We start from the raw sequence: 58,086 nt of genomic DNA on the forward strand, positions 1-58,086 counted from the left end.
ACCTCTTCTGGTTAGGCGCTAATAATACACCTTAATAAATCAATTCGGCAGCAGAAAATTAATGAATTTCCAATTTTTTGTAATTAATTCGTGAACATTTATAGCTGCGCAGCAAAGTTGGAATTATTGGCAACATTCTTATACAATGTTTAATTTAATAATTAGTTACTAGTAAATAAGATTGCTATAAAAGATATAAAAGGTGTTTTTCTTGCATAATATTCTTATTAAGTAATAAATATATACTGGCCTAAGAAAGGGTAAAAAATAAATTTTTTTATTAAGAATTTTTATTTACAATGTTTTCATAGGCGAAAAATAAATACAAAATAAATAATAGATTGAAAAGAAAATATTAACTTATCTACCGGAATCGAACTCCAAGTCCTTGGGCATACTAATTCTCGACTATCATCATTAGGCTACAGCCCGAATTAAAAGCTTTTGAAAATAAAGCGATAATTAACGCAGTAATAAAACTTTAATCGTAAATATTTCAAAAGCTATTGAGTAGTTGTCGCTATAATGATATATTTTCTTAAATTGCATGACGATATCTACAATCCTACAAAGTTTCAACTAAATCGGTGACCCGAAGGACTTGCACTCTCCTTGTCAGATTAGGTAGAAAGAACAGATTGCGCCTGGAGGTCGTCTAACTCCACGTGACGTGCGGACCAATAAATAAACCAACAAAACGACATAAATAACTAACACGCATTTCCCTTCCTTCTGTTTGTTCACTTAAGAATCCCATAGAGTTTTCTACATTCTTTGATATATTCAGCCAAAAACAATGGTTTTAATTAGACAATCAGCATTCATTTCTTTATCTGACAGACGACAAATATCCAAAGGTATGCCTTTACAACGCAAGTATAAAAGTTCACAAATTATTCACGCAAATTACGCGATTCGTTCATTTTTCTCCAAGTGTACAGGAGAGTGCATAGGAAATGAGAAAAAATACCAAACAAACGCCGGAAGCAGTGTTGTGTCCACACAAGTGTGCCTGCATCACGCAAAAGAAAGTAAGTCTTCGTATTAACATAACCTACGGTTCTAATTAAATAGCGTAAGTTGTGAGCCATTGTTTTTCCACCTTTTATTACCGATAGCAAACCTTCGTGGTGAAAGGATAATATTCTGTTGAAATAAACAAGCATGTGCAACAGTAGAAAAATATTGCATTCATATTTTACAAGAATTATATTTTACAGCGACAAAAAATTGGAGCAGCCATACAAACATGTTATGATATATCTGTTAGATTCTAGGTCGGCTTACCATATAACATACAAGGTAGAAATCTTGATAATCAAATAATTATTCGGAAAATGGAGATGGCTTAGGCAGATAAAAAGGCATTAAATTAATTTAGGTGATGGCCTCTTATAACAACTAAGTATAGAGAATAACGTGAGATTAAAAGGGATGTTGTATTCCTCATCTAAATAGATATTAATATCATTAATCAAAATCAATGATTGTCGCTAATGTGTCAAGTTTCAGAATGATGGGGCTGAAGTGCATAAAGTAAAGAGAAAAGTACAAATAAAAGCAGTGAAAAGAGGAAATGCATATAATGTTGAATCAAGAAACAGGAAAATGGCAGCATATATATCAACAGAGAAGTATGTGTGGCATGGACATGCTAATATAAGGATTATTCAAGAGGTGGAGAATGAACGCTTGGTAATATTTACAAAAATTAAAGATAAATTCAATATACAATGTATATGTTCCATTAAGGCACAAATCTGCAGAAATATCTATAGGAACTTGGAAATTATAAAAGCAGCAGAAATAATGGGGCTTTGGCACATGGAATTGTTTGGGCCAATAAAGACAACGTTAAAAGGAGGTAAAAGTCTTACCTGCTGATCATTATTCCAGACTAAATGACTAAAGATTTAATCAGAAATATTACAGACGCAGAATTTTTTTTGTCATAGGATACTTACAAACATGAGTAATATTTATATGCAAGAGCCAACCATTAAGGGTAAAGTAATAAGTATCATTTAATAATACTTCAATGGATTGTATAACTGTTTTTAAAAATTTAACAGATATACAATATTTACTTTCTAAATTTCTATATTAATTTATTAAATAATTTCTAATTTGAATTACAATAACAAATAATAAATTTTAATAAATTTGATTTTAAAAGTATTTTAAATTAATCAATCTAATATATTTGTTATAACTAGGTTGGAATGAAAACAACTGTTGGTGGTATTGAGTTAGAATTATGGGCAAAAGAAACTCCAAAGGCGTATTATTAGGATGACACTATATTTCATAGAATTATCCAAGGATTCATAACACAAGATAGTGATCCTATAGGTACAGGAGAATGTGGTAAAATACATGGAGAACCATTTAATGTGAGACTATATTTAAAAATAAAATGAATTCCTTTTTTATTTAAAAATAATTATTGGATATATGTGTTTTAGGACAAATTTCATACAAGATTACGTTTTTGTCGAGATTTAATTGCTATGGTTAATGCTAGAAAGATGACAATGGTTCCCAATACTTCTTTATTCTTAGTTCTACACCATATCTGCAGAACAAGCATACAATCTTTGGTAGAGTTACTGGAGAATCTATATATGGTATGCTTAAACTCGAAGAAGCGCTTGTAGATGAGGTAAATTTAATGTTTGCAAGAATATGTATCAAGAATTTATATAAATATAATATTACCTCTTTTTGTAGATTGATAGACCACTTTAGCCTCCAAGATTGATAAAAACTATAATATTAAACAATCCATTTTCTGATATCATACCAAGAATAATAGTATAGAAGCGTGAAGAAGTAAAGGACAATTCAAAAACTAAAACAGCATCGGTAAAGTAAAAATCGTATATATTTGCAAAATTTAGCCCTGATAGTATTGTTCTTTGCAATGAAAAATTTTCTTACAGATATTTCAATCTTTTGTCATTTGGTGAAGAAGCAGGGGAAGATGATGAAGAATCTGTGATATTAAATAAAGAGTTTAGTGGCAAGAGCAAATCAGCTCATGATCATTTAACTGATCCAAAATTAAGCTCACAACCAGAGCTGTTGAACCGCCTGGACCTGCAAATAAAAAAAGGACGGAAGACTGTAGTAGCGATTGGGAAAGTGACGACGAAGTAAAAGCTCAAGAAGAATTAGAAGTTATAAAGAAAGAGAAAGATTTAGTTTATTGTTTACGTTATAAATATGTTATAAAAAGTAGTAAGTTTTGTTGACTGACTTATATTTATATTTTCAGAGCAATGAAGGAAAGGATAAAAAATAAAATGAAAGTTACAAGAAAATAACCGAAGAATTATGTCGTCAACAATTATCGTGTATATGTGAAACTTTCAAAGTGAATAAAATGTATCTAAGCATAAAACCATCCTAGTTTCATTTTCTTTTTAGCAAGAACGAAATCACTCGCTTTCATCTGTGATTTCATGTTCGTCGGGCTGTTAATCGAATAAAGAGAAGGGAGCATCTCCTCTCGATCCTTGTCTATCACGACTTCGTTTTTTTTCGACTTATTTTTTTCGAATTGTAGTAATTAAGACTATATATGTATATATATAGTTACATAATTTAATACATAATCATTATCAATTCCTTGATTGTACATTCTTTTAAAAAATTGAATATCCGCACGGTTATAAACGTAAGGTAGCGTTATTCTAATATAGAAAATTAAGTTTCTAAATTTATAGAATTTTTTATAAACGCGAATTTTACCTTATTTTAGGATGGCTGATGACTGATGAGGCATAGGGGATCCCCTTGCTTAATATCAATTTTAGCTATTATTCCCTTTTTTTAACTTTAAAATGTTGCTTTAAAAACTTTTATGTTAAAAGCTATCGTTACGAGTAAGTAAATGGCTTTTTTCTATGAAAAAATAATTGTACATGTGTAAATTACAGTAAATATTGTTATTGCAAATTATACAAAGCATATATTTACAATAAACTATGCAATAACTATTATAACCGGTTTACAAATCCTTGGCAAATCGACAAGTTCGTGAATTTACGTTTGACCTCGGGCAAGGGTACCGTCGGTTCATATAGGTACTTTACGATCGCAGGACACGTCGGTTGCTACTCGGCCGTGGTAACGTGTATATCGAAACTTGAACCTAATTGATTAAGCCTAAATTAACTTATTTATCTATTTTTCCCTTATAATAGTTGATTTAATTTATTTACTTATGTTTAACGTTTAATAATTCATTAAATTTATTTATTTTTTATTCACCTTCAATTATTTATTTAATTAATTTATTTATTTTTAATTTTTAATAACTTATTTAATTATTTTTCTTCTTTTTATTTTTTAACATCTTAATTATTTATTTATTTTCCAGTTTTAATAACTTATTTAATTATTTATTTATTTTTATTTTTTAATAATTCATTTCACTTATTTAATTTATTTATTTATATTTATTATTTAACAGTTTATTAACTTAATTTATTTACTTTAATACTTAATTATTCATTTAATTATTTAATTCATTTTTTATTTCTAATTATCTACTTAATAATAAAATAAATATTCCATGTTTTATTTTTTTCATTTCATTAGTATTAGTGGACATTAAATATTTTTATCACAATTAAATTATTTAAATTATATATAACCGTACTTCTCCAAAATCGTTTTCGTTCGTATGTGTTCACCCGCGATATTTTTTCTCGATATTGGCCGAAACAAGTTCGCACGCGTTCGCGGCATTGCGAGTGTATTTTCAAAGTGTTCCAAGAAAAGAGGAAGGGATTGTAACCAATGTTGACATCGCTGCATTAACCACGTGTCAAGGGTAGGATACAGTGATGCTGATCCCAGGACCAAGACGACAGTCATTCCAGGGCTGCTTTCATATGGAGAAGAGGCCAACGATCGATCAGTCGCATGTTTACGATTCCTCTGGTTACCCATCATGTCGTAGGAAGAATGGTCCAAAACCGCACGGATGACTGATTGTATTTCATATTATTCTCATAGCGAGCATAGTGACCACGAATGATAATGTGCTAATATACAATAGCACTCGTGCAATATATATTTCTGTAATATATTTATTGGATCAGGCTAGGGTTTCTTGTACGTCGCGTATTAGAACCTCGGTTGAAAAATTTCCAATTTCTATTCTAAATAGAAATTTCGAAATTTTTAGTTGTTCATTTCGTTCATTGTCATAGTTATTTCGCGGGATTTTTGAGAATACTAGTAGAAGAAAGTGTATTCCCCTCGAAGAAGTTTCCAAAATCAAAGTAATAATTCGAATGATTTTAAATCATTAGAGATGTTACTTCGATTTTGGAATTTCTCATATTTTTAATGAAACAGTTTCCCCATTTCACTTCTTTTTTTATTTTTATTTTTCTTTTTTTTTATTAATACGTGCTTCTTTGTTGACATGAATTTTTGTCGAGTCAGTTGAAAAGTAGAGTCACCCCAGCAACTTAGCTGTCCCTAATCCCGATTTTTAATTAGGATTTTCAACAAGGGGATACCAGCATTTTTAATATTATTTTTAAGATTATGTTTGTCACTATGCTCGCTACTTTGTTTCGCTATATCTTGTAGAAATATTGTATTTTTGCACATTTGTGCAGTATTACTGTGCATACTGTGCACATTGTATTCGAAAATTTGCCGAACAAAATCCCTCAAAGTTCGATATATTGCTATCGGTATTTAAAAGTCCCCCTCAAAAGTATCCCTTTTTGATATAACATTGAAAAAAGCAGAGTCACGAGAAATGTGATACCCTATATGGCTCCTCGCGTGCCTTTTGACACTTCTCCCCTATTTTTTGGGGCTTTTAAAGCGCCGTAAATGGCAGCGCGTTTGATGTAAGAAATGATTTCTTATTTCATAGTAGAATAATCTTATGCAACTACCAATTCTCCATATGAAATTCTATTTCCGTGTCATTATTAATTGCTCTTCCTTTTTTGTAGATGTTTGGCACTCTATATTTCGTAATTTATTTTTAAATTTATTTTGTAATATATGTTGTACTTTATTTTATAGTGTACACTGTATTGCCTTTTGTAATTCATTTTGTGATTTATTTTCTGTGATATTTTGTACTTCCTTCTATACCATATTTTGTACTGTATTTTACTAATGTGTTTAGGCCTGGGTCTCGATTGCGTAGCCACCTCCACGTGGTGGGACCTGGTAATTGGCATCGTTTGTCAAAGATGAATTTCCATATTTTCCTGAATAAATTTTATCTCGTAATTTTTTGATCTACGACAATTTCATCTTTGATAAACGATACCAAGCTAAGAGCTACGCAATACTCATAATCCAATCCTAGCTTCTACTATCTTTTCTATTTTCTTGCACCTTAAGAAGTCTTAATTATTCATTTTTCCCTTTTTTTTTTTTTTTAATATATATATATTTACCTATACCTGATAAGAAATTCTTTATTTAAGTTATATAAAATGTACTTGGCGTAATTTAATTATTACAAATAATCATCTGGTGAATAAATTAAGCTGTAATTTTTTTCGCATAAAAAGTAATAATGTATATTTTGAAAAAATGTTTATCAATTGTTTAATTTCACAAAATAGATATTCACAATATATGCATCTTATGCGTATGAAACACGTGCCATTAACTGTAAATATGAAAGCTATTTACATAATCTTTTTTGCTTATGTTTCTCTAATTTTTCATACTTCTCCACGGATCGATTACTGGCGTGTTTTTTTTTGTGGCTCAAATGTCTTTCTTTATGTTTCTCATACCGTAAATCTTCGTTACTAGAATTAGAACTCTCTCTATCCCATTTCTTTTTCTCACAATCGCCCTTTTTTTTATGTTTATGTTCCTTATAATCTTCTCTTTTGCTTTTGTCCCGACTTTTGTCTCTGCTCTTATCTCTACTTTTCTGTTTTCTTCCTTTTCTCCGCCTGGAATCGTATTCGTATTTTTCACGTGAGCTATCACGGTGCCTTTGTTCCTTATACTTTTCCTTCTCTACATATTTCTCCACATTATGAGAGTACTCTGAATCGTTTTTGTAAGTATCCTTTCTGCGTTCGTGTTTTCTATGTTCTAATATTTCCGATATATATCTTTTATCGTTTTGCTTTCGACTAATTACGTCATCATTGCTTCTAGATTCGTCCCGTTGTTTGTATCTTGAATTTACTTTTTCTAGATTCTCATTGTTAATTTCATCATCTTTATCATAGAAATATTGTATGCCTTTACCTTTACCTTTCCACCTCATTTTAGCTACTGACTGCGAGAAATCTACATGAATACGACGGTCGTCAATCAATACGTTGTCCATTTTAAAATATGCTTCCTCACAACTTTTACGATCAGCAAATTCGATGAATGCATATTGCAATGAATCTCCACTCTGTCGATCTCTAATGACTTCACAACTAAAGAAAGAAAGAAAAACAATACAAGTCATACATCAAAGATAATATATGTTTTTTAGCAAAATTACAAAATCATGTATACCCAATAATTTTTCCAAATCTACTGAAAATAATTTCAAGGTCATCATCAGTGGTCACAGGATTCAATTTACAAACAAAAAGAACATTTTCTGGAGGAGCCATTTCTGCATCTGGTATATCACCAACAATTTCTAATATTGTAGCTCTTGCCTTTGCCTCCTTCTCCTTTTGCATTTCTACAATTTCTTCAACTGTCATACCAGCTGTATCATCTATTACTTCATCAGCTCCAATTCTATCGCTCTATAAATATAAAGTGATTAATCGTAATGAAAGAAGTTATATATCTAAAAAAAACGTAAGATAAAAAAAGAATTATACCATTAGAACTTCTTTTGTAGGTGGTGGACTTTGAGCAGGTACAATAAAATCTTTTGGATCCTCAAAAGGATCTTCCAAAATAATAGTATGGGAAATACGTATATCTTGGTAAGGTCTATGATCCCCATCGCAAATAGTTTCATTGAATTTGAGAATAACTTCTAAACCCTCTGTAATTTCACCAAATACACAATGTTCTCCATCTAATGACTGAAGTTCAGGTGCAAGAGTAATAAAAAACTGAGATCCAAGCATGTTATTACCACAATTAACCATAGACAATAAACCACTTCTATCATGTTTTATCTTTGGCATTTGCTCTGCTTCGTAATATCTTGCTTTTTCACCTAATACTATTCCATAAACACTTTCGCCACCTTTTCCAGTACCAGTGGGATCTCCGGTTTGAGCAATAAAATTGCTTTGTACAGAATGGAACAAGTTCCAATTGTAATACTTTAATTTGCATAATTTTAGAAAGTTGCGACATGCTATAAAATATTATTTACGTTCAGACATACTATTACTGACAATAAAGTTTCTATATTGGATTATAACGTAGTTGTAAAAAAACTTAACCTCTATTCTTGTTTTATACTTACTTTGTGGACGTTCTTTAGTGTACAAATCAACAGTAAAATCTCCTATAGTAGTTTCTACTATAACTGCCATACCTTTACGATTTTCTTATATAACCACTATCACACTTATTATTTACATAACTTTCCAAAATCTCTTATTGTACGTATATCACAATGTGTTACTCATCGATCACGATACAAACGAATTCGCTTCATGACTACTACGTGGCGCTGAACGGAAGAACATGTTTCTTTTTCGATTCGTAAATATACATTTTGAAAGTGTATCCACATTTTTAGGAAAAAAATTACAACTTTTTTAATTTTTTATATCAATTATAACATGTACATAGAAGATAAAATACAGATTAATTATTATAATGTTTTATGATTGAAAAATATTCTTATTCTCTTTGCTTGGTAAAATTGGCCGCAAATATACGAGTTTGTGCTTGTAAGTGTCAGGTAGAAGAGCATTCAGAGCCATATGCGTTATTGCCGCAGTGAAACCCCAAACACGGTGTTTCCCGCCCAAATAAACCGGTAAAGTATAATTATTACGAAACTGAGTAAACCGACATAATGAAAGATCGCAAAGATTTCGTAAACTTAGGAAGAAAGCTTCTTCCACTTCATCTCTATTAATTAGAAGTTTTTCTGGATCAATTTCTCCAATGTAACCAAAAACAGGCAAAACCTTGACGTTTTTTTTATCGATCATTTTACCAGAGGCCCAAACGTCAATTTTTTCTCTTGGAATTTGAAGTTCTTCCCACGTTTCGCGTAATGCAGTTTGTTCCAGATCACCATCTTCTTTGTCATACATACCACCCGGAAATGATACTTGTCCACGATTCGATGTTACTTTTGTAGATCTTAAGGTATATAAAAAACCTAGCTCGCCTTTGTGCATGCATAGTGGCACTAAAACAGCGGCATGTTGCACATCACCATCTATCTGTGGTATTATAACAGCCTTAAATTTTTCAATAAAGGATTTCCGATTTTTCTCACTAAGCACCACTTCCGGTTTCAGATGTTCAAGCTTGATTGCATTCAGACTTCGTGATCCCGTCGACTTTTTTGTAAAAAAAAAACATTTTTTTAATGTGATATTGCGATGACAATCCACGTTGTCAAAGCGTAGACATTTTAGTCGCTTTCGTACGTTACATGCTAAAAAGGGTTGATTAAGCATAATTTTACAATGCTAATAATTCAATCGTATTGACATCTTTTTTTGAACTTATGGAAAAAAAGGAAAAAATTTCGTATATTGAGAGTTACATTTCGCATTTGTCATCATTAGGTATTTGAAAATAAATGAACGGATAGCCGCGTGAGAAGCGTCATCTAGTATGCACAGAAGGAAGTAACCGTGTTTATGACGACGATTACATTAAAGAAAAATACTTACAAAAGAACGCTGTAAGCAGCGTAAAAAAATGGAATACAGTTTCATTGATTAAAGTTGAATTCCTGAAATACTTCCTACGTTGTATGACAAAGGACAAAAAATTGTACAAGGAGATATGTTGTATTTAACACGTAGTTACCTCGGATGCTCAATTTATCAAGAATTTCTTGCAATATGTCTACCATCACGATGATTTCATGCACAGCAGCTAGATGTCTGATCAATCGACTTTGGACGGCCTTTTTTTAAAAAATGGTAATCGATTTATCGATCATACGTCATTCCGTTGGTTTTTGTTTATATGATTTTATCTTGTATCATTGTATATTTTATTATTATAGCATTTTATCTTAAACATTTCAAACATATAACTTAAAGAACATTTTCTCTGCATTAATTCTAATTGTAAATGTTTAACAGTAATTAAAATATTTACTGTATCATGCTTATGTATCTTTTACGCGTTGCAGTAATAAAATTATTACTGTCGTCGTTTATGTGTATAACAACTTCTTATGAGATTTCTCAAAATCATACAAAACAGGAAGAACTTAAATATAACCTTTCACATTTGATGTGATGCATTAAATAACCCCGGGGCAAAGAACGATATAGAACTACCAACTTACTGATCAAATTACCGTTCCTTTGAATACTAGTTGCGTGTATAATTTGTGACAGTGTAAGCATCGTCTAATTTCATTAAAGATTAGCTTTGATTTTGTAATATGAATTCTAATTCTGCTTCTAGTTATTTGTTTACCAATGGTTTTCTATTTCTTTATTATTGAAAATATTTTATGTAACTTAAACTGTAATCCCATAATGCAATTTTAATATGCTTCAACGCATGATTCATCTAAAATTATTCCAAAAGCTGAGTAAGAAATTCTTATTACGAGAATAATGATGTTAAGATTAAAAATTGTGTTTGAAACATTAACTTTCAGAATGCGTTAGTTAATTTATTGTTCGACCGTGACCCAGATTAGACATATATATAAGCAATGTAAAAATTGAATCACGTTATTATACTCTGACTATTTATCGTTTCTATACAAATTCTAATGTTTTCGTGCTTTGAGATTTTTATCTCATTGCGACGAATAAATCCATAGTGACGATTAAAAAGTCTTTGCCCTAAGACTGGAATACAATCGAATGCATTCGAAGTGTGATACGTCAGATGAATAAAGAATAAGTAATGTATTGCGAATTGATTTACGCAAAACAGCATATTTTTGAAGCCAACTTCTACCTTCCAATACGATTGTGTAAAAATTCGGTAAAAATAATACAATACTAAATAATTACAATAATAAATAATTTTTATCACATTAATCTATTAATTATCGTATACGTAGTATGAAATTTTATTTAATTACTAACAACCAAAATTAATTTGGTTTAACTTATGCAAATACTTGTTCGTATTCTTAATAATTATTTTGTAATGTGCTTAAATAATGGTATAACAAGATTTAGAAAATCCTGGCAATGGAATTAATCTTAATTATGTGTAGTTACAATATTTTTATGACTAACCAACAAACGAATAACTTAATTTAGTTTTTTATGTTTTACATGACCTTGTAATTTAAGATTAAATTTCGAATTTCCAGCAAGATTTATTCCGGTGAAAACGAAGCTGGAGCCGAACAATGCCGAGAACATCCGAACAATACCGAGAACATCCGAACGACGCTGAATCATATTCTGTGCGTTAAGACTGTGATTACCGATGTCGCCATCGTGCTGAGAGTCGCGCTAGTAAAGCAAAGTTTTAGATGCATTGCTTGTTCAGTGAAACGTGATCGTTTGCCGCTTCTATACATTTGTCAACTATTTCCGATCATTACATAGAATGTGTTGGTGTGCATAATATAGGCAATGAATAACCATAACAAATCCACGCGTTAGTGTTAAATTATACGCGAAAAGTAATCGTTCAATATTGGTTGCGCTAGTAAATGCACTATATGCTCCTCCGAGGTCACTATCAAACTTTGACAGACGCTAGTATGTCACGTCTAAACTTGATACTGTTTATAGTAGGTGCTTGGAATTTTATCAGCACGGTAAGTTAAACATTCATAAAATCATAATTCTTGTAAGTATTGTATAAATAATTAATCGTTTATACCACACCCTGGTGTCGTGAAACATCTTGTATTCATGACGTCACTTCGGCCCATCCTCGTGAATACTTACCGTTGACGCCGACGTCGTTCGCATTCGGCCAAAGTATTCCATTAAATTTAATTATGCCTTTGCCTTACTTGTTAAAGGGTTATATTAATCGACACGACTACTTATGCTTTATTTGTTAGGATGATAACAACGCGAATTTTTTTCAACTCTTGTTGATGTCAGTTTTCCCGCTTAAAAGATTAGAAATTTCATTTAGATTACTTTGTGTGCGTGTGTGTGTATATTTTTGAATTTATGATATATTTTTTGTTTATGCAAATCGTCTACCTAATATTCATATGCTTTACAAAAAAGCATAGTTTTTTAATTTTTAGGTGTAAATACATATATATTTGGAAAAAATGATTTTTATATAAAGTGAGAAGTAAATCAAAAGCCAGAATGGAAGGATTATTTATCTATATTACTATTTATTATAATAAAGCATAAAATAAGTAAATAAATAATGATTTTAAAATACACAAAGTACATATAAAAATTTATTTTATTTTTTGAACACTGATTAGGATGATTAAGTTAATTCACAATAATGACTTCAGTTAATATCAGTTCCTTTCATTATCTAATGAGTAACTGTGAAAGAATGTTAAAGCCTTTATATGTCATCTTGTACTGTTCTGAAAGCAATGATTCATTGTTTGTTAATATTGTATAATTAATATAGTAACTTAATTTGATATGGTTTTTTTGGGGTAATTTTTTCTTTGTATCACTGGAAGATTATAAAGAGATTTTGAAATATTATTGAAAATTATTACTTTTAGATGTATTTCATTAGAAGAAAGTTGTATAATGTTCATTAATAGGTATCTGCAGCAGAAGATGGTCACTGTATTTGGTATGGAGAATGTTACACCGACATGATGATGCATAAAAAGAATTGTCCCTACACAGGACCACCTAAATTACTGGATATTGATGGTCAAAAACTTTTGGCTAAAAATTGCCCTCATTTAATGATTGATTCTGGAAATGGAATTAATACTTGTTGTGATACAAATCAGTTAAAGACTATGGATGCAAATATTAAGCTAGCAGCTAATTTTTTAAAAAGATGTCCTAGCTGTCTAGATAATTTAGTAAAACATTTTTGTGAATTCACTTGTAGCACAGAACAAAGCAAATTTATTAATGTTACTGAGATACAGAAAGAAAATGGTAATTTAACTTATTATTTAATTATTTTTTGTATAAAAATAATAAATAATAATATATATATATTTTTCTTTTTTGTTTTAGAAATAAAATACATTAATGGGATAGATATTTATGTAACAAATAAGTATATTGAAGGTACATTTAAGTCTTGTAGCAAGGTATCAGTACCTAGTACTGGACAATTAGCATTGGATATAATGTGTGGAATTTGGGGAGCTAGTAGATGTACTGCATTAAAATGGTTTCATTATATGGGTGATGCAGCAAACAATGGATATGTACCATTTCAAATTACATATATAAATACTGATGAACCTGTTGGTTCATTTATTCCTGTAGATCCTAAAGTTACACCTTGCAGTAAAGCACTAAATGTAAGCATTTGTTCGTGTAGTATATATATATAGTTATAACCTTATTATATATTATTATTATTATTATATATATATAAATTATTATTATATATTATTATATATAAATTAGCAAGGAGAATGAGTCACAAGTAGTCAAGATCAAATTGTAAATGAACAAATTTAATTTTTTGTTTTTAAATGAAATTTATTTAATAAATTTTATATTGTTAGAAAAACACACCAGCATGCAGTTGTGTAGATTGTGAAGCCAGTTGTCCAGTGCCTCCACCACCTTCTTCTCTGCCACAACCATTTACCATTTTTGGCTATGATGGTTATGCTGTGATGATGATTATTACTTTCGTTTGTGGTTCAGCTGTTTTCATCTTGTCAATAGTGTGCTTCAGTAACAGGAAACAAATTGGTAAGGAACTTTAGTTATTATTTAAACGTATTTTTTAGAAAATAACTATAATTCTTTATATATTTGGTTGAAAATTGCAAAATTTCACTATATAATACAAATTATAGTGTGAAACATATCTCTTTTTCTTTAAATTTTGTGGCATAAATTTTATGCAACAGTACTTTAAATAATATTTTTTTTACCTTGCATCAGTGACTAATTTTGTATGTAATTATCACGTGCATTCTTTTAAAGAGAACAAATACAGTTCAGTTCAAATTATCTTAATGTCTGATCCATACCATTGACCTTCTTCCTTGGTTATAGGATTATTTTTACTGTTGTGTTATTTCTATATTATCTTATTCTTTGGTTGTGGTTTAAGAAATAATTTTATAAATTTTGCACTATGCTTGGTTTGATGAATATTTGTTTTTTACTTTTTCCTTTGATTCATAATTGTCATGGAGCAGTTATGTATGATCATTGAAACAATAGTTTACTATTTGACAATAGTTATTTTGTGGTATAGAATAGTAAAAGTGAAAATAAAAAAATACTAACTTTTCGTGTCATTTCTTTTTTTCGTGATAAATATAATATCACAAATAAATAAAATAATCGCATAAAATTGAGAAGATTTGATTTAGAATCACCAGTTGTATGTATGGTGTGCGTATATGTATAGTTGCACGAGGTGAGGAGGTAGGAAGGCAGGTGGGTAGACGCCTAGCCGCAGGGTTACATCACCCAGGAGATGGTGCGCGTATTGCTCTTGCTGCAGACCAGGAAGACAGCCCACTTCAATCTAAGCGTTCCAGTAGGTTCCTATCAACTGTATCTTCAATATGTCAACTTGTGCTTGATCCTTAATTTTTGTTTTGTTATTCTATCTAGTTTTATTGTTATGATATTATGCTTGGTCATCATCTTTATTATCTGTGCTTCATCATTTTCCTGAGTAAAAGACTTTTCCTTAATTTTTCACATATGTATTACCATTGTGTATTATCATCATTAAGAACTTTTAGAATTTCCACATATTAATATGCATTAGAATGTATGCAGTATATTGTGATAACATATTTTGACAAAAGGGGAAAAATAAGTAAATTGAATTATTGAATGTTATAAAAATTTGCTACATCATTGTCATAAACATTTAAGGATTTTTATATGCTCATAATTAATATCCATTTCATGATTGTTCAGAATAACTTTAGTTTATAATGTTCTTATACTTTACATTTATCTAATTTTATATTTTACTATTTTAATATTTCACATTCTTTAATGAAAACATGTAAAGCACTATGATTATTATGTAATATTCGATATTTTAAACTCTAAGTTGCTAAAATGAACAAGTCATTTCTTGCTTCTTTTTTCTGTTTTCGAATTTTTGTGTTAAAGTAAAGTTCTTTATTGTAAAATCTATACATTATTTCAATACTTTTGTTGAAATTCTTTTATTCTTTACTATTGAATGTATAGTTGCTTAATGTATCTGTTTACAGCACATCGTTTACAATTTATTTCACTTACTGCATCACTTTTTGGACATATATGTTATAATATTCCCTGTTTCGTAATGCAAAAACTTTTATAGGTGTGATATCTGCAGATGATTTGCCGAGCGGATTCGATGATGAAGAACAATCGACTTTTATTGAAAGATTGGGCGCAGGCACGGACAAACTGTTAGCAAAATTCTTTTGTTGGTGGGGTACAGGTATGAAAATATTTCTTTCCATTACATTAGATATAATGCTACAATTTTATGTTATCTTTTTCCAGCATGTGCGTCACGTCCATGGTTTGTCCTATTCGTTGGTTTCTTATTTATTGTTGGTTTGGGACATGGAATAAAATATATACATGTTACCACTGATCCAGTTGAATTATGGGCTGCGCCACAATCTCGGTCACGAGTGGAAAGAGAATATTTCGATAAACATTTTGAACCATTCTATAGAACTGAGCAAATAATTATAACATCGGTTGATTTACCGAACGTAAGTTTTAATCGCGTGTAGAATTAATGTTTTTGTAACGCTGCATCAAAGACACATAATCATATCAATTCTTTTCAGATTGTTCATAATACATCTAATGGTCCGATAACGTTTGGTCCTGTGTTTAATGATACCTTCCTCAAGACTGTTTACAAATTACAAGAAGAAATAAAACAAATAACAACTCCGAATAATTATACCTTGGCAAATATATGTTTTGCACCATTTAATAGTCCTTTTACTGGACCATCAACAGTATCACAATGCATTATTCAAAGTGTTTGGGGATATTGGCAAGATAGTATAGAAACGTTTGATTATTCTATCATAGATGAGGATAATTTTACAGTAAATTATTTAGATCATTTCAGAGTTTGCTCACAGTAAGTTACAGAATATTATACAATAATTATGATATTTATAGAATATTAGATAAATGTAGGAAACTCTGCTAATAATTTTTCATTATATTTCATTGTTAGAAATGCATACAATCCTGAATGTCTTGCACCTTATGGTGGTCCTGTGGAACCAGCTATTGCTGTTGGCGGATTTTTATCTCCAGGTCAAGATCTCAGTAATCCTTCATATGAGAAGGCCACAGCAGTAATTTTGACCCTACTAGTAAATAATTATCACAATAAATCTAAATTACATCCGGCAATGGAATGGGAGAAAAGGTGTGTAAAATCATGCAACATGGAAAAAAGTATTCAAGCAGTATTTGAGCAGTATACAAGCATCATTTAAATGTTATTATGTTTTTAGCTATGTTGAATTTATGAAAAATTGGACAATGACAAAAAAGCCAGCATTTATGGATATTGCTTTCACTTCGGAACGATCAATAGAGGATGAATTAAATCGTGAATCTCAATCGGATGTTTTAACTATTCTTGTATCATATGTCATTATGTTCGCTTATATTGCAATTTCTCTTGGTCAGATAAAAAACTGCAGTCGGCTTCTGGTAAAAATAGCAAACAAAAAAGAATGATTTTTCTCTTTAAAATTAATCTATTATTTATTTTATCAATGTATATTTAATATCTATATTTCATTTCCAGATTGATTCTAAAATTACTCTTGGCCTTGGTGGTGTGCTTCTAGTATTGGCTTCTGTTGTATGTTCTGTTGGTTTCTTTGGTTTCGTTGGTGTTCCGGCTACTCTCATTATTATTGAAGTCATACCATTCCTCGTCCTTGCTGTCGGAGTAGACAATATTTTTATTCTGGTCCAAACACATCAGAGAGAAAGTCGTCATCCTAATGAATCAGTACCTGAGCATATCGGTCGTATTCTCGGTCAAGTGGGACCAAGTATGTTGCTGACAAGCGTGTCAGAAAGTTGTTGTTTTTTCCTTGGTAAGTATTGAAAAAATATATATATTTTAAGTAGAAAAAATATTAATTTCAGAATGTTAAAAATATTTTATCTGTTTAGGAGGATTATCTGATATGCCTGCTGTTAAAGCTTTTGCTTTATATGCTGGCATGGCGTTATTGGTAGATTTTGTACTGCAAGTCACATGTTTTGTTAGTTTATTGGCATTAGACACTGTTCGTCAAGCAGTATGTATTAATAAAATTAGATTTATACCTACATTCTGTAACAAAAGTATAACTCATTTCTATGTAAATGTTTTAGAACAATAAACTTGACGTATGTTGTTTTGTACATGGTTCAAAAAAAGATGATGGCGAAGAAGTAGTAAATGGAATTTTATACAAACTTTTCAAAGTTGTTTATGTTCCATTACTGCTGAAAAAGTGGGTACGTGCATTCGTTATGTTAATATTCTTTGGTTGGATTTGCTCAAGTATCGCGGTTGTTCCACATATTGAAATTGGTCTAGACCAAGAACTTTCCATGCCTGAGGATAGTTTCGTTTTGAAATATTTCAAAGTAAGTAGTATTACAGATTCGCTTATGAAAAATGCAAATATCTAAAAATTAGTTATAATGCTTTCCTTTTCCTCCTTTCTTTCTTTCTTTTTTTTTCTTTTTTTCCTTTTTTACAGTTTTTGAATAATTACTTATCTATTGGACCACCAATGTACTTTGTTGTAAAAGGAGGCTTAAATTATTCTGACATAAGAGCACAAAATCTTGTGTGTGGTGGTCAGTATTGCAACAGTGATTCGGTGTCCACTCAAATATTTATAGCATCAAAACAATCAAACAGGTAAGAAGTATAAAAAATATATTTTTAATTATATCAAATCATGTAACATAATGATGTAATTATTCATCTAGGACATATATAGCAAAACCTGCATCGTCATGGCTAGATGATTATATCGATTGGTCTCAATTATCAACCTGTTGTAAATATTTTGTTTCAAATGATTCCTTCTGCCCACATACAGGTATAAGAGAGAACTTTTTGTAATATTTTATGACGTATTATTAAAAAGTAAACAAACAAATATTTTATATTTTCAGGGTCTATCAAATATTGCTCTTCGTGTAATATCACTACCAATAATATTGGTCGACCGGTACCAACAGACTTCGATCGATATGTATCATTTTTCTTGCAAGACAATCCCGATGAAACATGTGCCAAAGCAGGTCATGCTGCTTATGGGCAAGGTGTTAATTATATTACTGACCCTGAGACAGGTCTGTCGAAAGTCGGAGCGTCCTATTTTATGGCTTACCATACTATATTAAAAACATCCGCTGATTATTATGAATCAATGAGAGCTGCTAGAGCTCTATCAGCAAATATAACAGACATGATTAACAGTTACCTAAAAAATATCAGTGATAGTTCAACTGTTGAAGTGTTTCCGTACAGCGTATTCTACGTTTTTTATGAACAGTACTTAACAATGTGGCCTGATACATTGTATAGTATAGGAATATCTTTAATTGCCATTTTCGTAGTAACTTTTCTTTTGATGGGCTTGGACATATTTTCTTCTATTGTCGTTGTAATAACCATCACGATGATTGTTGTCAATATTGCTGGTTTAATGTATTGGTGGCACATAACATTAAATGCAGTATCTCTCGTTAACCTCGTTATGGTAAATATATCGAGTTTAAGGTTCCATGCACACTAGCAGAATTAATAATTTGTTTTCTTCCATAGGCTGTTGGAATAGCTGTAGAATTTTGTAGTCACTTGGTGCATTCCTTCTCAGTATCAGTGAAAGCAACGAGAGTTGAAAGAGTTGCTGATGCATTGACGAATATGGGAAGTTCTATCTTTAGTGGTATCACTCTCACAAAGTTTGGTGGAATTGTAGTACTTGGTTTTGCTAAAAGCCAAATCTTTAAGGTATATCTGAATAACTGAATCACTTGTTTTTTTTTTTTTTTGCATTTCTTATATCTTGTATAAAATGAAACTTTTATTTTGGATTAAAAATTTCTAGGTATTTTACTTCAGAATGTATCTTGGTATTGTGCTGTTTGGGGCTGCACATGGTTTAATATTCTTGCCAGTTTTACTAAGTTACATTGGTAAGAGTGATTGATTAGTTAGAATTTTAATAGTATATTTTCACATTTAAATCTAATTTACGTGCATATCATTTCACATTAACTTCATTTATATATTACTTAAAAATAGAAAAAAGAAAACACCAGTGCCAGTTAAATAATATAAGAAAAAATAAATTCAATTTCCATATCCCTAAATATTATAATATATAATTAGCATGCAAGAAGGTTGCGTTTTACAGACAAAGTATACGTGCATTCACATGTATTTACTTCCAAGTAACTTTTTGTACTTTTGTTCATATAACAGGTATACAAATTTGTCTCCAAATTTTGACGACCTTCTAGTAACTTCTATTTATAAAAATTACAAATAAAATTAAAGTAACAATTTAAGCGAGCTTTGTCATGGCTTCTGGTGGTTCTAGGCACTCCTATGAATAGAGAAAAACTGGCAAATCACAAGAGAACAATGGAAGGAAATCTAGACAACGTACAGGAGACTTCTTTGAATCATCGCGTAAGCAAACTCAATTCTCCTCCCACACCCACCACAAGCACACCTACCTTCAGAGTGCTCGAATATGAAAGATAGGTATGCAGGACACACATACTTTTACACTTTTTTTTTTTTGTGTCATGATAATATTCCTATCTTTGCTCAGATTATTGATACTCAATACAGCTTTATGCAACACCTGGCTTTATTTCGAAATTAATTGATAGAAGCAAACAGTTTTTGATAGTTGATATGTAATACAATCATTGTAAATATTTCTGACACATTATATGGAATCTTTTGCACTTGCTTAACTCTAATACAGATACTTGAAATTGCAAACGTTGTAAGCTTGTTTCCGAAATTTGTTTATTTTAATGAAGTCTGTGTATGTCGATGAGTGTGGGATGGGATATGTATTTTTATAAGAACGTGCTTTTGTGTTAAAGTCACCTTTTTCTTTTCTTTTTTATTCTTTTCTTCTTTTTTTTTTTTTTTTTTTTTTTTTTTTTTCATTCAATAATTAAAAATTAGTTGCAAAATTTCTTCTTTCATTCAATATAATTTAAAAAGTTAAAAGAGGGATATGGAAAAGGTGTATTATCACTGGTGAATAGATTTCGTATCTTCCTCTTTTTTTTAACAAATCATTATTTCTGTTTCGTATATTCCTTGAGCACCATTATTGGTATTGCAATTTATCTATTTTATCTATTTTATCTAACGTACTAATGTGCTTTCTGTCAGCTATGATTTGTACTGAAGGTCGAAGTAAATGTTTAAAGAATGTTTACTTTATGTTGTTATTTACAGGCGTGATGTCGCGCCGAGGGCATAGAAGAGCCCACGAATGTGCCAGCAGGGCTAGAAACGAATTTAGGAGCCAAATGTGTGGGCCTGACTCTCCTTTACTCCAAAACAATCAGCACCCAACCACTTCCTACGCCAGTGTGAACTCCATAGATCCGTCATATCATCGAGTGACTTTTTAACACTTAATTATTGTCCAAATTTAATCATACAGTAACTTTTATACTTAGAGAGACTGAATATAATCTGTTTGTGTAATATAGAATTATTTTTACTACGGTCAACAACTTACTTTTTAAAAGTTTTAGTAGATTTGCTACTGACGCTGAATGATGATCGGGAAAAGCATGTTATCGATGCGAACTATGAAGTTCACGTTTGGTATTTTTTATAATTAGGAAGGGAGAAATTACGTGTCTTGTTGTTATTATTAACATAATAAGATTTCGTTATATTTAGGATATTTAATTATAGAAGAACGTCTTATGGTTTTACATAGTTCTGTTATTAAAGCTCTAAGATCTATTCATATAATATTTGAATTCAAATCGATTCGATCGATTGAAAACAAGGAATGTATAATTTAATTTTAACTAACTTCAATTTCATGTTTTCAGTGGTAGTGATATTTTTTCAATGAAAGTGCATAAATCTATGTTGCTTGGCAGACGGTAAATGTACCTGCATTTTGGTCGTGCTTTATGTATACGTGTGCATTTTTTCATTGTGAGGTAAATTTAGTTTCCGATATAGCAGTCGTGTAATTTTTGCGTAAGTTATTGCCGCGATAAAATTTGAATATTTTCGTATTATTTTTTTACATAATCTCTTTTTCTTTTCTTTTTTCTTTTTAAAAATTTTTTTTTTTTATATATATATATATAATTTCAAATGTTTTGCACGACAGAAATTGTATTCAGAAATATTAACTATTTTATTTAATGTAAAACATCGAACTCTTACGCATTTGAATTTGGTATTATACAAACATATCTGTGCTTATAATTTAATTAATTAACATGCTACAATTAAATTAACGTAGCGTTCCGCATGGTTAGTTTTATCATTAATAATTTAAAATTTATAGCTTTCGTGTCGGAGTACAATACTTTACCTTGCGTTTTATTCTCTCCATATATGTATAGACAATAATGTTTTTCGATAGTATTCATTATTTCTTGTATGTGGCTGATATTAGTAACATTTTCTAGAAACGTGTCTTTAATTCAAAGTAAGCATTCGGGGAACATTTATTATTTTTATTTTTTCTTGTAATTAATAGGTCTTAAGTAATTTTTCTTTTCTGTTTTTTTTTCTTTTTTTTTCTTTTTTCTTTTTTCTTTTTTTTTTCTTTTTTTTTCTTTTTTTTTTTTCCTATTACCTACAATTTCATTGGACATAAACATACTATTAAACGAGTCAAAACAAAGATCCAGTGTTCAAAGAAAAAATCAACAATGAATTGCTGTTTCTTAATGTACAGTTGTCACGTAGTTCTATCAGGTTTCGTTCTCATAATTTGTTTAGAATTATAGATAATTAAGGTGTTCAATGAAAAGGAAAAAGAGGTAGTTAGTCTTATTACTGGAAATTGAAGAGCGTAAACGTATTACCATTTAATTTCTGTTGCGTGCTTCATTGGTGTAAAATGTCTCGTAAGAAGTGTAATGTTTCTGCTCAATGCCTGTAATGAATTTCGACAGTATTGTTTTTTCGTATGTGAAATTAGACGGAGAAGAATGATCGAATAGCTTGGTTGCATCGAAACAATGCGAATCTTCTCTATAAACATGAACATTTCCGGTCACGAGTTTAAACTCACATGTTTTATAAAAATTATTTGTATACGATAACGATTTTTATACTGATCACAAAAGAGTATGTAACGTAATGTTATAAAAACCTCGCTAGTTAAAATTATTATAAATGATACGTTGGTGATTGTTACGATATTATGCTACAATGTACACGGGTGAAAGTGGTATTCGTTCATATAAATCGGTGTTTGCAAGTCCGATCGAGTAATTCGTTCCGAGTGATTCGAGTAAGTACGAACTTAGTATTTGAGCAATCAAATGCATGTTCAACGTGTGCAAATGATTAAGAAAAGAAAGTACCGTGAACGTAAAATAATGGGTGCCGCGACTCGGCAAAAAATACGTAAAATCATATTCGGGTTTATTCATATATGAATATGTCATAAACAACATATCACTGCAAAAACTTCAGTATTAAATTTTTGTAACAAGCAAAGCACGACGGTACTACCAAAGAGATGTCCGAACAACACGATACCGTGTTAACACGTAATATGAATAAAAATTTTTCTGTTTGTATAATACATGTGTTTTGTACATTTTTTATATCCAAACGATTTAAAAATACCAGGTATGTAAGAACAATGTTAGCAAAGATATGCATACCAAACATGTGCTTCCATACCGCATCTTTGTGCCAAACTAATCTCGTAATTTAGTAAAAATCTGTTAATACTTATTTTACAATAAAATAGAGGATTTATTGAGCTATCTTACATAAATAAAGTGATAATTACATATTAAATACAACGGGATTGTCTTTTGTGTGTGTGCGTGTGCGTGTGTGTGTGTGTTTAAAAGAGTCACGGTCATTTCGAAATAACGAAGTTAGTCCATCGCATGCAGAGGACCGAACAGATGAACTGCTGGACAATTTTCATCCGGATTACCAAGAAATTGAGCATACAGTTCTTGATAGCGTGACAAAGTTAGTCCCCCGCGTCTCCGGTCATCGTCCTACGAACAAATAAACGATTGACTAAAACAAGAAGCAAGAAAATTCGTAGAGTCATGTATATTAGCAATATAACATTATATTTCTATATAAAATATAAAATTGATGATCGCACGAACGTTAATTTATATTGCTAGTATTATCATTGAAATTTAAGTTTGGTCTATAAACATTTTCAGTTATTATTACATGCTTCCATTGTTTACCGAACATAAAACCATCAAATCTGGCAGATTACCAAGCTATTGTTTTTTATGTCAAATTTAAAATTAATTATATTGTATTCGTAACTTCATTACTTCTTTTCGAGGTTTCAATATCGTCAAAAATAGATTTTGATAGATACGTTCCAGGTCAGATTTGTTGGGTCAAAGATCAAAAGTAGTTCTATGTATAGACGCGATGCAATAGAAAGGTTACATAGCAAATCGGCTGGGATCCGATAAGATCAGGCGATCTTTGAATCGTCCATTTATGAAAATGATTTATAATATAATCTTCTTACATTAAGAAGATTTTGATATGCTTCATCCAGAATATTTACGTTGTTCACAGGAATCCTTGTTACACAATTGTAACGAAATTCATCAGCAGCAATTACACCATCATCTAAAAATGATAATAATATATCAATAATACGTTTGAAACAAAACGCTGTACAATTGATTTCTCTACCATTTAAATCTACTATCTTAAAGTGACTATCGATGAACATCTTCATCGCTTGTGGGAAATCTCGAAACTCTCGACCAACGCAACTTCTTTGTACTGCTTCCTTGAACTCTTCGGTGGTTACAATACCATCCTAGTTAAAAAATATAAATAAAATATTGACAGGGAAAATGCATTCTATTAATCTTACTTTATTAAAATCGGCAAGTTCTGCAATTTCTTCCCACAAAGAAAGCATGATGTGTAAATTCTCTTGATATCGACCGTAACTGAACTCTCCTTTTCCTTCGATCAAAGTCATTTTGAGAGCCATACATTCGAAATCATGTTTGTCCAATATGCCATTGTTATCTGTGTCTAAATATGGTAATTGTGAAATTATACATTATTAGCGGAGTTCATATACACGTAAAATCTAGAAGTTAACGTGTGTAAAACAGTCAATTAATTGATCGGTTCGTGCCAATTCATGTCTAAGGAAATTCTTATCATTATTCAGCTGGATACACTCCAAATATTCCATTTTTTGGCAAAGGTCGACATTCGTCATGAAGTACACAACCTTCACATGCATTGTTCGATTAAATTCGTATTTTGTATCGAAACGACGTTCATTATGAAATTTTACCGATTACTCGATTCGATCAATTATCGACTTTATCTACATCTGTAATATCGATGTTACCTGTTACTGCTTTTTCTCATACATCGATATTATCAAATATCGATGTCCGTTAAACTTCGAAGTAACCGGTATCGTATTCATTGTAAATTTTTCTTCACACGATTCATTTAATATCGATGACAATCGAACCTCTCTCTTTGTGAACAGGTTGTTTGATTATCACGTAATATTAAGTTTGTAATTATTACAACGTTACAAGTTGTTAATGATGCATTGTTTGCACACGATCAAGACGCATATTAAGCGATGTGTTGAAAAGAATCGAACAGATTGTTCCGTAAAACAAATTAGAGCCAAGCTTAAATTTGGCATCGACCAACTGCAGACGTTACGACGACGGCATGGTATACTTTAAAGTCAACCTACATCCTAAACAAGCATGACAATCTTGAAGCCAACAGAACTTTTTTCGTTCCTTGTCTTTTTTGGAACTCGAGTATAAAGCTCATTTTTTTCTTTTGATTTTTCATACATAGAAACCTGTTAGTACGCACAAATTCACTTTCAGGAGGGATCAATGGTCGATACATATTTTCTATATCTTTCCTGCTATAATATTGGAAAAATAAAATTCCACAGGGGTTCATGAGTTTCACATAAGACACACATTGCATTTTAATGATGCCTGGACAACAACAATACTCGTTACATGCTCTCAATGTAAAGTAATAAATATTATATGTGCAGCAGCCAAGGTACGATCACGCACATACTATTGAAAATAATGGCGTACTAACCGTAAAGAAATCTTACAATGAAATCTACTCTTTTATCCCAGCTATATGCCATTCTCCGAGATGTCTTTTCGACAGTACCAATCCTGCTTTTATCGTGATTTCTTTTTCTTCTTAATCGCGAATTACTCTGTTTTCTTTCTATATTCTTGCGAAAGAGAGATTAACTCGATATGAAACTGAACAAAACGTAAGAATCTCGCGATAGTCGAGTGTATGAAAAAAACACAAATGGCAACGGCGCAACAACGATGTAGGAACTGATTCGAGAGAATGGTGGTTTTGCACTGAATTCGAGACGAGTCTTCTCGAGTCGTGGCTAAGTTTAGAGTATCCCCCCTAAGAGAAGGACATGGTAATAATGCCCGCGACACAGAGAAGGGGCTCAAGTAGAGCTGGTGACGGTTCCGCTGTCACCATGACACAGTCACCGAACTCTTCTGAAAGTAATTCGCTTTCGCCGGCTTTCATCGGACAGCATCTTTTGTCCATGCTCACCTCGCTTCTTTCGCTTTGTTCAACTGTAACAATTTTATTAGAAATATTATTATGTATTCTTTGAAATTTCTTCTGTTCGCAGCAAATTGAATTATTTACGTTTCTTTGGATTGCAGAAGATAATCAAACGAAAACCATGACGAAAGAAATTAGATATACCACAAATGATCAAAATGTAATCTACATAAGAAGAAAGAAAAGATTTGGATGAATAAATTCATGATAGAATAAGCATAATTGTTATTACAGACATTTTATTTTTCCACTGTACTTTCAGCTTCCGATTATTTCACTGGCTCTCATAGAAAGAGCAGTAATTACACACAATAACCAGGAAAGTTTTCATCTGTATCTAGCAGAATGAATTATTTTTCGATGACGGCTAATTAGGACTGCCTGTCAACATTAAGCCCGACGAATGACATTCGTGTTATTTATGCGCGAATCTATACATACAGCACAATGGTAATGGGAGAAGCTTTTTATTTTTGGGTAGAAAATGCGTAGTACAGCGGAAAGATTATTTTTACGTAAGCATAAAATATAAAGTGCTTGTCTCGAATAATAAAGATCACGTGTCAATATGTGTTTGTCAACCATGACATTGATTTGTAGGAACTCGGTGGATCTGTGATATTCAAGGCTAACAGAACAGTTACAAAGTAAGTGCATTAGAGACGAGAGGGAGATCTTTTAAATATATCTTCGAATCACGTCAGCATAACCATCATCTGGAACAGATTAACCACGTCAATGAGGTTGCTTACGATTTGTTAGCGCGTATGCTTTCGCGCTTTCTCGGAACCGCGACCTTCTGAAATCCCAATGCTGATACATTACTCAAAAACAGATCAACCAAACAGAAACGAACACATCTATTGTAAAACAGCAATTTTATTACGGTTGCATCATCTTTCCTTTGGCTCGTCGAAAACGACTTCTCTGCCTATACATTCGCACGCGAAACGTTCAAAATTGTTTCCCGTGCTTTCTCCTTTTTCGTTTGTTGCGACCACTCCCGTTTTTACGGTTACATGAATCATATAGGAAATAAAAGCTACATTACGTTACACACAAACTGTCTAATAATTGAATTTCAAAGGTTTCGCGAGTTTGTAATGTGTAGTCCATAGATGATCGTTCTACATATCCCGATCGATGATTAGTGAAAATAAGCAAAGCGGAAGATGAACGGGCTAAGCGAATACTCATCATATAAGGCTCGATTCTGGAGGGAGGTGTCAGTTGGAAAGTGCGAGCTCTCGTACGAAGAACGAGAAACGGAACGTTTCGGTCTGTGAGCGATCGACATGAAACCGAAGCTGCGTTCTCTGCTCTTGTTCGCGCTTTTCTTTTCCGGTGAGTTTCGCGATTCCTATGCATACACATCGTTCGAGGATTGATCGCGGTCGTTAATACGGTTTTTGGCATGGTTGTCACATGTAAATTTTCGCAAGTTACATTCGGCGTTCTGATTACTTTCATATCGAAGGGGTTAGGATTTAAAAAAAGAAAAAAAACGAAAACGAATCATTGGGAAAAGTTAAATTTCCGCATCCGAATCACGATGCGTGCCGGAAATTTCACTTCCGCCTTTGGGATTCAATGTGAAAATATCGGGACAAATAACAAGATTTCTCTTTCAGAATGATTATTTCAAAGAGAGCCGTGAAAGTTTCATAGCATAGAGTTGGCTAGTTTTGCTAGTTGTTTTGTTGCAAATTTGGAACAATACGCAGCTAGCGTTGCGTTCTATATCCGTTTAGCATATTTAGCTCAGCAAAGACAGAACGAAGATAGTTTTGGCAGAAGGTCGAGGTTCGATTGAATTTCCGTATATTCTAGCGGATACATCGCTAGGAAAAGAGAAATCGGAGGACACACCGTGTATCGATGACAGCAAGTTTTATCGAAATCCCAATGCACCGGCGCATGATGTTTGGTCGCCGACCGAATGTGCCAAGTATTATCTTTGCCTAGGTAATTATATCCCGATTATATTTTACCACCTTTGAGATCGACTTGCAATTTTAATGAATTTTCTTCGATTGACAGATAACGAAGTGTTTGAATTCAGATGCTCTCAGGGGCTGCTGTTCGACGTTACTAAACAAGTGTGCGATTTCAAGGCGAATGTCGACAATTGCGACGTGATGTCAGGTATACACTATTTGAAATTTTTTTAAGATTACCGCAATACAAAAAGAAAAAGAAAAAGAAAAAGAAAGAAAAAAAGAAAAGAAAAATGTAGATACAGTTGAATAATAAGAAGGGTGCATTATCGAATCACATCGGATGGTGATTGGAAACTCTTTAAGCGTTTTACAGAGTCGCAGCCACCGAGACCGCTTCTTCAGGACGCTGACTGCGAAGAGAAACATTTGGCTTGCGGCGATGGTACGTGCTTCCCGGCTACATACTTCTGCGACGGGAGCGTCGATTGTCCCGATGCCTCTGACGAGGGCTGGTGTGGTAATATTAAAGTGTTTGACATTCAATGACGTTTCATTCATAGATGAATTTAACATCTTGTATCATTTTCATAGATACTCAAAACGATCCAAATGGCGCGCTACCTTGCAATTCAAGAGAATGTCACTTGCCTAATTGTTGGTGCTCCAAGGACGGAACTCAAATACCTGGCAACTTGACGACGTCGATGGTCCCGCAGATGATAACAATTACTTTTGATGACGCCGTGAATACGGAAAATTTCCAGCTTTTCTCTAGTATGTGCAAAACTATTTCACGAAATACGTACATTTAGAAAATGTTGATCGCTCATTTACATTCTGTTTTCCTTTCTAGAAATTTTTTCAAACGGTAGGAAAAATCCTAATGGATGTCCTATTAGAGGGACTTTCTATGTCAGTCATCAGTATACTAATTACAGAGACGTACAATATTTATGGAATATTGGACACGAAATTGCGGCGCATTCCGTCACGTAAAAATTCTTTGTAATACTAATCGAATGGTATCGAGTAACATATGTATTAACTATTTCAAATAAACAGGCATCGGGGACCGGAAGAGTGGTGGTCGAAAAATGCTACTATCGAGGATTGGTTCGACGAAATGGTTGGCGTAGCAAATATTATTAACAAATATGCTGCGGTTCGTTTGAAAGACATTAAAGGTAAGCGAACAAATCATTAAGATGATCTAATTTGATCGTGTCTTTAAAACAAAAAATATTTCAACTAAGAAAATCGATGGAATAGGTTTGAGAGCTCCCTTTTTACGAATCGGTTGGAATCGACAATTTTTAATGATGTCAGAGTTTGGATTTATCTATGATTCATCTATGATAACTCCATTTACCAATCTACCTATATGGCCTTATACACTTGACTATAAATCACCACACAGTTGCGTAGATCCCGAACAGCTTTGTCCAACTCGTGCATACCCAGGTCTCTGGGAGCTTCCAATAAATCAACTTTTGGCAGGTGTAAGTTTATATAACAACATTATATTACATAATCAAACATTATTGATTCTTATTCTATATCAACAACACAATGTTAATGCACACAACGATAAATAAAATAATTATCTGTGACAGCAATATACTTGTGCAAGAGTGGATTCGTGTCCTTCGGATTTATCCGGTGAAGATATATACAAAATATTAATGCTAAATTTTAAAAGGCATTACCTTAGCAATCGTGCACCACTAGGCTTACACTTTCATGCATCTTGGTTTCAAAATCTATCGTATTTCTACGCATTTAGTGTAAGTAAATATTACGATTAGTATTTAGATATTTTACAGGTGTCATTTGTATCAAACGATTAATTTTAGAAATTCATGGACGACGTACTGCGATTGAATGATGTCTACTTTGTAACGAGTTATCAAGTAATCGAATGGATGCGTAAACCAACACCCCTAAATATGATCGAAACGTTTAGGCCTTGGCAATGTAATTCCCGTAAATTCCAGCCATTTGAACTTGCTTGCGATTTACCGAGCAGTTGCAAATTACCGAGTAGAGTACTTAAATCGTATCGTTATTTACATACATGTTTCGAATGTCCCAAAGAATATCCATGGTTGAGAAACGAATTTGGAATGGAATAGTAAGTTCGTACACAAAGCAAGATTCGTGATTATGCATGCGAATAAAAATAAATTATCAAATTATTTATTTGAAGAAGTTTGCATTTATATTTTTATACGAAAATTATGTTCATTTTCTATATAAGTTTACATAGTTTGTAATGTAACATAAATTACATTTAGCTCCATTACAAAAAAATTAATCCACCATTGCAACATACAAATTAGTTTACTCTCAAGACTTAATTTCTTGTTAAAAATGTTGATCGAAGAAAGAATAAATTTTGTTAACCTTCTTGCTGTATGAAAGGATTTTGAATAGATTCCATTCCATCTACTGGACAAATAAGTACCACAGATGTACCTCTACATACAACTAAACCTAACATACGAGTGTCTTGATTTAACTTGTACGGATCATCTGGATCTAGAGGGACAAACGTTTTAATAAATATTTGTAGTGATAGAGTGAGATAATAATTAGTAAAATTACCTCTAAGGTATTCCGTGGTATTATCAAGTACTAAGTTCAGAAGAGGATCATATCCTTTTAAAATTCCTGCAGCTTCCCTTCCACCGGTGAATTTTACTCTAATATTTTTCTCCAAATATTTCGAGAGGTCGAGAATACTCTCTTTCCTTTTCTTTTCCCTCGGTTCTCCGTGAGCATTTTGTTGCTATAAAAAACATAAAGAAAATTGAACGGCTTGTAGGTTATGTTGTTAAAATAACGAATCTTTACCTGCTTAGCCGCCTGTAAAATGAAACACATCAATCAGGTTATTCCATTGATTTTTCTGTAGATGAAGTTTTGGTATTAAAAATAGTTCTCTTTATACTTACAGACATTGTTTGGTTTTCTTATTAAGTGGGAACGTTCCGCTACCGTATTAGCATGCGAATAAGACACATTTTAAACCAACGTTTGATTTAGAGGTTAAATTCCTTGTTTGGCTTTTCAAATATCGATTCTCGATTCCTTCCCGCGCTTAACTCTACTCGAAGAAGCGATAGTCTCATCAATGTACAGTGAATGTCTAGTTCCCTTACCAGTGAATAATGTTATATGTGAAATTGAGGAAAAATTGTTAATAAAGTATTAAAATATTTTAAACATCTTTATTATAATAACGTCAATTATCATTCAAATGGTAACAATGGGAATACGGCAACAGTTGCAACAATTTCGTAAAAGCTTGGATTTATTTCGTATCCGATTTATAAAAAAATACATGTTAATACATGGTGTGTGAATGAATGAGTGGTACAGTTAAAGTGACTGTTTCTCATTTACGTCTTTAAGAATAAAATTTGTGATTGTAACAAATGTTTATTAAATCCTATGATTATGAATGGGATTTTCGTGACACGGCAGATTATCGTTTCCTCCTAACTGTTCGGCGCATATGTCCGTTTCACCCTCGTTACAAATATCATTCATATCTTTCGCATCTTTCGCATCATTTTATTTAAAATTATCAATACTCTGTAATCGTTGTGCTTGCGATAACATTACCTTTACAAGTATTCTCTACCGTTCAATAAAACTGATATTGTACATCAACTTGTCATAATTTGACTCTTCCGTATTTCATTCACTCGAACTCGTACTATTTTAACTCGTATATTGTCCATAACTTCATTCTGGCTGGCTGCTTTTGGATGGACACTGTATTACTGTGTACGATTAAAACTTATCGATGCAACAGCTAAATAATTCGTTCTTTTAACTTATAACTTACGTTCAATTTATATTACTGTTTAGGCAAAAATTAAATTCGATGTATAAAATACATACTTCGACCAAGTTTTCAACAAGCAAGGCTTAAATACATCTACATAAAATCTATCATCATAACATTTCGTGTATATGTTCTTCGTGTTTCTGTGACTGTCTGTAAGTTAATTGTACGCTATTTCACAGAGCTTAAAGAGTACGTTATCATTTATCATACTATCGCGCATCGGTTCGGTCTGAAAGACTCGCTAGAAAAAAGAAAGGATACTATGGCATTGGCTGTTGATGAAAAGAACAATTAAGTCATAGCATTAAACGTTTCTCTTTTCTAGGAGTACAGGCAATATCAGTTTTTGGACGAAATCAATTGCCGAAGGTTTACACAGGGTAACTTTTCGTATAAAGTTGTAATAAAGAATTTACCAGCCGTGTTAAAAATATAAAGATTACTTAGGTTGACGTTATCTGGAATAGATTCCATAAGATGTAAGCGTGAATCACATTTAGACGATTTGTCATGTTTGCTGTCGATCTTCTTCTTGTTCGGATAACAATGGAATGTCGTTCATCTGATCCACATTATTGCTCTCCGTCTCATCTTGTTCCGAAAGCAAAGGAACTACTTGCCGATTATTATTATCAATTTCGGAAGGTCGTCTACTTTGCCCGGGTAAGAAAGACATTGGTATCGTGCCCGATGGTGTTGTCGGTGCAGATCGTGATAACCATCGCTTAGCTTTACTTTTCGAATTTGGAAGGCCTAATGGCATATACATTTTTCCTCGTGTTCGTCTAGTTTTATAAGATCCAATGTCTCCTGGACTTAGAGGCCGCTGCGTAGAGCCGTTTGCATTTGAAGCACATAAAACTTGAGGTCGATTTTGGTAACAAGACAAAACGGTGCTATGCCCACCGGGTAATTGGGGTAATTGTTGAATTTTATCTAACAGTTCACGTAACTACGAAATAACATTAAACGTTAAAAGAAATGAATATTTTGAATATAATCGTCTTGAAAATTATGTCACTCGGCTACAATGCATACCTCTATCGTTGGACTAGTAGCCCGCGGTGGTGAACACGGAGATTGAGCAGCTAAACTCGATATGTCAGAAGTAGTTCTATGATTAGCCAATGATACGACCGATCCAACGTCCATATTTTCCATTCTGGCACATTCTACTGCAGATAGCTCGTCAACGCTATTATTACACGAATACGGTGGTGGAATTATGGTATTTGCTTCATTCACCATATTACACATAAAACTTGAACCTAATGAATCTAATGTGCTCGCGTGTGAGAGTGATCTAAAATAACGCATTACAAATCCCGAAGTTCCTTTACCAGATCCTTCATCGTATCCAATAACTAATGGATACAGATTTGGTTTGGCCGTAACCTAAAATTTGAACACTTTAGCACGATGCCTATTTAAATATTGAAATATTGAAATATTTCATAAATTTGATGAACATACCTCATTATATGGAGGTGGTAATGCTTGGACAAAGGAACCAGAACATCTATAACGAGGTGGAGCATACCAAGATACCGAAGATTCTCTGTCGGAGGAAGTAAAATCTTCTACTATTTCAGGAGACCATGAACGATGACGAAATGAATGATGACGTTTCCATAACCAGCAACTACATGCTGCTGCTATAGCCAATCCAACAAGCACTGCTGCCCTACATAATACATTTGGAATGAATTGAATTGCTAGAAAGGACAAATGAAACGAAAAAACAGAATACTGACCATAAGTACCAATAAGTCCAAATTGCAAAAACATACATGTCTGATGAAGAGCGCATGTCAAAAAGCCCGTAACAACAGCCAAGGGTACAGCACTCTTGTGGAGGAGGGCAACTAGGAATTGAAAAATAATTATTAATTTAAATCTAAAGGCTATACAGAGTAAATAAGCACATTAAGCACAAAAAATGAAAAACTTACACACGCCCCCCATTGCACAGCCTAGAAGACACCTAAATATCAATAAAAAGGAAAGTAATTGTGTTATTCAATATAAAAGGAACCATTTAATTGAATTTAAATTTTAAGGAAATCTATGACATATAAGCGTTACATGCGAATGTTCACAAATATTTAATGTAATATTTTCTACAAAAAGAAGTCAATTGGAAAAGTGAAAGAAACTAAATATTTAGAAAATTTAAAATTGATAATGAAAAGTACCACGATACTTGCTACACCAAAATTCCATTGATACTCTCGTACCCGTCAGGGATCATCCGACTATAAAGGATTGTTTTCGTCGCGAGATAATGTACGGTGCAACAATAATTAGTCGTACACTGTGTTGATTTCATGGAGAAAACGTAATATTTTGAATTGTCGTAAAAAAAGATGGATGTGGAAAAGACTTACGCATGAATGAGAAACACAACGAACAAGAGTTCATTGTCTAGACACGGACGAGCCGTGCGTAAAACCGATGTATTGATCGACCTCAGGTCGAGCAGAATAGAACAAGGAGGCACTGGTACACGAGATATACGCTAACATTCTACAGGGCTATAGCATGCTGCTGAGGTGTACAAGAGCTGCATCATTAGAACGGTTCTTCATCGTCGCTCTTACTTGATCGACGAATAGCGTCAGGAGTACAGTCATCACGAGCACATCGAACGCGCGGTCTACAGCCTGCACCATAATTCTACCACGAAATGTATGCCACCGCACCACCATGTATATGTGTGTGTTTGGGTGTGTGTGCATATGTATGCATGCATATATATATAGCGCCACTATATAGCACGATTTCCTTTATCAAATATCTACCAATGGCTGCGAAACAACGTTTCTTTCCTTCCTATCCTAATTTGAATTTCCCAGTGTTGCGCTTTGCAATTTTTATACCGTTTAGCATTTCGTGACATTCAGTACCGTGACATATTTTTTAGAAAAACGAATGTAATATCACTTGCAATCTTAATTTACAAAATTATATAAGTTTTAATAATTTCTTTCATAATATCTTACTTTCTATAAGCAAAGACACGATAATCATAGCAGAAAGAAAACATATAAATTTATTTCAAAATGCAAACTGTAAAAACGCGGTATAATGGAGATATAACATGTACCACCAATCGGTAACTCGTTATCCCGTATATTTCTAAACGCGATTCGACGATTGAAACTTTTGAACTCGAAACTTAAATTCAAATGTTTAAGGGTTTGTAAAATTTGAATTTGAATTTGAGTTAATTTAAGAATTTGATTTTCGTAGAAGAAAGATCGTTAAATTCTCTATAATACATATGGAATAGATAATGCGTGTAGAAAATTAGTCTTTCATTAACCAATACAAGAAACGTTCGATAATTTAAGGGTATGCTTTTTAAAATACAAATATATGAATAAATTATTGGTCGGTCGGTAAGACTGTCACGTGTATGAAATCGTATAAATTCGATTGGACGGTCGGGCGTTTGATTGCCTCGCGATTGGTTGCTATGATCGTGTACTTGACAACCGTAAGGCTGCTAGACCGGTGTATTTCACCGCGCGTCATTCGCAGTGTGCGCGGCACTCGGTGCGTGAGCGTCGATGCGTGGTAAGTGCGCGGTGAGTACGGATACACGTTGTCGGAGTGGAGAACGCGGCGCGAGATCACCATGTGACGTTCGATGGATATGAACGATAACGATGATGGAAAAATCAACGATCGATCAACCGAGTGAATTTGAAACTCTGTGAAAGTATCAGAATCTGCTTTTAATTTACAGTTTTCACGGAGATCGCATTTGGAGAACATGAGATTACCGTAACAGACCAAAGGTGAATACATATATTTTATACAGCAATGATTTAATTTTAATAATACTCGTTTCACATTATTCGACAAAACACTTTTGTCGTTTGGAAGTTTTTATATCACATTTATCGTCGTTCTTAATTTGTGGAATGTGTATAGGTAGCATAGGGAATACCACTGACGTTGGGATATCATATATTCATATTCGCCATGTCCTGTCGCTTCATTCGTTCGACAGAGTGCGTGTTATCAATACATGTTTTGTTCGAAGCAATAGAATGGTGTTATCATTGGTTGCGCTATCAAAATTATGTCGTATTAATCGTCACAGCTGTATTTGTGTTCTTCCTTTTCTATAGTATCGTGTCTCCTTATGAAAGAGCAGAAGATTTATTTAATTTTACTAATTCATTAAGCAACGTTTATACTCATCCGGTATATATTTCCCGCGAACGATTATTTTCTTCGTTCGTGCATGCGACCGCTTGCAAACTAGCACGGCTTATGCATATTGTATAGGTACGCGCGTATAGTATCACTGGCAACGGAAGAATTCAGTTCGTCTCATGTTTTTCAAACACTCGAACGGTTGCGTTTCCCGCGTTCCTTTCAATCCAATTTTTCTTACAAGAAACTCATCATAAAGAATACTTTTTTCGATGCACATTCTCTATTCTTTATCCTCGCGTCGAATCATCAGTCGTTCGTTTTAATAGCGATATAGAATGATATTGATATTTCGCGATCGCTATTCGTTCGAATCGACCGAAGAAGGATTGTTTCGTTGCTCGTAAAGAGAAAAATTCAATCTAAACGCAAACTGCGTCACACTTCGTTCATCAACGCAAAACCAACCGCAATGTAACATCGAATCGATCGTCACAGTACGATAACAAATTACAGTTAGCTTTTGTCATAATCAAAGATCGGACTTGGCGGTGATCGCGAAGAAGTTGATGGTGGTCTCCTCGAACAAAGAAGTTCCTTTATTGTTGGGAACGATGTACACTCGAGTGTCTCAAGTGCATCGAGCACGGTACACTCGGTTACCCTGAACGCCTCGTTAACATTCCTCGTTAATCTGCGTTAAAAATTCACACGAACCAGCTCGAATAAAGAGGTGTAGAGTATTCATTTACATGGGTTGCCCGAAAAATCTGTCGGCAGGAAGAATGCAACGAAGAAAGTGTCGTGGAAGGTGTAAAGAGCGGAATCGTCAGACAGGCAGATCCCGTTTCCGCTGAGAGCTGGCCCAACCACGACGAACTTTTCCTGGATTCGGCTCACCGACGCCGGCCTATTTATACCTCGTCAGTTGTAACTGGCCATAATATAGCGGTGTGTAACTCGGTTGAAAGTTCGCCTAGCGACGCGATATCGAATGAAAAAAAGACATGGGAAGTTAGCACTTGCCGACTTTGGTTAAGATAAACGCGGATTCGTTGGAGAGAATAAAAATTAGGCGTACGCAACGGGGTGTAGGCATAGTCGGTGCACGAGTCAGCGTTGCGTGGGCGCCACGTACGCGTACGCGCCAGGTGTAAATAAAAGCGAACTCGTAACCCTCGGTTAGCGAAGCGCGGCCGAGCGGAACCTTTTCTTTCGTCCCATTGTCAGCTGGTCATCGTGTCTCTCTCTCTCTTTCTTTCTGTTCCTCTCCCTTTCCACCATCACCGTGCACGCTCGACTTTCTCAAAGCTATTGCCTATTACCGTAAGAATCCGTCTCGTCAACGCTAATTCCCTCGACGAACGAGGAAAACTCGCGCGACTCGCTCCTTATTTTCTCGAGGAATTCCTTTCTCCGTTGCAACGCGCACGCGAACGTGCATAGCTAATTCATTGTTTAAACCGACTTGGAATCGCGCCGTTCGTCTATATGGATTTTAGGAACTCCGTATAGGGTCGGCGGTATAAAATTGGCTAAATTTAATCGCGGTCGTGTTACCGGAATAGATAACGAGCTTTATAATTAGAGCGCCTCTCGTGGTAAGGAAGCATGTGGCTGGTAAAGAGTCACCCTCGAGCGCGTTATCTCGTGATTACGTGAAGGGAGAAATGAAAACAGTGGAGAAGTAACACACTGCCTCCTCTGTACGGTCAATTCTACTCCAGTTACTCGCACTCGGAGTATTTATATCTTTGGCTGCAATCAAAAGAGCTCGCGGCTGCTGTCTCGGCGAATCGCGTGTATACGTGTGAGTTAGCGAGTGCTTCTCAAACCGATGTACGGTCAGTTCCTCGAAATTCTGTTGTCCTAGTTTTAATCTCCTTTAATCTTCTTTTCCCGCCGTAACGTCGCTGTCTCTGTGGCGCCACAGGTACGAATCCTTTTTTGCACGATGGGGTTTATCAACGGAGGCGGATCGCGAGGTTGAAAGTGTAGCGATCTCACGTCTAGTGGCGCTCGCTAATTGGCGGGATAACCTCTCTACTCATTCTCTGTGGTGCGCGTTCGAAAATACGAAATCGAAGGATTCCGACGCGAAACTATTTCCACTTCCCCGACCTCCAACTTATCCTCCGAGTTTCCGTAATCATAATCAAAGTCGCGATAATTCTAATCTACTTGCTATGTCACTCGTGAACCGGGATTCAATGTATCATCGAGTCGCTAACTGAGTTATGTAACTGTGTTGGGTTTCGTTTAGCTATAGTCCATGTAAACGATTACTCTCGGTAAACGAGTGCAATTAGCCTCGCTATGCGATCGAATAATCCTGAATGTTGGACTATTGGAACGGGTTTGGGTTTTCACGCGAAGTTTATTCTTTCCGCGAAGATTTCTTGGAATCGGTCGACAACGTAGGGGGTAGGGTCAGGCTATGAATTTTATGATTTATTTGTGTTGCTCGTGGCAAAGGGTAGAGGAAAACAAGACGAGAAGATTGTGTGGGTACAGAGGATGCAGGGTTAGCTATTATAGCCGACTGTATGAATTACGACTGTGTGCATGCCAGTGACGTGCAGTCATCGGCCAATGTTGAGCGTCGATACCCCTTAGTTTTCGAGCCTATACTTAGCGGATAATCGACGCGATATACTGCGCTTATTAAGGGTGTAAAGCCGAGCCTCGCGTTATTCGGATGCTCACTGTTTTCTTTCATCTTGCATAAATTATCTTAGGACAACGATAAAATAGCAGGATAAAATAGGTTGGACGTTAGTCGCGACTCAACGCTATTAGAATAACATCGATTAATAACGTGAAATTGACATTGACTTTTACTCCGTCGAATGAAGAAAGATCGAGTCGTTATTAATTTATTCATACTTGAGACGCGTTGAGAATAATTTATTTCGATACGGAAGAGCAATTAATCGGTAATAAATAACAGTTCACGGTATTAAACACGATGCGGGTAATCGAGGGCGAGCATGATATTATCGAGTAAAGGAAATTTTAAGAGCAAAAGGAAAAAAAGAAGGGAGAAGAGAAGAAAAAGCTGGAGATGCCGGGGATCGAACCCGGGACCTTTCGCATGCAAAGCGAACGCTCTACCACTGAGCTACATCCCCTATTGAAAGAAACGTTGATAAAGTTGGAGAAAAATGTTCGATGGGTTTAACACTGTAGAAAGTAATAAATCAGTGATGCAATGAATTAATAGCGCAGAGTTGCATGGTGTCTAATGGCCAAGCCAATAATTTCAACGTAGAACTGACCGTGACCACCATGCGAGTGATTTTTAGCCATGAATACATTGAATCGTGCATGGGTACAATGTATGTACTTGAGAAATTGAAATTTTGCGCGTGAACGAGAATCGAGTGAAATCGAACAAGATGGAATCACGCGAAAGAATTTCCGTTCATTAAGACTGTGCCAGTTTCCCTAGACAGGATGTCGCAACTTTCCGCGTAATCGATGCGTCGAACGCGTTATTATCGAACGCTTTACATCGGCTTTCTCGTTTTTCTGCGATCATTAACTGTTGCGCTTTTTCGCGTGTCTACCAGCGTTTCAGCGTTTCAGCGTTTCAGCGTTTCCCACGCAGTTCATTCAATAAGCAGGCGTTTGTTCTCCCCCTTTTCTTCGCATTATTTTACTTTCATACCGAACGGGAAGACACAACGGTTGCTTTAAAAAGGGACGTTGCCCCGAATCTCATTGCAATGCTTCGATATCTAGCGATCGTTCTCAAAGCCTACGAATTAGCAAAGCAAATATGATGGCAAGTAGGATAATAAGCGAGCTACGAAACGCAGAATTAATGGCCCCGATCTGGAGCCATGGAAACGGAGAATGTCGTAATCGCGATCACTTCTCGAAAAATCGGACCGAGTCGTGGCTACAAGATGCCCGCTTCGGACCACGCTCTCGTATAATGCACCATTGTTGTTTCTTCGATATCACTGTATACGAGAATGAAACAACAACGAGGAATCGTCCAGTATCGTTGCCGAAGAATCTGCCGGTAATGCGCTAGCATAATAATTCCAAGAGGTGTGACTCCAAAATGGTTGTTTGTTCATTCCTACTCCTTCCATTTTTTCGTATTCTATCCACGGATTATCCACGGATTATCCACGGATGATCCACGGATGATCCACAAATGATCTATGGTACAGTATTGTTCTTCATTCTCTCCTCGAGTTATTAATTCTTCGCCATTTCAGTTCGTTGCGACTCTCGACCCAATTTCACTCATTCCTCTCGTGTTTCTTTCCCTTGGTTGTTCGTGAAAGGCACGTTGACCGTCCCAGTTTCCATTAATTTTTCTCTCAGTCAATCAGAAATATCTTCGACATCCGTTTTTCGCAAGAAGAATTCAAAGTAAACGTTGGAGAACATGCCGCTTGTCACGGTTCGTTACAGCGACTCTTTCCTCGAAGGCCATACTATTTCGAATTACGAGTCACTGACAACAGCCGATCGTCCCTCAATGGATCGTGGTAATAACGCAAAACTAGTCACAATTAAATTGATAGCCGTTGCCGTTTGTCCACGATATCTCGCTGACATAGCGATCGAGGCAATGCGTGAAAGTAATTTATTCGGAATATTCTTCGTTATATCCTCTGTAATATAAGTCTCTAACGTAACCTGCCTCACGATTATTACGCGTAACATTAGCCCTTGGCCCACCCTGTGCAGCCTGTACAGGAACATATGGCGCGGCACGTGCGATCGAACAACCGGTCTTCTCGGGCCTATACAGTCTACGTTGTCACGATATTCCATTATCGTTTTTCATTCGTTCGAACGTCTATCCATCTCGTCGCATAAACACATCGTTTTTTTATCTGTCGCTCGAGTAATCGTTTTATGGCAGCCTTAAGACCGATTTTCCATTTAACTCACTAGCGCCAGCACGGCCCGTTTCTCCAATAAATGTAATAAATATAAACGGTTGCATACATCGTGGAGTTATTTTCCAATTTTTCCTCGTACTACGTGTGTCATATTGTTTGCACGATATTGTTGAGAAATTTGTCGAGTTAGGGTTAGGTGATCTAAGTTGCAAGAAAGATGCCGCAGTGATGGGCATCAGTGGCCAGGAACCCTGAAATTTTGGAGGGACAAGCGAATCCACGCACGAGTCTTCGCAACGTGACTAATTGCGGCCACCCTGCAGATCTACGCACGTGCAGGCTCGTGTACAATCGTTCGCAATTGTCTGCGCGAGAATACAACGGTGGAAATCGGCTCTCGATTAATCACCGAGCGAACCAATTACGGCACAAGTTGTGTACCGTGACGAATTTGTCGAGGGGATGCCACGAGTCAGCAGACTTTTCGAAATTCTTGCAGAGTTTTCCACTATTTTCAATAGAAAATCGGTACGGTTGATGGACGAAAGGAACCGAGGCATTTTCCAGTGGGTCTAAACGTCCGTTGTGTCAAAACCTTTGCGGAGTTGGTACGTTCGTTAATTGGTTAACCTCTAATTGAGCACACGACGAACAGAGCGGTAGAATGTTAGAAGAGAGGGCAGCCTTAGAAGCGTAGATGAGAACTAATTAGCCATCGGTCGGCTCGACTGACCGATTGACGTCTTTGCTCCTTATTTCCTTTCACTACTCTTGCTCCTGCCACCTCTTCTTTGTCGAGAAAAAAAAAACAGCGAAAGGGTGAGCCCCTCGGTTTGCCTTAGTCGTATCGTTTAAACGACGATCGATAGATGAATTTTAGTAAACTGAACGAAAAGGAACTATGCAAGCAAATAAGCTTTCTTGACATAAAGAAGGAATACCTTGCGTTGAATGTAGAAAATGCAATAATAACTGGGCGAAGGTGATTTTAAGAATCATATGGAAGAGAAAGCAGAGAAATTTATCAACGCGTTACTGATCGCGATGGTGTTACTCGAGTGATCCGAGTATCGATGGAACCGATGGAAACGATGGAAACGATGGAAACGATGGAAACGATGGAAACGATGTCAGATTTTTTCCTGTTTTTCCTCTCAACTTTTGATGACTGGTTTCAGAGGAAACGTGTTTTCCTTGCTAACTTGCTACCGGTTGTACGTAATCCTGTTAGACTAGAGCAATGCGTCACTACAGACGCGCGGTTGACTCAGAGTCGATAGACACGCGGAATTAACCCTGAATTCCGGGGTTCGGTTCCGTTCCGTTTCTAATAAGAACGACCGGAGATTAACTGTGGATTCGTTGGAAACGTCGAAATGTCGTAACGACGGTCGATTCGTTAATTGGCCGATCTTTCATGGGGCTTCGGGCCCGTTGCCGCTTCCTGATTTTATTCCCTCCCGCTCCCTTTATCGGAATGTCGTTAAAGCAAGCGTTACGCGAGTATCTTATCGATCGGCAAACATTCTTTCTCATTGCATAAACGATTTGCACGGCATTTCCTTAGTTTTACGCAATGTTTCCCAGTGGAAAATCATCCTCCGTCGCGAGTGTGCCCGAACGAAGAGGAAGGCATTGAAATTGCTGGTAAAAGCGGGGCGCAACCCAGAGAGAGAGAGAGAGTCATCGACTCGGGACGAAAACGAAACGAGTATACGTTCGCGAATGGAACGATAGTAGAAGATCCACCGAAGATCCACCGAAGATCCACCGAAGATCCACCGAAGATCCACCGAAGATCCACCGAAGATCCACGAAGTCGATGACGTCAGAGGCTTGACGGGATCAATCGGAGAGTCAAGTCGCGATAATTGCGAGAATCGTCGGGATGCTCCCCAACGAGACGCTTAATTCCGCTCCCTCGTTCGTCGCAACTCTCTTTCTCCGCGTGACTCTTTCGCCGTTCAATTTACGGCCCCTCGCGCTATTTACTTAGCCTCGAAGATTACCGATCGTTAATTGTGCCTTCGAACCTGCGTCACTTACGCTTTCTCTCTATCATCTATATTCCACGATCCGTAACACCACCGGCGATATAGAAAGAAAAATAAAAAGGAATATATGAATCGTTATGTTGGAGCATTTTTCTGAAAACGGTCATAAAGAAGTTCGGATCGATTATCGTGGGAATGTTGGGCTTTTCGTCTACCCACATTCGACGAGCGAATCATTGTCGATGATTGGTTTCCACGGGCAAACCACGTGGAGGAAAAGACCGGGATCGACTAGATGTACGAGGACACGATAATTGATCACGATCATGGGGCCAACGCGATCCACGAAACGTTTAATTACCTCCGACTCCGACGACGTCTCTTTCATTAAATGCGCGAGTTGTCACGAATCGATCAGACTATAACCCGTTCGTTGAAGTGCAACGAGCGAATTAACGTCGAATTAACATGGCAGAGATTCAGATCCGTAAAACGATCCGTACCACTCGGATTGGCCGGTGTAGTCTAACAGTGTTCTACTCTTTTGCCGAATGTAGATGGAGAATCAAGGTTTCGAGGCGGAACACCCATCGCGAAGCGAAGGATCGACGACGATGCGAGAGCCTTGCCACGACTCGCAAGCATTTCCTTTCGAGCTCATCTCCAATGGTTCCAGCTCGAACGTGGATGGCCACGTGTACGAGGTGATCTTGCCCAGCGTAGAAAACACCTCGAAGCATTCCGGAGTGTCGTCGATCCGTCAAAACCCCGAGACACCGAACACGAATCGTCTACGTCTGCCGTTGAACGTAGCCGACTACATCTCGAAAGAAGCAACGACGAGATCCTTGGACAGGGATGAGATCGCTGGTGCTTTTCGTCGCAACCTGACCTTACCCTTTCGACGAGCCACCGGCCTCGATCCCTCTGCTACCAGCTCCTCCGTTCGTGTGAACCGGAAGACAAGCGACGATCGTGAAGAGGATACGGAAGTCGCTACGTGGAATGCCGGTCTCGTCGTCTTCTCGGACGATGCCTTCTCGTTTCGAGAGATCTCGGCTGTAACGCCGTCGACCGCGCTGCAACCCGAATGCAGGCCGAACAGAAAACGCAGAAAGAAGGACTGCAAGCACTGTAGGAGCAAAGCAGCCGCGTTCGCTAATGCCAGAGAGCTGGAAGCTGACGACAGAGAGAACGAAACGGTTCTGAGAAAGAACAGGGACAACGAGCAACGTTTGCAAGTGTTGGACTCAAGCGAGCCGCAAACCATCCTCGATACGCGTAATTTCACCACGCTGGCTGCCTGTTCAGCGAACAGGAAGGTAGACGAGCTGGCGATAACGGGCAGCAATACAACCTCGGTGTTCACGATTTCCGAGAAAGTAGAAGGATCCCCAGCCAGCACGATGAAGTTCATCGAAAGAGAACGGAGCGGTTCCGCGGAGACAAAGGAGGATAACACGTTGATCAGGTCGGAAAGAAGCCGGCCCAGCATGAGGGTAAATTCTATATACTCGCAGGATCGTTGGTACGCCAAAGGGGCGCCGATATTTTTCACCGACGTCAAAGAACACGGTACCTTTCAGGTGAGTACACACTTCCTTGAAGTTTCTTGGCAGTTAGTTAACTTGGCAGATCTGTATGTCTCGGAAAAGACGCGAGGTGGCGCGACGAGTGTCTTCGAGTCCGATTTTAAGCGTATTTCAGCGTGAGATGTCGAATTCGTCTATAGGGGTAGATCGTAGGTTGACAACCACTGCGAGGAAACGTAGAGCGCGTTGAGAACCGTCGCCTCGGTGGAGACGTGAAATTTGATTCGTCGCTAGATGGCGTCGGGATGAACAAGTTTCTCGCTGGTGGTTTTGTTTGACGGTTAGCATAAGTTGAAGCTCGTAACGACGGAAAGCATACTTACCTGGCGCAGAGGTTACCGTGATCATGAAGGCGGTTCCTCCAGGGCGAGGCTTTTCCATTGCACTAAGGTTAGGCTGACCCTTGCGAATATCCCTAATGTGGATATCTCGGGCGTATAATTTTTGATAGTCGGGACTGCGTTCGCGCTGTCCCGGACATTAATCCATTTTAAAAATGAATGTTTTTCTTTACTTTGAATTATTATAACGCAATCGGAAAAATGATTATTTTTAATTTATTCGTCTTTTCGTTGCGTAACGTTTTAGTATCGAATTTGTTCGTGTCACATCCGTGTTTCTCTATCGTTTGTGTTATTTGTATAAATATTTTTTATTCACTGCGGAGAAAAATCGAGGGAAAAATTTGAATACTACTCGTCGCAAACCGCGCTAGCTTATTTAGCCACTGATATTCTGAAAAATTTCGCGCAATCACGATTCGCGGTTGGTGTCCACTGGAAATAAAACGAGGAAGGATTCCCTCGCAAAAACCTTTCCAGAAGAAACCTCCGCGCGAATGATAATTATTCGAACGGCCATAAAAATACAGGGATCATTCTTATTTAATTATCATTCTCCTCGCATCGTATCGAAGTCGTGAGTCACGAAAGTGAGTAACTCGAGCTCGAAGGAGCATTAAAAACCGCTACGATCCACCGAATGAGCTTTGGCTTTGATCGCGTGATGCGGATGAAATCTTTTTTCCATTCCATTTGTATTCTAAACAGGAAAGGCTTGTCACTCGTGGCGAATATTCATCATCGTCCTGGCCTGCGATCTCGCTACTCGTGTCCCGTCGTAATCTTTGCTTTCACTCGAATTTTAGAATTAGAACGACGCACGCGCGTCTGTCGTTATAGCGATAAAGATAAAAAAGAAAGAAAAACATGGAAACGATCAAGCGACTGCTTCGTATAAATAACCGGGAAATTTGACCTGTCGATGATCGCCTGCACGGCGCGACGCGACGCGACGCGAGTTCGTTTTGCTTCGCGAGTGCACTTGCCGCGTCTGGCGTTTATCCGCCCTAAAGGAACAAAACGGAACGGAAGTGGAAAACGTCTATCTATAGCCAGACGCGCGATCATCGTTGGACGACAGCGCGCGCGCCGTTGCGATGCACGCGAGTCTTCTCCAACGAGTGAACATGCACGAGTTCTGACGGAAAAAATCCTCGTGATGCAACTTTGTCCCGATGAATCCGTGTCGCGAGTCGGATCGATCGACGGATCGAACATCGTCCACCGGAGATATTTCGCCGGTGGTTCGAAGGAAAGGTGAATAAGGGTCGCGTTTAACGTAGACTGGCGAAGCGCTACCGAGGTCGGTAGTCAGTTGGACTGGGACCATTGCCTCGGTAGGAACTTCGCCTAACGCTTCTTGCGTTTCTTAAGCGGTCGAACCCGGTCACACCTCCGCGATTTTTCCGTCTTGCTCGTATAAAAAGGCGAGAAAAAGAAAGAAAGAAAGAAAGAAAGAAAGAAAGAAAGAAAGAAAGAAAGAAAGAAAGAAAAAAAGAAAGAAAGAAAAAAAGAAAAAAGGAAAAAAGAAAAAAAAGAAGGCAAACAGGGTATTTTCGTCGTAATTTTTTTCTTTTCGCGTCACGGCTATATTTAATACGTCGAAGGTCACGGGTCAGAAGACGGTATCTGTAAAAGTCGAGCGAAATTGAGATCGACAATGCTTGACGCGCGCGAGTGACTACACTTTGTCCATTTTGCAAGAAAAATCGCCGTTTGATATCTTGCTTTTTCGCTGCGCCTTTGTTTACTTTCGGAAAGAGCTAGGCTTCTAATGCTATCGGGAAATAGATAAGCAATTATCAAAGGTCTAGTGTCGATTGGAGGAGAATGCGGCACCGATGGCTGACTTCCAGGTAATTCGCGGAGCTTTCGGTGCTTTCGGTGCTTTCGACGAGGCACAATCGCCAACTCTGGCAACCACCTTGTGATTCTACCTTGCTACTTTTCAGAGGGCCTACTCCCTCCCGATGCGAACGCAAACTCCGTCCTCCCAAAATCGTATCAACCTGCGGCGAAGCGTCAGAGGAGAACCACCCCCGCATCCGGCCAGACTTCGAAAGCACAGGCATGGCTGGACACTGCATCTGGCGCATCCTCTCGAGGCTTCCGGGTGTACCAGATCTTTGATCCTTCTGTTGATCGCGTTGCTGGTACTCGTGGTTATCGGTGCCGTCGCCCTGTACATCGCCTTTGGTAAGTTCTGCTTATACGCGTGTGTGCACATTCGACTTACGAATACCGCGAATTCGATAGAATTAACGTCCATTTGATGGTAACGATCAACGAGTTTTACGTATCGTCGATACTACTCGATTACTCGTTGGATCACAACGAATAAGGTTCTCGTGGAGCGATACAAGCCTCCACTGCACGTCTTTCACACAGCGAAATACGTAATCGTAAGCGAGCAGATGAAATTAACCACTGGGTCAATTGCACGCGGTCCGTTCAATGAGCTCGGCTGCTGTCCTGCTACTCGATAAATCGGTGATCGAGTGGAGACATGGTGAAGCAGTCGGAACAAGGCCTAATCCGCGTGTGACGCACGAGAAACGGCAAGTGCCGTTGACCGCTTATTTCTCGAGCAAAGGGATATTTCTAGCCGACATGCGAGACGTCCATCGCTCGTCTTTCCCTCTTCCCTTGTCCTAATCGCACTATTGTCCGCAGAACCCGAGAAACTGGAGATGATTCGACAGTACCTGAAATCGCCGACGAACCACTCGTTATCAAACGACCAAGTACTGGCCGTTGGAACGTTTCGGAATCGGTCGAACGGCGAGGAATGGAACGATACGTCGACCATGTCAGCGACGACACCGCAGAAGCCATCGGCCATCGGCACCCTCGCTGTGAGTAGTATCCTTTTAAACGGCGACTCGTCATTTCCGGAGAGCGGCACTCCGCCAGTGTCGGAAGCGGAAACGGAAGCTACGAGCCCGTACAGCCTCAACTCCACCAGATACTGCGACGATTGCCTCCAAGAGGAGGTCTGCGTTGCTCTCGTGGACGAGGAAGTGCCGACTTGCAGGACTGCTCGCGATCCCGAGGATCCCACCGGATGTGCGGGCTTTTGTCTCATCAACAAACAAAAGTGTCATCGTCTCGACGTCGACGCCTTTAGGTCTGTGCCACGTGCGTGTGATCGCTCGTTGAATTCTTCTTTCCCCTACTCGTAGCCGACCTTTCGTTCTTGGTCTCTCCACACAGGTGCGTCGAGATGGAGCATTACTGCTTGGACGACGAGTGGACCTGCCTAAACACCCTGTGCATCCCTCTGAAGAAACACTGCGATGGGCATATGAATTGTTACGACCATTCGGACGAGCAGAATTGCGGTGCGTACGCGTATATAGCATTAGCCCAGTTTTCCCGCCATTCGCGTCTTCCTTCTCGTGATCGGCTTTAGCGCTGCTTCGTCACAGTTTGCGAGGCTTCGGTTTACCCGTTTGCCCCTAACATAATCCGACGGTGGTAAGAGACAGACGCGTCTTAGGTTTTTGTATGATTTAGAAGGAACTGGCCGACACGAGGGTGTCGTATATCGAGACCTCGCGAGACCGTGAGTTAGGCGAACGGCACATATGAGAAGATCAGGGATGATAACTCGATTGCTACGTTTCTTGTTACAGTCTGCGATCTGGAGACGCATTTTCAGTGCGGTAACGAGACTTCCTGCCTTCCACTGGAGAAGAGATGCGACGGCAAGATAGATTGCTGGGACGCGACCGACGAGATTAATTGCACCTTAGGTAAGATACGCGCAACTATTCGTTGCGGTCACGAGAAGCGTATAAGCCTTTGGTTCGCGAATTATCGACTCGTCAAAATAATTACCAAAATATATATATATATATATATATATATATATATATATATATATATATTCTTTCCCACGTGAATCGCCATGGATAATCGTAGGATGGCTTTTCCCGAGATTATCCTAACGATCAGGTTCATCGACCGTTAAGTTATTCGCATACCTTTGGCTAGCACGATTTCTCTCTCTTTTGCTCTCTGTATGTAAATATGTACAAGTATATAATGTATCCTTTCATTTTCTCTCTCTTGTTGGGTTAAGGTCTTTCTCAACTTTCTTTTTATTTTCTGTTCTTCTTCGTAGGTCGTAATCTTGGTGGGTGTGAGTACATATACTCGTTCATTTGATACGTATTCGATTTTCGCATGCGATGCACGCACGTCGCTAATTGCCGTTAAACGCACTGCACGCTTTATACGCCGAACGAATTCCTAGCACTTTTGCTCTGTCGAAGCTGCTGCTGTTTCCTTTGCTCGGCAGCTTTCGTACGATATCGAAAAGTCATCGAGTTTGATCGGTGTAGCTTGATGCGCTTCTAAAAGAATGCAAAAACCGCACGCGATGCTTGTTTAGTTGACAACACACGGTCGCGTAAAACGTTCGCAACGTTTATTTTGATACCAGCGTGTCCCGCGGAAAACGAGTTTACGTGCAGCAACGGGCAATGCATATTGAAAGCTCGCTTCTGCGACAACCTGCCAGATTGCCTCGATGGATCCGACGAACCTCACGGCTGCCAAGGACGGTGTAATAAGCACGAATTCACGTGCCAGTAAGTTGACGATAATCCCTATATCGCTCTATGTCCCCGATGCTTTACGCAAGGAATTACGCAGGAAATCAAATTTATTTTTTTCATGCAGAAACAGTAGGTGCATTACGAAGGGAATGAAGTGCAACGGAGTGGACGATTGCGGTGACGGAACCGACGAGAGGCATTGTAAAGACCGATTCCCTTAACTTTACGTTTACATCCTCCGACAATCCTTTCATAGCGTTACGCCGCGTTACAGTATTTTTATTACGGATTAATGTAATTGTACATTACTTTGTACATAACTGTGCTGTATAGACATGCAGTAGTACGTAATAAACGATTTACAAATGGAATACTTAATATCAGGGTGTAATTAGGAAACGATATATTTTATTATTGTATCATACGGCAGATTACAAATATCTGTTATTCCGATGAGACATTGTTTTCAAGTATTACGAATAAGATATAATATTCGTTTACGTACGATACACTATTAAATAGGAGATCTTTCGTTTTTAATGTGCATTTTTCCTCTACTCGTGCGTCGTGTTTTTACACGTATTAAAATCGTATATACGTAGCTATATTTTTGTATACAAATAACTGTCAACATTTCTATAAAGTTTTATATATATGACCCTACGATTTGTTATATATATATATATATATATATATATATATATATATATATATATGTGTATATATATATATATATATATATATATATATATATACACATATACACACACACATATATATATACACATATAATACGCACAACTCGATATTGCTTACGCCAAACTACCAAAAGTAGTTCCGACTACTGTTACCAACACACGTTTTCCTTCGCTCCTTGAATCTTTTGTATATCGACGTAATTTACAAGAATTCGTCCGGTTCTCTCGGTGCATCGAGATCGCGGTAGTGAATGACTGGTCGGAAGTCTCCTCCACCGCCGCTGCAACGTTGAACAAAAATTAATAGGTTTCGCTCTCAGCGAAACATACATTGCATACAAAGCACTAATAAACCACGTACACGTGTCAATCCTACAACGATTAATGACATCCTGCCAAGTTTGACCAACTGGACATAGGATTTGAACGGAAATATGGGATATAGAAAAAAGCACATGTAAATAGTAACAAATAATTTTATTTACTATTTCTCGGCATATAAGGTTACAGCTCCTGCCGATATTGTTTCTCTTTTTACTTAGGGAACACGATAGAAGATTTTTTTTCTTTACTAAAATATAAAATATGAAATATAAATATACGTATTCTTTCTCCCCTATGTACACGAATCGTCAAGATTATCCCGTATTGGAAAAAAGAAAAGTATTCTGGTTTAATAACATATCGTGTTACTCGAACATTTCGCAATTCATTTTCGCTCTAAAGTGATTACTTTTAATTACATAATTAAGGCATAGACCTTTTACCGCGATCGTTCGATACAGCTCTGAATTTGACTCATTACTTCTATTTCCGTATAAAGGATTCGAATAATACTTGACAAAACTTAGAACATATCCATGTCTAGCTGGTCCAAATCATTATAACTAACAATAGGCCTCGAAGTTGAGTCCGGTGCAGCCCTGTAAAACAGCGTATCACCATGTTCAGTAAATCGAACAAGAATTTAGGGAAATCAAAACTCTGGTCGATTTTTCAAGTTGACCATTTACTCGACAGATCAAAGATTTTATTGTGTTTACGTCGTGTTATAGGCTGACCTAACAAAGATCGGAGGATCATGCGAAATAAAAACAGAAAATATCTTACCGTCCTCTGTTGAAACCACCACGATTGGAACGTGGCATACCGAATCCTCCACCGAACCCTGTCCCGTAATTCGATCCATATCCTCCTCTGCTACCACCGTAACCACCTCCGTAACTTCCGAATCTTTACAATTAAATTACATTCTTTCATTTACTGCAATCTTTTATGGTAAATATGATAAAATGTACTATGACAAAATTTGCCTTTTAAAGTAAACGCATCTACAGTTCTAACGAAACGACAATCGAAAAATATGGTACTACTGGAACTTATGCGCAATATGTACATGTTTTACACTCACGTATTACATCCGTATGGGGTAAATCCTTCGCGTAATGTCTCTCTCGGTGGTGCTTTATTTCCCGGATGTTCGGGAAGCTGTGGCCTTTTTGGATCTCTTAAGTAGTTGTTGAAATATTCCGCTTCCGCTTTTACCTCTGCTACCTTTTCTGCGTGTTTATTGAAAATATGTTTTCGGATAAAATCTGGCCCTTTAAATTTTTTTCCACTAAGCGGACATAACCATTTATCTTTTGATAGCTCTTGAGTATTGGCTTGAACGAATTTTTCAACTTCACTAATGTCCATGATTAAGGAAATAATAAATGGGAAAGTGTTACTTAAAGACCTTGCAAGGATGTAATTGCAAACAAATAAAAAGGATACGCTTCAGCATTCTTAGCACCTAGCTTATCAAATTCTTCTTGGGACAAAGTTGCAACTGGTTGTAGGAATGCTACCATTTTACTTTCAAAATTCCGACAGTACTCTGACAATTCAGTACTGGAAACTTTAGCAGTAGGAGGAGATCCCCTAACGTGCATTATTCCGCATCTATTTGGCATTTCGTCTTCGTTTGGATATTCGCAATGATTGTAATAATCAACCGAATGAACTATTCGCAAATAAAGAATCAATCTGTCTAAAACCTAAAAACAAATAACGTTTAGAAAAATAAACAAAGTTTTATGTATGACTGTCACACGTTTAATACCTTGATAAGTGTTGGATCTCTTTCAATCGGTCCGTCTCCATCACCTCCTAATTGACCCTCTTCTTGATCACCAGACATTCCTAATAATTCTTCTTCTTCGGCCGATGCTTCTTCTATCAGATAGTCGGTTATATTCTTCAATACTGGATTTTTAGATGACAATCCAAATGCCTGTGAAAATATACGTCATGATGTTTCAACGACGCCATTATAGTTGTTAACTCAACGTGTAAATTAGTCGCTGTCTTACAGCTTGCTCAATATCATGTACATTTTGAATGCTCTTATTTTCTTTGTTGTCGTCATCCTGTTTATGTGTATTATCATCTCTTTTATCTTCGTTCCATAAACCAACCCTGTTGTCCAAGTTATGCACGATTTTAGCACTCAATTTGATATCATGCCTGACTATTTGCTTATGAGACGTCAAACCATTCACTGTGCGAATGCGACGCGAGAGGTCCCGGTTTACTATAGCACCAAGTTCGCAATCCCGTAACTGTAGAAATTATTATACTATTATAATTTCTTCTTTTATTCGTATACATTTTATTTGTTTATTAACATACCCGAATATTGTTCAAGCTCCAGCATATCTCCTTGATATTTACTTGTCTTTCGAAAGACACCCATCCTCTTCTAAACCATCGTCTTTCTGGTTGAGGATCTGCTATGGCAACTCGTAAAAATCCAGGGAACCGTTTACACATCTGTTTACACAAATTATTCATATGCCTAATTAAAAGAATGTAACCAACGAAATACGTATACATATATATTTATAATAACTAACCGCTTCAACTTCTGCTTTTGTTATCGTGGGTGCTAAATTACGGAGGAAAATACTGCTAGTCTTGTGCAAGGCTCTAGGTTCTTTTTCCTTATCTTCGCTAGCTAGATCGATTACTGCTTCTGGTTCCATAGCAGATTTCTTAGCTTCTGGCAACGGATCACTATCTGCTTTAGCCTCTCGGTCATCTTCTTTACCATCTTGTGCGTCTACATTTTCATTATTAACATCCATTTTTTCAGTCACATCTAAAAACAAATAAGTTAAAGTAATTCACAATTCTTAAATAATTATAATATCGAAACTCACGGGCGTCTGTTTTCGGTGTATCGGGTTTATTGCTATCACTACCGGAGGAAGTACTACTGCTACTACTGCTGCTGCTACTGCTGTTACTGTCAGTTCGTTTTCTCTTTTTAGAGCTAATTTCCTCCGGTTTTCCTGGTTTTATTAACAGAAAAATCGAAAATAGTAAATAGAACAAATCATTATTGCTTATAAAATTTATAAAATTATTGCGAAATAAAATACCTGTTGTGCCTTCTATATCATCCTTTTTTGTTTCCTCTGTAGTTTCTTCTAATTTCTCGACCTCTTCTATCGAGGTTTCATCCTTTTCTACGCTTTTAACTTCAGCGTCTGAACTCTGTCCATTTTTAAAACTTTTTTCCGTTCGCGAAGCGTCTTCTATTTTACTCCCATCGCTGTAAAATTTTTATAATAACGACAGACGTTTTGTACTATTTACTTTCTAATAAATATTAATCCATACCTGTTATCGACCTTTTTCTCGGACCCAATTCGGCTCTTTATATCCTCCTTGTCCTTAACGGTATCTTTAGTTATAACCGTATTTGTTGGCTTCATGTCTAAAACTTGTAAATCTTCCTCCGTACCACCTTCCAATTTAATAACCACCGCATCTAGCAGGTGCAGCAAAGCATCAGCTTGATCTGCATCTACAGACACTTTATCTATTTCTTCAACTTCAAGCATTTCCAAAAAGACTTCGACACGTTTCTGTCAAAGGGAACAATAAATTAACAAAATAGATCGATAGTTTCGAAAAAATGTTCGGAAAACGATAATTTATACCTTAAGAGCTGCTACCTGTTCCTCCTTTCTCTTCACTGACTCCTCTGGGTGGTATTTTATTTTGAACCTGATAATCGATAAAGAATGCAGTATTTGAATCGATTTTGAAGTAAATTTTTGATCAGTTAAAGCAAACAGACGTACAATTTGTGGATTTATCATTGATACATATTTGAAAAAAAGTGCGTCAAGATTAAGATAGTAGTTAGTTCTACTAATCTCTCAATATAATTTTATACTGAGCATATATGCATGTATATATAAGCACGAGCGTGCTTTTAATCGATCATAAACATATTTACGTAATCGGGATAAATTTGTCGCGATAGGTGTTGAACAAGATATAGCAGTAATTGTTACGTTTCCCATCCGAATCTAGAGTGAATCATTCCTCGTGACTAAGTATTATTGTATCCTTTTCCTCGAGATGATTATTTATAAATTATCAGTTTTACTGTCAACATTGTCAGTTACAGAATGAAGCCTCACCTGTAGAGTCTGATATTTTTACTCGCATTCAGTTTTCTCGTCGACTCAGAGGTCTATTGTAATGATAGCATATCTTTGGAATGTCAGAAATAATTAAACGGGTTTAGAACGCGGCCTATCGCGAGCATATTTGGGCTTTGCGCGCCCAGCTCGCATCTTTGTTTAACTACCTAATAGACACCTCGATTCTTCTGCGATGCGCGAAACGCGAAATACATAAAATATCGTACGTAAAAATAAACGAGCGAGGTGACCTGTGCCCAAGACATAAGGCGTTGCTGGCTGTACGCTGTAGGGATAGACAGAGCTGGTCATATTGCTTGCATTTACGGATAAAATTGTGTCTGCAATTTAGCAAAAATTATAAAGCTACTACACCCTCACGTTCTTCTGTTCAGTGTAGGTATGCATTTTTAGCATACATACCTGAACAGATAATTTTATGACTTTGTTAGGATTAAAAGATTACTTTCTACAGTGGATAAAGCTTTCATGTAAAAAAATGCAAGTCACAAACGTCTTAGAAAAATATCAGTTACAAGATTAATATTTCAACAATAGTAACAGTTGAGCCACTGTAAAAATTAATTATTTTTATATCCACATTTAAGTACGACTGAGCTTCACAACATATAAGGAGCAACTTTGAAAATCTTATCAGTGAATTAAGAAATGAATTATACCATTCTTCGTCCTTGTGTGCAACGAAGAATTCGTTCAACTGTTGCCTTCTGAATTCCAGTTTATATTCATTATAACGCTTAATAGCTTCTTCATCTGTAATCGAGTCTTCTTGTGTTCCGAGAAATGCTTTGAAAGACATCATTGGTGGCTGAGTTTCAACATTGGAATTGCTGAAGTTTCCAGCTACCTCTCGGCTGCACAAAACATAAATCAGTGTACAATTTGCCGAAGAATACAAAACATTTATATGCTACCTTAATCGGGCCAACAATCTTGGAGTGAATCGACTCCTCTTTTGCATACTTATGATACAACCTCTCTTTTTCATCACAATGTGTTCATAAATCAAAGACACATACACATACACAAAAAGAAAAGAGTAAATGTAAAAATAACATACGAAACACAAACCTGTTACTGTTACCATGGTTTCCATAGTGATGATTACCATGGTGAGGTGGTGGATAATGGTCTGGACCCCAGGAAGTTGCACCACCTCCTCCACCACCACCATAATAATCATGACCGTATCTTGGTCGATCATCCCAATCTGCTCTCATCCTTTTCATAGGAGGTGCCATCTCCTGTGACCTACCGGGGCTATATCTATCACGTCCTCCACCACCACCTCCACGATACTCTCTGTAGTCTGGTCGTTGTCTAGGCCGACTAGACCATTCTCTAAAATAATCAATGTCATTAAAGCTACAAGAGAATGTTTACTCAGGATATGAACAACTGCTTTTTTCATTATATGTCAACAGTTATTTCGTATAATTAATCAGTTACCTATCCACCCAATCGTCTCTTCTTCTATCATCTCGGCGACCTTCCCTCGAATAAGATTCCGTTCTTTCACCTCTAAATTTGTCTCTTCTCTTCCTATCATACTCGTCGTCGGAGTCACCCATAATGAGAGAATTTAGTGCTAAAGGAATACAAAATACAGGTAATATTTATAGAAATTCAATCACAAAGAAATTAATATTACCAGTATTTTCTGGAATCATTCTACATCGAGAAGGGGTTAAGTAGGCAGTTAGACATACATATTTTTCGACACGTGACCCGCAAGCATTTTCAACCATCGTTTTCTATTTACGCTACACCAGGGAGGTATATAAACGTTTAGGTAAACGCGTTTGCTACAGGGTTATGGACTATCCACAATTTTTCGAACAAAATATTCGAATAACGCGGGAGTATTGCTTTTAGAATATTCAAGTTATTGGCACTTTATTTATTTAACAAGACATAAGAAAATTAGAGAAAGGATGTGCGTACAATGTATTTGCATAAAACGAATTGAAAAAGAATTGAAAAAAACTCACCTACTCAAAGTACACTGTTCAATAAAATTAAAACTCCACCATAGAGGATTTTTGCCACCCGTTACCGTGCGTCACCAAAGTACCATTCTCTGCGAGGTGCGGCGTCAGATCGTTGGAATCGATACTACACTCGCATATCGATTCTCTTTTTGTTCGACAACCGCGAAATTTAAATAAGCTTTAGCGCTAATTATATAGAAACTGGTTTTCGGTATTACATATAAATCGGATAAGAAATATTTGATACGTTATACAGCTTGTTGAACATTACCTTTGTTACTGTTTAGAGGTTTCATAAACGATCGATCCAACAGAATTAATATTAAATAGAATTGATATATAATTTCTACTGTTAATGAATTTCAAATAAATAACATAGTCATCAGGATTAAAAAGAGATAAAGAACTGAAAGCTTGTAACTTTTTAAAATTCCGATACGATCTATCCAGGATAGCGACATTTGAAGAAATAGCATTAACAAAGCACAAGTTCTATAAATAATTCTGCAATCATGCGGTAACAATTACACAATGATCATCGATTTTCTTCTTCAAGATTCGCAGAAGACGCATAGAATCATATGTATTATCGTCTCACATACAAGAATAGATTGTAAATGTTTGACAATATAAAAAATTTAGTGGATATATGAATCGAAGCATTTGAAAACCTCGCTAAAGAAGTTTGCTTCCTAACCGAGCGTCAAAGTCACCGTTAATGCTATCCATGTGCCACGACGAATAACCGAAGAAAGTCGATAAAAGCCGAAATGTAATGCACAAGGTGACAAAAAAACCGTTGGAAAGGAATTTCAAGTATCGCAGCAAATAATGCTGAACAGCGTCATAAATTTGAAAGAACTGTGGCTGGATGGTTCTAATTTGCATGATGCACCTTCGTCTTCGAAAGGAACGTGAGGGGAATGGTATATCTCGTGGAAACTCCTAAAGTCGGATGACGTATTACGACAAAGCCGGCCAGCTGAAACCAGTCGTTCGGTATACTTAGTGCCGTGCGTATGCCGTCCAGTAGAAAGAGTTGAACAATTATTACTCATTGCCACCCACATTCGAACGTGTATCTTCGTGATCGGGGATGATGCTTGGGCGCAATACATCCTTTCACTGCCGGGGGTATCCTTATATATAGAAGTATTCGATCAAGACTCGCATCGCAATGACTCGAGACTCGTGTCGAGCACCCAAGGACTCGACCGTATCAAGTAATCACAGGATGATCGGGATAATTCAAACAATCCGGTTCTCCGTGTTCGTCCTTCTAATCGTCACGGTCGTTGTTGGTTCAGGTAATCGACATTCTTCATTTTTTTCCTCTCGTTTCCGCGTTGTCTTTTTTTTCTTTAATATTGATTCATCACTACCGCATCCTTTTTCTGCCAAATAAAGGAAAAGATAAAATGTATATTATATATATATATATATAGGTAGCCGAA

The 58,086-nt window shown here is 36.3% G+C and overlaps 10 protein-coding genes and 1 non-coding gene across 28 annotated transcripts in view; 4 read left to right on the forward strand and 7 right to left on the reverse strand.

The window, feature by feature from the left end:
- Window positions 1–6,652: 6,652 nt before the first annotated feature.
- LOC108552332 (peptidyl-prolyl cis-trans isomerase-like 4) lies at window positions 6,653–8,589 on the reverse strand. Of its 2 annotated transcripts, XM_017906829.1 has the most exons (5): window positions 8,444–8,588; window positions 8,105–8,332; window positions 7,842–8,011; window positions 7,522–7,763; window positions 6,653–7,439 (listed from the first exon to the last, which is right to left on the reverse strand). In XM_017906829.1, the coding sequence occupies exons 1-5, from the start codon at window positions 8,511–8,513 to the stop codon at window positions 6,677–6,679; spliced, it is 1,473 nt and encodes a 490-aa protein (XP_017762318.1). In that variant the 5' UTR covers window positions 8,514–8,588; the 3' UTR covers window positions 6,653–6,676. The 2 variants fall into 2 exon arrangements, with proteins under 2 accessions (XP_017762318.1, XP_017762317.1); XM_017906828.1 differs by having other exon boundaries at window positions 7,842–8,332; window positions 8,444–8,589.
- Window positions 8,590–8,740: 151 nt separating this feature from the next.
- LOC108552333 (nucleoside diphosphate-linked moiety X motif 8) lies at window positions 8,741–10,051 on the reverse strand. 2 transcript variants are annotated; one of them, XM_017906830.1, is made up of 3 exons: window positions 9,979–10,051; window positions 9,840–9,901; window positions 8,741–9,500 (listed from the first exon to the last, which is right to left on the reverse strand). In XM_017906830.1, exons 2-3 carry the CDS (start codon window positions 9,882–9,884, stop codon window positions 8,808–8,810), a joined length of 738 nt encoding a protein of 245 aa, XP_017762319.1. In that variant the 5' UTR covers window positions 9,885–9,901; window positions 9,979–10,051; the 3' UTR covers window positions 8,741–8,807. The 2 variants fall into 2 exon arrangements, with proteins under 2 accessions (XP_017762319.1, XP_017762320.1); XM_017906831.1 differs by having other exon boundaries at window positions 9,840–10,001.
- Window positions 10,052–10,072: 21 nt separating this feature from the next.
- Npc1a (Niemann-Pick type C-1a) lies at window positions 10,073–21,146 on the forward strand. Of its 6 annotated transcripts, none has more exons than XM_017906826.1 (21): window positions 11,010–11,124; window positions 11,462–11,917; window positions 12,857–13,208; window positions 13,290–13,582; window positions 13,793–13,985; window positions 14,656–14,787; window positions 15,577–15,699; window positions 15,765–15,982; window positions 16,061–16,365; window positions 16,465–16,662; window positions 16,751–16,952; window positions 17,050–17,347; window positions 17,427–17,554; window positions 17,631–17,888; window positions 18,005–18,168; window positions 18,240–18,352; window positions 18,429–19,018; window positions 19,084–19,272; window positions 19,370–19,457; window positions 19,865–19,956; window positions 20,749–20,823. In XM_017906826.1, the coding sequence occupies exons 2-21, from the start codon at window positions 11,810–11,812 to the stop codon at window positions 20,752–20,754; spliced, it is 4,050 nt and encodes a 1,349-aa protein (XP_017762315.1). In that variant the 5' UTR covers window positions 11,010–11,124; window positions 11,462–11,809; the 3' UTR covers window positions 20,755–20,823. The 6 variants fall into 6 exon arrangements, with proteins under 6 accessions (XP_017762312.1, XP_017762315.1, XP_017762316.1 ...); XM_017906824.1 differs by having other exon boundaries at window positions 11,011–11,124; window positions 19,865–20,031; XM_017906823.1 differs by lacking the exons at window positions 11,010–11,124; window positions 19,865–19,956 and adding an exon at window positions 10,073–10,094 and having other exon boundaries at window positions 20,749–21,146.
- A 2,160-nt stretch (window positions 21,147–23,306) lies between these two features.
- On the reverse strand, window positions 23,307–26,054 carry Scp1 (Sarcoplasmic calcium-binding protein 1). 3 transcript variants are annotated; one of them, XM_017906786.1, is made up of 5 exons: window positions 25,612–26,046; window positions 24,380–24,546; window positions 24,193–24,322; window positions 24,023–24,126; window positions 23,307–23,519 (listed from the first exon to the last, which is right to left on the reverse strand). In XM_017906786.1, the coding sequence occupies exons 1-5, from the start codon at window positions 25,661–25,663 to the stop codon at window positions 23,391–23,393; spliced, it is 582 nt and encodes a 193-aa protein (XP_017762275.1). In that variant the 5' UTR covers window positions 25,664–26,046; the 3' UTR covers window positions 23,307–23,390. The 3 variants fall into 3 exon arrangements, with proteins under 3 accessions (XP_017762275.1, XP_017762276.1, XP_017762274.1); XM_017906787.1 differs by lacking the exon at window positions 25,612–26,046 and adding an exon at window positions 24,875–24,988; XM_017906785.1 differs by having other exon boundaries at window positions 24,023–24,322; window positions 25,612–26,054.
- Window positions 26,055–27,288: 1,234 nt separating this feature from the next.
- On the forward strand, window positions 27,289–30,276 carry ChLD3 (Chitin and LDLR binding deacetylase 3). 2 transcript variants are annotated; one of them, XM_017906781.1, is made up of 10 exons: window positions 27,289–27,465; window positions 27,952–28,086; window positions 28,162–28,266; window positions 28,435–28,578; window positions 28,653–28,835; window positions 28,915–29,053; window positions 29,124–29,245; window positions 29,331–29,560; window positions 29,675–29,845; window positions 29,915–30,215. In XM_017906781.1, the coding sequence occupies exons 1-10, from the start codon at window positions 27,417–27,419 to the stop codon at window positions 30,191–30,193; spliced, it is 1,557 nt and encodes a 518-aa protein (XP_017762270.1). In that variant the 5' UTR covers window positions 27,289–27,416; the 3' UTR covers window positions 30,194–30,215. The 2 variants fall into 2 exon arrangements, with proteins under 2 accessions (XP_017762270.1, XP_017762271.1); XM_017906782.1 differs by lacking the exon at window positions 27,289–27,465 and having other exon boundaries at window positions 27,997–28,086; window positions 28,184–28,266; window positions 29,915–30,276.
- Window positions 30,277–30,445: 169 nt separating this feature from the next.
- Window positions 30,446–31,153, reverse strand: LSm7 (U6 snRNA-associated Sm-like protein LSm7). 2 transcript variants are annotated; one of them, XM_017906783.1, is made up of 4 exons: window positions 31,016–31,153; window positions 30,915–30,926; window positions 30,666–30,849; window positions 30,446–30,599 (listed from the first exon to the last, which is right to left on the reverse strand). In XM_017906783.1, exons 1-4 carry the CDS (start codon window positions 31,019–31,021, stop codon window positions 30,460–30,462), a joined length of 342 nt encoding a protein of 113 aa, XP_017762272.1. In that variant the 5' UTR covers window positions 31,022–31,153; the 3' UTR covers window positions 30,446–30,459. The 2 variants fall into 2 exon arrangements, with proteins under 2 accessions (XP_017762272.1, XP_017762273.1); XM_017906784.1 differs by lacking the exon at window positions 30,915–30,926.
- A 230-nt stretch (window positions 31,154–31,383) lies between these two features.
- LOC108552311 (uncharacterized) lies at window positions 31,384–34,655 on the reverse strand. Its single transcript, XM_017906788.1, has 6 exons — window positions 34,305–34,655; window positions 33,870–33,901; window positions 33,672–33,782; window positions 33,391–33,601; window positions 32,956–33,312; window positions 31,384–32,869 (listed from the first exon to the last, which is right to left on the reverse strand). The coding sequence occupies exons 3-6, from the start codon at window positions 33,725–33,727 to the stop codon at window positions 32,426–32,428; spliced, it is 1,068 nt and encodes a 355-aa protein (XP_017762277.1). The 5' UTR covers window positions 33,728–33,782; window positions 33,870–33,901; window positions 34,305–34,655; the 3' UTR covers window positions 31,384–32,425.
- An 853-nt stretch (window positions 34,656–35,508) lies between these two features.
- On the forward strand, window positions 35,509–50,048 carry LOC108552304 (uncharacterized). 3 transcript variants are annotated; one of them, XM_017906774.1, is made up of 9 exons: window positions 35,509–35,720; window positions 43,504–44,532; window positions 46,832–47,075; window positions 47,553–48,006; window positions 48,093–48,220; window positions 48,515–48,634; window positions 49,006–49,023; window positions 49,327–49,474; window positions 49,566–50,048. In XM_017906774.1, exons 2-9 carry the CDS (start codon window positions 43,504–43,506, stop codon window positions 49,660–49,662), a joined length of 2,238 nt encoding a protein of 745 aa, XP_017762263.1. In that variant the 5' UTR covers window positions 35,509–35,720; the 3' UTR covers window positions 49,663–50,048. The 3 variants fall into 3 exon arrangements, with proteins under 3 accessions (XP_017762263.1, XP_017762264.1, XP_017762265.1); XM_017906775.1 differs by having other exon boundaries at window positions 49,006–49,017; XM_017906776.1 differs by lacking the exon at window positions 49,006–49,023.
- TRNAA-UGC (transfer RNA alanine (anticodon UGC)) lies at window positions 39,144–39,215 on the reverse strand. Its single transcript has one exon. It is a non-coding gene; the product is annotated as a tRNA-Ala (tRNA).
- Window positions 50,049–50,250: 202 nt separating the features above from the next.
- Ars2 (arsenic resistance protein 2) lies at window positions 50,251–56,710 on the reverse strand. Of its 4 annotated transcripts, none has more exons than XM_017906771.1 (16): window positions 56,633–56,710; window positions 56,091–56,229; window positions 55,713–55,982; window positions 55,301–55,495; window positions 54,129–54,195; window positions 53,806–54,053; window positions 53,565–53,737; window positions 53,343–53,474; window positions 53,037–53,281; window positions 52,813–52,953; window positions 52,494–52,742; window positions 52,244–52,414; window positions 51,916–52,178; window positions 51,551–51,826; window positions 51,250–51,372; window positions 50,251–50,420 (listed from the first exon to the last, which is right to left on the reverse strand). In XM_017906771.1, exons 2-16 carry the CDS (start codon window positions 56,210–56,212, stop codon window positions 50,342–50,344), a joined length of 2,754 nt encoding a protein of 917 aa, XP_017762260.1. In that variant the 5' UTR covers window positions 56,213–56,229; window positions 56,633–56,710; the 3' UTR covers window positions 50,251–50,341. The 4 variants fall into 4 exon arrangements, with proteins under 4 accessions (XP_017762260.1, XP_017762258.1, XP_017762256.1 ...); XM_017906769.1 differs by lacking the exon at window positions 56,633–56,710 and adding an exon at window positions 56,293–56,351 and having other exon boundaries at window positions 52,515–52,742; XM_017906767.1 differs by lacking the exon at window positions 56,633–56,710 and adding an exon at window positions 56,293–56,351.
- Window positions 56,711–57,738: 1,028 nt separating this feature from the next.
- The window catches only part of LOC108552340 (collagen alpha-1(I) chain), a 5,880-nt gene continuing 5,532 nt past the window's right edge, over window positions 57,739–58,086 (forward strand). For both annotated transcript variants that reach the window (XM_017906840.1, XM_017906841.1), the window contains exon 1: window positions 57,739–57,939. In XM_017906840.1, the coding sequence (XP_017762329.1) occupies window positions 57,810–57,939 (130 nt within the window). In that variant the 5' untranslated portion in view covers window positions 57,739–57,809. The remainder of the gene's footprint in view (window positions 57,940–58,086) is intronic.

The sequence above is a fragment of the Eufriesea mexicana genome, unplaced genomic scaffold (genome assembly GCF_001483705.2).
Source record: "Eufriesea mexicana isolate 0111107269 unplaced genomic scaffold, ASM148370v2 scaffold6179, whole genome shotgun sequence".
NCBI classification, from domain to species: Eukaryota; Metazoa; Arthropoda; class Insecta; order Hymenoptera; family Apidae; genus Eufriesea; species Eufriesea mexicana.

Excerpts from the sequence above, each read along its gene's own strand:
- LOC108552332 (XM_017906828.1), bottom strand. The coding sequence starts at position 8,513 with ATGGCAGTTATAGTAGAAACTACTATAGGAGATTTTACTGTTGATTTG. Across the intron at positions 8,333-8,443 it reads CACTAAAGAACGTCCACAAA|CATGTCGCAACTTTCTAAAA; the intron begins GTAAGTATAAAA and ends AATATTTTATAG. Across the intron at positions 7,440-7,521 it reads AGATTTGGAAAAATTATTGG|TTGTGAAGTCATTAGAGATC; the intron begins GTATACATGATT and ends TTCTTTCTTTAG.
- LOC108552333 (XM_017906830.1), bottom strand. The coding sequence starts at position 9,884 with ATGAAACTGTATTCCATTTTTTTACGCTGCTTACAGCGTTCTTTT. Across the intron at positions 9,501-9,839 it reads GCTGCTTACAGCGTTCTTTT|TCGACGGGATCACGAAGTCT; the intron begins GTAAGTATTTTT and ends TTTACAAAAAAG.
- Npc1a (XM_017906823.1), top strand. The coding sequence starts at position 11,810 with ATGCACTATATGCTCCTCCGAGGTCACTATCAAACTTTGACAGACGCT. Across the intron at positions 13,986-14,655 it reads CAGTAACAGGAAACAAATTG|TTGCACGAGGTGAGGAGGTA; the intron begins GTAAGGAACTTT and ends GTATATGTATAG. Across the intron at positions 17,889-18,004 it reads TCGTTTTGAAATATTTCAAA|TTTTTGAATAATTACTTATC; the intron begins GTAAGTAGTATT and ends CCTTTTTTACAG.
- Scp1 (XM_017906785.1), bottom strand. The coding sequence starts at position 25,663 with ATGGCATATAGCTGGGATAAAAGAGTAGATTTCATTGTAAGATTTCTT. Across the intron at positions 24,547-25,611 it reads CATTGTAAGATTTCTTTACG|ACACAGATAACAATGGCATA; the intron begins GTTAGTACGCCA and ends TACCATATTTAG. Across the intron at positions 23,520-24,022 it reads CATATCAAAATCTTCTTAAT|GACGATGACCGGAGACGCGG; the intron begins GTAAGAAGATTA and ends ATTTGTTCGTAG.
- ChLD3 (XM_017906781.1), top strand. The coding sequence starts at position 27,417 with ATGAAACCGAAGCTGCGTTCTCTGCTCTTGTTCGCGCTTTTCTTTTCC. Across the intron at positions 28,267-28,434 it reads CAATTGCGACGTGATGTCAG|AGTCGCAGCCACCGAGACCG; the intron begins GTATACACTATT and ends AGCGTTTTACAG. Across the intron at positions 29,561-29,674 it reads TAAATCAACTTTTGGCAGGT|CAATATACTTGTGCAAGAGT; the intron begins GTAAGTTTATAT and ends TATCTGTGACAG.
- LSm7 (XM_017906783.1), bottom strand. Across the intron at positions 30,600-30,665 it reads TACCACGGAATACCTTAGAG|ATCCAGATGATCCGTACAAG; the intron begins GTAATTTTACTA and ends TTGTCCCTCTAG.
- LOC108552311 (XM_017906788.1), bottom strand. The coding sequence starts at position 33,727 with ATGCGCTCTTCATCAGACATGTATGTTTTTGCAATTTGGACTTATTGG. Across the intron at positions 33,602-33,671 it reads TGGACTTATTGGTACTTATG|GGCAGCAGTGCTTGTTGGAT; the intron begins GTCAGTATTCTG and ends TGTATTATGTAG. Across the intron at positions 33,313-33,390 it reads TACCACCTCCATATAATGAG|GTTACGGCCAAACCAAATCT; the intron begins GTATGTTCATCA and ends TTCAAATTTTAG.
- LOC108552304 (XM_017906774.1), top strand. The coding sequence starts at position 43,504 with ATGGAGAATCAAGGTTTCGAGGCGGAACACCCATCGCGAAGCGAAGGA. Across the intron at positions 44,533-46,831 it reads AAGAACACGGTACCTTTCAG|AGGGCCTACTCCCTCCCGAT; the intron begins GTGAGTACACAC and ends GCTACTTTTCAG. Across the intron at positions 48,221-48,514 it reads TTCGGACGAGCAGAATTGCG|TCTGCGATCTGGAGACGCAT; the intron begins GTGCGTACGCGT and ends TTCTTGTTACAG.
- Ars2 (XM_017906767.1), bottom strand. Across the intron at positions 54,196-55,300 it reads GCACACAAGGACGAAGAATG|GTTCAAAATAAAATACCACC; the intron begins GTATAATTCATT and ends ATCGATTATCAG. Across the intron at positions 53,738-53,805 it reads GAGAAAAAGGTCGATAACAG|CGATGGGAGTAAAATAGAAG; the intron begins GTATGGATTAAT and ends AAAATTTTACAG.